The sequence below is a fragment of the Musca autumnalis genome, unplaced genomic scaffold (assembly GCF_047663935.1).
Source record: "Musca autumnalis isolate F117 unplaced genomic scaffold, ASM4766393v1 scaffold_92, whole genome shotgun sequence".
Classification (NCBI taxonomy): Eukaryota; Metazoa; Arthropoda; class Insecta; order Diptera; family Muscidae; genus Musca; species Musca autumnalis.
In genome coordinates, this window is record NW_027412453.1 from 50,094 (window position 1) to 122,182 (window position 72,089).

At 35.4% G+C, this 72,089-nt stretch overlaps 12 non-coding genes and 6 pseudogenes across 12 annotated transcripts; all 18 read right to left on the reverse strand.

Annotated features, from left to right (window-relative positions):
* Positions 1–4,216: 4,216 nt before the first annotated feature.
* Positions 4,217–4,335, reverse strand: LOC141388341 (5S ribosomal RNA). The gene has a single exon (XR_012408843.1). It is a non-coding gene; the product is annotated as a 5S ribosomal RNA (ribosomal RNA).
* A 4,756-nt stretch (positions 4,336–9,091) lies between these two features.
* Positions 9,092–9,210, reverse strand: LOC141388336 (5S ribosomal RNA). The gene has a single exon (XR_012408838.1). It is a non-coding gene; the product is annotated as a 5S ribosomal RNA (ribosomal RNA).
* A 2,967-nt stretch (positions 9,211–12,177) lies between these two features.
* Positions 12,178–12,296, reverse strand: LOC141388333 (5S ribosomal RNA). Its single transcript, XR_012408835.1, has one exon. It is a non-coding gene; the product is annotated as a 5S ribosomal RNA (ribosomal RNA).
* A 13,230-nt stretch (positions 12,297–25,526) lies between these two features.
* LOC141388262 (5S ribosomal RNA) lies at positions 25,527–25,645 on the reverse strand. Its single transcript, XR_012408766.1, has one exon. It is a non-coding gene; the product is annotated as a 5S ribosomal RNA (ribosomal RNA).
* A 680-nt stretch (positions 25,646–26,325) lies between these two features.
* Positions 26,326–26,444, reverse strand: LOC141388362 (5S ribosomal RNA). The gene has a single exon (XR_012408847.1). It is a non-coding gene; the product is annotated as a 5S ribosomal RNA (ribosomal RNA).
* An 8,848-nt stretch (positions 26,445–35,292) lies between these two features.
* On the reverse strand, positions 35,293–35,411 carry LOC141388397 (5S ribosomal RNA). The gene has a single exon (XR_012408880.1). It is a non-coding gene; the product is annotated as a 5S ribosomal RNA (ribosomal RNA).
* A 639-nt stretch (positions 35,412–36,050) lies between these two features.
* On the reverse strand, positions 36,051–36,168 carry LOC141388350 (5S ribosomal RNA; annotated as a pseudogene).
* Positions 36,169–36,852: 684 nt separating this feature from the next.
* On the reverse strand, positions 36,853–36,971 carry LOC141388334 (5S ribosomal RNA). Its single transcript, XR_012408836.1, has one exon. It is a non-coding gene; the product is annotated as a 5S ribosomal RNA (ribosomal RNA).
* A 2,298-nt stretch (positions 36,972–39,269) lies between these two features.
* On the reverse strand, positions 39,270–39,388 carry LOC141388385 (5S ribosomal RNA). The gene has a single exon (XR_012408869.1). It is a non-coding gene; the product is annotated as a 5S ribosomal RNA (ribosomal RNA).
* Positions 39,389–40,071: 683 nt separating this feature from the next.
* Positions 40,072–40,190, reverse strand: LOC141388268 (5S ribosomal RNA). The gene has a single exon (XR_012408772.1). It is a non-coding gene; the product is annotated as a 5S ribosomal RNA (ribosomal RNA).
* A 12,853-nt stretch (positions 40,191–53,043) lies between these two features.
* On the reverse strand, positions 53,044–53,163 carry LOC141388356 (5S ribosomal RNA; annotated as a pseudogene).
* Positions 53,164–53,845: 682 nt separating this feature from the next.
* On the reverse strand, positions 53,846–53,962 carry LOC141388357 (5S ribosomal RNA; annotated as a pseudogene).
* Positions 53,963–54,646: 684 nt separating this feature from the next.
* Positions 54,647–54,765, reverse strand: LOC141388351 (5S ribosomal RNA; annotated as a pseudogene).
* Positions 54,766–60,453: 5,688 nt separating this feature from the next.
* On the reverse strand, positions 60,454–60,572 carry LOC141388279 (5S ribosomal RNA). The gene has a single exon (XR_012408783.1). It is a non-coding gene; the product is annotated as a 5S ribosomal RNA (ribosomal RNA).
* Positions 60,573–61,254: 682 nt separating this feature from the next.
* Positions 61,255–61,373, reverse strand: LOC141388324 (5S ribosomal RNA). Its single transcript, XR_012408827.1, has one exon. It is a non-coding gene; the product is annotated as a 5S ribosomal RNA (ribosomal RNA).
* Positions 61,374–62,053: 680 nt separating this feature from the next.
* On the reverse strand, positions 62,054–62,172 carry LOC141388332 (5S ribosomal RNA). Its single transcript, XR_012408834.1, has one exon. It is a non-coding gene; the product is annotated as a 5S ribosomal RNA (ribosomal RNA).
* Positions 62,173–68,894: 6,722 nt separating this feature from the next.
* On the reverse strand, positions 68,895–69,013 carry LOC141388354 (5S ribosomal RNA; annotated as a pseudogene).
* Positions 69,014–71,541: 2,528 nt separating this feature from the next.
* Positions 71,542–71,660, reverse strand: LOC141388345 (5S ribosomal RNA; annotated as a pseudogene).
* Between the last annotated feature and the right edge of the window lie 429 nt (positions 71,661–72,089).

Genomic DNA, 72,089 nt, shown 5'->3' on the forward strand with positions numbered 1-72,089 from the left:
ATTATAGACCTATTTCATTACTTTCTCCATTTGGAAAAATATTAGAAAGTATAATTTATAAACGACTCAAAAAATTTATAGAAGACAAAAGAATAATCAAAGATTGTCAGTTTGGTTACAAACCCCACCACTCCACTACACATGCCTTGGCCACATTTTCTAATTATGTGGCCAATGGCTTTAAGCGATACCAAGGTACCATAGCGGTCAGCCTTGACTTTTCTAAAGCCTTTGACGCCGTTTGGCACAAAGGTCTTTTATATAAGATCCAATCATTTGGACTGGATATTCAAACCTATAGAATGGTAGCAAGTTTCCTGGATGGTCGGGTATTCAGGGTGAAAGTGGGTGATAAGGAATCTGGACAACGACAGGTCATAGCAGGGGTACCGCAAGGTTCCCTTCTAGGGCCTGTGTTGTTCAACCTTTTCATCAGCGATATCCCTGATCCACCTGAAGGGAGCTTGCTACTATTATATGCGAATGATATTTTGTTAGCCTTGAGAGGGAGATATGCTAACACAGTCGAAAGACGAATTAACGTTTATATGAACATACTATGTGATTATTTTGACAAATGGGGTTTCAAACGAAATACTGACAAATGTGTCTCAGTAGTTTTTAAAGGAAAACCCAGAGCTGCATGTCCAAACATGAGACGGTTTGTACCTGCTATTAAATCAAGAGAGGGTACGATTGTTGCCTCGGACAGGATGAAGTACCTTGGCATCATGTTCGATAACAAATTCCAATTTTGTCGTCATGTGGACTTCATCCTGTCCAAGGCAAAAAAAGTATATTATGCATATATGAGGATATTCGCCATGAGGGATGCTCTCTCAAGTGAAGTAAAACTTTTAATCTACAGACAATTAATTAGACCTATTATTACGTATTCATTTGCTGCATGGGCTGATATATCCTCATCGCAAATGGAAAGATTACGAAAATTCGAGAGATCTATTCTTACATCAGCTTTAGGATTTAGGCGAAATGTAGGTACTGATAACATCCCTAGAAGGATTTCTAACAGAAGGCTATATGCCTCTGTAAATTTTAACAGAATAGATGAGTTTATGGTGAACGGGGCATTGAAGTTCCTCGAAACCTCCGAAAACTTGGATAATAGTTTAGTAGCCGAAATCTTATCAACAGAACCTGACATTTCAGTCCTCCTCTCTAGGAGGCATCTAACCCCTTCAGCTTTATTAAAGTTAAGAGATGAGGGACTTTTATTTGAGGATGACCGACTGATGTACTATCATAGAAGGTACCAGAGGTATGACTGGGACACTGATCCTGTATATATAGCATTTCCAAATTAAATGAAACCTTTTCCAAATTGAATGAAACCTTTTCCAAATTGAATGAAACCTTTTCCAAATTAAATGAAACCTTTTCCAAATTAAATGAAACCTTTTCCAAATTAAATGAAACCTTTTCCAAATCAAATGAAACCTTTTCCAAATGAAATGAAACCTTTTCCAAATCAAATGAAACCTTTTCCAAATTGAATGAAACCTTTATTTTTATTGAAAGAAAAAAGCCAGAATATTTTGAAAAGAGAAAGAAATAAAAAATTGTATAGGTTTTCAACAATTTTTTATTTAAATTCTATTCTAAGTAATGACATAAAAGTGTAACTCGCTGCATATTTTGCTTCCTTGAACTTAAACATTTTATAATTTTTGGGCATCAATTAAAAAAATAATGCTCAAGGCAGAATTAAGGGTTAAAGAATTGCTAATAATAACAGGGGCTAATTGTATTACCTAATGAAGTGGTTGACGATTTGCTGCTTGTGGAATTTTCAATGGACATACTCATTTATTGAGCTGTTGGTTACTATGCTCAATCACGTCAACGATATTGCGATCTATTGTGTGATCGCGTAGTACCACTTTGGTACACAATTCTATTTTTGAAAATACCTTTACTATTGTGTTCAACATTTCTGAATATGGCATTCAAAATTTCAAAATACACCGGCTTAATTCTATCATTATGTGTATTCGTTTACTTATTAAGTTTTTGCATAAAAATTATCCTAAAAAACTTTCAAAAATAAAATTGTGTGTCAAAGTGGTGCTGCGCGATCGGACAATAGATCGTAATACCGTTGACGTGATTGAGCATCGTATCGAACAGCTCAATAAACAGGACTGCTCCAGTTTTGTAAGGACCATGTCCATTGAGAATTCCCCAAGCAGCAAATCGTGAACCACTTCATTAGGTACTACAATTAGCCCCTGTTATTACACTGTGAACCGAAATTTTGGGGCAGAGATAATTCCTTTTTGGGGATGAAAGCCCTTGGTGAGTATATTAAGAATCCCGAAGGACAGATACGCCGTGAGTCAAACTTCCGAGTTATGGTGAAGACGCGACAGAATCTATTAGTTGTCAATGAGGGTCGTACCTAAAATTTTCTGAGCGACATTTTTAAAGAACTTTTCGAAGCTGAAAATCGTCATCATGTGGTAATTTTATAGCGGTTCTTAAAATAAGGGACGAAGAGGACATTGTAGGAAGCAAACGAAAATAATCCTCATTCGATTTGAGTGAAGACAAGTAATCTCATAAATAAGCTAAAACAACAGTTAACAAAGATAAACGTTAATTTCAGATGCCTTACACGGTGTTCCGCAGAAATTTAATCAGGCTATAACTCGGAACTTCGACTCACGGCGGATCTGTCCTTCGGGATTCTTAATATACTCACCAAGGGCTTTCATCCCTAAAAGGAATTATCTCTGCCCCAGATTTTCACCTCCATTTTGTATCACAGTGTTATTAGGAATTTTATAAGCCTAAATTCTCTTTTTAGTATTATTTCGCTATAACCTTAATTGATTCCCAAAAATGATGAAATGTTTAAGTTCAAGGAAGCAAAACATGCAGGGAGTTACACCTTAATGTTATTACTTAAGATTAGAATTTAAGTAAAAAATCGTTAAAACCCCATATAATTTTTTATTTCTTTCTCTTTTCAAAATATTGTGACTTTTTTCTTTCAATAAAAATAAAGGTTTCATTCAATTTGGAAAAGGTTTCATTTGATTTGGAAAAGGTTTCATTTAATTTGGAAAAGGTTTCATTTTATTTGGAAAAGGTTTCATTTGAGTTGGAAAAGGTTTCATTTAATTTGGAAAAGGTTTCATTTAATTTGGAAAAGGTTTCATTCAATTTGGAAAAGGTTTCATTCAATTTGGAAAAGGTTTCATTTAATTTGGAAATGCTATACTACAGATCATTGAACCCTTCCTTTGTATATATTGTATATATTTATTATTAATTTTAGCACGTAAGTTTATCATAATTAGTATGTAAGTTTATTTTATCCTTTTAGTATATAAGATTTATTTTACATTTAAAAACTTGTAACATGGCCAGTTTTTGTAATTTTCCTGGCAACAAATTAAACAGAAAATTTTGAAAAAAAAAAAAATAATAATAATAATAACAAATATAACCCGAAATATTGCTAAAAAGATAGCACAAAAAAAAACAACAAAATTCAAAAAATTATGGGAATATTTATTTAGTATTTTATGATATACTTTTAGCTATTAAGTATCTTTGTAAAAAGAATATTGAATTAAATAAAATAGCTGCGTTTAAAATGAAAATGATTGCTTGTGTGTTTAAGACAATTTCGTTTGCTTATTGCACACAAACGAACAAGAAGTTTTATTTTCGTTTTATAAAGGAAAATGTTGACTGTTTCCTTTTGTTATTAATGAACATAACCAGTATTAATTTGGCATCAAACAATCTAACAAAAATTGTAGTTTTCTTAATAAATGTTAAAATTTATTAAATATAGCTAAAAATTAATGTATTTTGGGAAAATTTGGCTCCTTAAATTAAATTTTTTTGGAAATTAAGACAAATTTTTTAAAATTTTTTAAATATTAATAAGTATAAATGCATTTTGGGAAAATTTGCCTCCTTAAATTACCCTTTTTTGAGAAACGAAACAAATTTATAAAAAATTTTACTTTTTTTACAAAGGAAATCATAGACTATTGTATCTAGCTACATATAACTGAGTATAATCAATAGCGAATGTTTTACATTTACCTTAAAATAATAATCAGTTGAGTTTTTTTTTTGGCTCTATTTCGGTTAAAAATGAAGATATCGACTTCATTCTTTTTTTATTTAATAGAAAAATAAAAAAGAAAATAAAATGAAATAAAAAAAATTTGGACAATGCCAACAACACGCGGTGTTCCCAAGCGGTCCCCCATCTAAGTACTAACCGCGCCTGACGCTGCTTAATTTCGGTGATCGGACGAGAACCGATGTACTCAGCGTGGTATGGTCGTTGGCAAAGAAAAATAGTTTATTATGCTTCATATGGCCATTGATTTCATTGCTTGTGTGTTGATCATCCTTTGTGAACAGTGTTAAAAGTGTTTGTGTGATTCAAAAAACTAAAAGTGAAAAGCTAATAGTGAAACCCACAATAAGCAAAAGAGATAAACTAATTTTGTTTCAATTGTGAGAAATATTTTGTGGTGTAAAAAGTAAAAGACATTGACGGCGTTCATGTAAGTGTCGGCGGCTCTGAACTTTGCCGTCGACATGTCAGCAGCCGAGATGGAAGAAATTGTAGACATAATGTCCGATACTTCTGCAGACATTGCTGCCGAAGCCAGAAAGGGTGAGGATTTGAACGTCCCCACTAATGAAAATATGAATGAAACTTCTCTCAAAACCAAAAAGAGAAGCAAGAACAAAAGAAAACATAAATCTGATGATGACGACACTATATACGAAAATATAAGGATGGAAGCAACAATTTCAACGCTTCAAAATTCCCTTAAAAATATGGAAGAGACTAACAAATCTCTTCTGGAAGAACTGTCGGCGTTGCGGAAACTGCAGGAACAGACGGCTAAACAATTGTCTGATTTCTACAGCAAAGAATTCAGTTATAAAAGAGTTATTGCCAACCTGGAAAATCAGTTAGCTGCATACAATAACAATTTTGCAAAGCCTATTAAACCTTTGCTACCTACAACCAATAATATGCTACAACAAGCACCAAATAAAGATGAGTCGGTCGGGGTAGCCGAAAACCCCGGCACAGCGATGGTTGAAGATACAGTACAAGAGAATACTATAACTGAGACATGGGCAGAACAACCTATACTCAAGGCAACCAAAAAACTCAAATCTAGGGTAAAATCAATAACGGTCTCAACATCAGCCACAACATCGGCGGGAGAACCAATTTCAGCGGCGGCTACAACGACAGCAACAGCACCAGTAGCAGTCACACAGCCAGCAGCAAGCAGTCAACAGAAACCTCAATCTGATGCCAGAAATAAAGGTAAAAACTTACCATCTATAACTATTTATGACACTTCTCTTAAAGAAATTGCAACCATTTTAGATGCAAATATTGGTAGAGACAATTTTTCTGTATATTTAGCTAAGAAAAATTTCATGTCACTTAAAGTAGTAGGCTTAAATAATTTTCAAACTGTAACTAAAATTTTAAAAGAGAGAAATTATAAACTCCACACACATACACCTAAACCTCTGGTGCCTTTCTCTGTGGTGGTTAGTAGTTTGTCACACTTATATACCAAAGACATGATTGAGGAATTTTTGAAAGCTCAAGGCTTCCACATTGAAATTATTGACTTAATAAACATAGCGGAAGATAAATGGCTACTTAAGGTGGGTAGATCAACACATATGCGAAAATTATATAAAGTAAAGAAAATAATACATTGTGACGTCACCTATGAAAAATATAGGGGACGAGAACTTGTTTAATGTAGGAGATGCCAAAGGTATGGACATGTCTCGCGCGAAGGATCATGGTCCAGGCAACTGTACCATTCCTTCCAACATTGTGGCTGAAAATTTACCAGCTAATGCACCAAAAATCACATTAAAGTGACGACAGGGTAAATATTGGAAGATTTAAAAGGAAAATAGAAGAAGGTATTAGTAGCCACTTCTTGCCTACAAACAGAAATGCCAGTATAGCGGAGATTGACTCGTGCATTGAGGGGCTCAGTTCCACCTTTCAAAATGCCATAGAGTCCATAGTTCCTAAGGTGAAATATAGAAGCCCTATGTTAGTAAAATTACCCCCAAGAATTGTGCGTCTAATGAAAGAACACAAAAGACTAAGACAAACATTAAGGAGAACACCAGATCCAGGCAGATATGCTGAATTAAATGCAGATATAAGGAATATTAGTAATATAATAACACAATTAGTGTCTAATTTTGAAAAGGACAGATACAGAGAATATCTTCAAAACATTGACGTAGGACCTAAGACTTACGGTAGGGTTAAGCGAGCAGCTGGATTGTCATTTAGGAATCCAATAAACAAAATTATAGATGATAGCGGGTCACTCATTGCGGACGACCTAGAGAAGGCTGAGCTTTTTGCCGATCACATGAGGAGCTCACATCATATAGAGGAAAATCCTGAGGACGGCTCCTTCTATAGTCTTGTGAACGAGACTGTAGGAGGAGCGGTAGCTCGGGAACCTCTGGTGGAGTTCGGCGGTGATTTAATAACGAGACAAGATGGATTGAAAACGGGTTCGTCGACAGCGAGATGGTTGCCTCTGCTATCGCTGCTAGACCCCCCCGTAAGTCCACTGGAATAGACAAGGTTCCGGATGTGGCTGTGAAAAAGGTTGGAGACTCCATTTCTCAATTTTTAGCAATATTATATAACCATTGCCTAAATTTAGGCTACTTTCCATCAAAATGGAAGGAAGCTCTGGTTATACCTATACCCAAACCACACTCTAACACAAAAATGTGTTCTAATTATAGACCTATTTCATTACTTTCTCCATTTGGAAAAATATTAGAAAGTATAATTTATAAACGACTCAAAAAATTTATAGAAGACAAAAGAATAATCAAAGATTGTCAGTTTGGTTACAAACCCCACCACTCCACTACACATGCCTTGGCCACATTTTCTAATTATGTGGCCAATGGCTTTAAGCGATACCAAGGTACCATAGCGGTCAGCCTTGACTTTTCTAAAGCCTTTGACGCCGTTTGGCACAAAGGTCTTTTATATAAGATCCAATCATTTGGACTGGATATTCAAACCTATAGAATGGTAGCAAGTTTCCTGGATGGTCGGGTATTCAGGGTGAAAGTGGGTGATAAGGAATCTGGACAACGACAGGTCATAGCAGGGGTACCGCAAGGTTCCCTTCTAGGGCCTGTGTTGTTCAACCTTTTCATCAGCGATATCCCTGATCCACCTGAAGGGAGCTTGCTACTATTATATGCGGATGATATTTTGTTAGCCTTGAGAGGGAGATATGCTAACACAGTCGAAAGACGAATTAACGTTTATATGAACATACTATGTGATTATTTTGACAAATGGGGTTTCAAACGGAATACTGACAAATGTGTCTCAGTAGTTTTTAAAGGAAAACCCAGAGCTGCATGTCCAAACATGAGACGGTTTGTACCTGCTATTAAATCAAGAGAGGGTATGATTGTTGCCTCGGACAGGATGAAGTACCTTGGCATCATGTTCGATAACAAATTTCAATTTTGTCGTAATGTGGACTTCATCCTGTCCAAGGCAAAAAAAGTATATTATGCATATATGAGGATATTCGCCATGAGGGATGCTCTCTCAAGTGAAGTAAAACTTTTAATCTACAGACAAATAATTAGACCTATTATTACGTATTCATTTGCTGCATGGGCTGATATATCCTCATCGCAAATGGAAAGATTACGAAAATTCGAGAGATCTATTCTTACATCAGCTTTAGGATTTAGGCGAAATGCAGGTACTGATAACATCCCTAGAAGGATTTCTAACAGAAGGCTATATGCCTCTGTAAATTTTAACAGAATAGATAAGTTTATGGTGAACGGGGCATTGAAGTTCCTCGAAACCTCCGAAAACTTGGATAATAGTTTAGTAGCCGAAATCTTATCAACAGAACCTGACATTTCAGTCCTCCTCTCTAGGAGGCATCTAACCCCTTCAGCTTTATTAAAGTTAAGAGATGAGGGACTTTTATTTGAGGATGACCGACTGATGTACTATCATAGAAGGTACCAGAGGTATGACTGGGACACTGATCCTGTATATACTACAGATCATTGAACCCTTCCTTTGTATATATTGTATATATTTATTATTAATTTTAGCACGTAAGTTTATCATAATTAGTATGTAAGTTTATTTTATCCTTTTAGTATATAAGATTTATTTTACATTTAAAAACTTGTAACTTGTAATTTTCCTGGCAACAAATTAAATAGAAAATTTTGAAAAAAAAAAAATAATAATAATAATAACAAATATAACCCGAAATATTGCTAAAAAGATAGCACAAAAAAAACACAAATTGTCGTAGTCCCAACAAAATTCAAAAAATTATGGGAATATTTATTTAGTATTTTATGATATACTTTTAGCTATTAAGTATCTTTGTAAAAAAGAATATTGAATTAAATAAAATAGCTGCGTTTAAAATGAAAATGATTGCTTGTGTGTTTAAGACAATTTCGTTTGCTTATTGCACACAAACGAACAAGAAGTTTTATTTTCGTTTTATAAAGGAAAATGCTGACTGTTTCCTTTTGTTATTAATGAACATAACCAGTATTAATTTGGCATCAAACAATCTAACAAAAATTGTAGTTTTCTTAATAAATGTTAAAATTTATTAAATATTGCTAAAAATAAATGTATTTTGGGAAAATTTGGCTCCTTAAATTACATTTTTTTGGAAATTAAGACAAATTTTTTAAATATTGATAAGTATAAATGCATTTTGGGAAAATTTGCCTCCTTAAATTACCCTTTTTTAAGAAACGAAACAAATTTATAAAAAATTTTACTTTTTTTACAAAGGAAATCATAGACTATTGTATCTAGCTACATATAACTGAGTATAATCAATAGCGAATGTTTTACATTTACCTTAAAATAATAAGCAGTTAAGTTTTTTATTTTGGCTCTATTTCGGTTAAAAATGAAGATATCGACTTCATTCTTTTTTTATTTAATAGAGAAAAATAACAAAGAAAATAAAATGAAATAAAAAAATTTGGACAATGCCAACAACACGCGGTGTTCCCAAGCGGTCCCCCATCTAAGTATTAACCGCGCCCGACGCTGCTTAATTTCGGTGATCGGACGAGAACCGATGTACTCAGCGTGGTATGGTCGTTGGCGAAGAAACATAGTTTATTTTGCTTAATATGACCATTGATTTCATTGCTTGTGTGTTTAAGACAATTTCGTTTGCTTATTGCACACAAACACACAAACGAACAAGAAGTTTTATTTTCGTTTTATAAAGGAAAATGTTGACTGTTTCCTTTAGTTATTAATGAACATAACCAGTATTAATTTGGCATCAAACAATCTAACAAAAATTGTAGTTTTTTTAATAAATGTTAAAATTTATTAAATATTGCTAAAAATAAATGTATTTTGGGAAAATTTGGCTCCTTAAATTACATTTTTTGGAAATTAAGACAAATTTTTTAAAGAGTTTTACAATAAATTTTCTTGTTTTTTTAATAAATGTTAAAGTTTTCTAAATATTGATAAATATAAATGCATTTTGGGAAAATTTGCCTCCTTAAATTACCCTTTTTTGAGAAACGAAACAAATTTATAAAAAATTGTATCTAGGTACATACAACTGAGCATAATCAATAGCGAATGTTTTACATTTACCTTAAAATAATAAGCAGTTGAAACAGTTCTACCTCTCAACTGGTACATTAAACGAAAACACCGAAGAGTTAAATTTCAAATGAACACCTTTATTATTACTCTGAGCAAACTTATCTGATAGTTACTATGTAACGCGTTAGAATGGAGTTTGCTGAATGAGCGAATTCTTTAAATTTTCTTCCACTTAGCTGCTCGGTATGAGAAGCGCGAAAGTCGTCTAGACAAAGTTGTATTCTATCAATTAACTTGAAATTCAATTCAGGGTTGCATTTTCTTAAACTAGGTTTACATTAATGTTTAAATTACTATATACGTTTACACATTAGTTCAGGAGTTTTAGCTTTACATACTAAATAAAATATTTACAAAATATACACAGTGGACCGTTTCAGTCTCCCCCTCGGATGCTGAAGACGTCCCGACGAAGCATCCGTAATAAACTGGACTATCTGTTAGGAGGGAACGGCTGCTTCGGTTGGATCTCCCCCTGGAGTAAAGGTGGATACTGTAATACTATCTGCTTATGTTGGTTCTCCCCCTGAAGTGAAGGTAGATAACTAACAGCAGTGTCATCTTTATGGGTAACTCCAATGATGTGCGGCGGCACCGACGTATTCTTACGTGCCTCCCCCTGGAGTAAAGTTACCTTCGTTGCATGAGGAATAGTTTTGATGGGTACTTCTGCTCTGACCATCTTTTTCCAATTACCAGATCGGTATGGAGTGATTGTGTGGATACCAGAAACTTCTATTGCGTGTTGTTCATTGGTTAAGGTTTCCTCCTTAACACTTAGCAATTGTAGAGTGTACAGTGGTATCGAAGTAATATCGTGAAGAGATTTGGTAGCTGATGCTGGATGCGGAATATATTCGATATCCTCCACGACCTTAACAAACTTCGATACATATTCAGTTTTTGTTGGCTCTTCCTGGATACGGTCATCAACAGAAAGGATGGGATTGGTGAATGGATACATGACGCTGTGGTCTTCTTTAAATGCCATAGCAATGGTGTTGAAAGAAAGCGATTGGGGACTATTTTTATTACTCTTGCTGCATGTTGTGCAATTTGCTCTAAAAACCCCTGGCGCTCCACAACCATAGCAAGCAATAATGGGCTTTCTCTGTTGCTGCGTATTGCGCTCATTTTGCGTTTGCTCTTGCTTCAGTGGAGTCTTCACATGTTCGTCTTTCTGCTGTTGTTGTACCCCTCGCTTTTCCAGCTTCTTGCACAAATCTTCGCTGTGATTGCTTTCGAGGCAGAAGCGACAGCGCACAAACTCTGTCGCACACTTTGGTTTTCCCTTGCTGTGTGTTTCGAGCAGCGTCAACTCAGCTTCTCTGCAGGTAGACAACAGATCCTCGAACGTTTTCAAACTTTCTCTTCGCACACGCTCTCTGATGTTTGTATTGAGCAATCCAAAAACAATGTTGATTTGAACCTCTTCAGACACAGGAACGGCCAGCTGTGCAAACAACAACCGTTGCTTACACACAAAAGAGTCTGTGGGTTCGTTTTGTTGTTGCTTCGTCTCAACAATGCTTGCGAAAATGCGCCAATCAGGTAGCGGTGGTGCAAACGTTTTTTTGATTAGTTGTATTGCTGCATCAAATGTGGTGATTGTGTGTTTCACACCAATCCACCAGTTGGCAGCATAACCCTCAAATAAAAGTTGTAGCCCTTTGACAGCATCTGCATCTGTAATCGACTCAATTTCCTTGTACACACTTATCGCTGTCACAAATTCTTCAACAACGGCGGCGTCTCGCTCTCCCTTGAAGCGAGCAGTGCAATGCGCAAATGACCCAGCACGGCCAATTCTACGCCTGGATAAGTTGTTGGAATTGTGCATCGGTAAACTGCGCCATAATTTCGTCTCCAGACAGGTACTCGTCACTATCGGCTTTTTGTTCTTTCTCGGCTTTAATGTCGTTGTCCGTGGCCACTGCGTTGGGCGTCTATGAAACAGTTCTACCTCTCAACTGGAACATTAAACGAAAACACCGAAGAGTTAAATTTCAAATGAACACCTTTATTATTACTCTGAGCAAACTTATCTGATAGTTACTATGTAACGCGTTAGAATGGAGTTTGCTGAATGAGCGAATTCTTTAAATTTTCTTCCACTTAGCTGCTCGGTATGAGAAGCGCGAAAGTCGTCTAGACATAGTTGTATTCTATCAATTAACTTGAAATTCAATTCAGGGTTGCATTTTCTTAAACTAGGTTTACATTAATGTTTAAATTACTATATACGTTTACACATTAATTAAGGAGTTTTAGCTTTATATACTAAATAAAATATTTACAAAATATACACAGTGGACCGTTTCACAGTTGAGTTTTTTATTTTGGCTCTATTTCGGTTAAAAATGAAGATATCGACTTCATTCTTTTTTTATTTAATAGAGAAATATAAAAAAGAAAATAAAATGAAATAAAAAATTTTTGGACAATGCCAACAACACGCGGTGTTCCCAAGCGGTCCCCCATCTAAGTACTAACCGCGCCCGACGCTGCTTAATTTCGGTGATCGGACGAGAACCGATGTACTCAGCGTGGTATGGTCGATGGCGAAGAAACATAGTTTATTTTACTTCATATGGCCATTGATTTCATTGCTTGTGTGTTTAAGACAATTTCGTTTGCTTATTGACGCAAACACACAAACGAACAAGAAGTATTTTTGCATTTTCAAATTGCCATTATTTCATTTCATTTCAAAATTGCCTTTTATTTTTCCATTCGTTTTGTTTACAATGTTTTACTTAAAGGCTAAAGTATTATTGATATCTATAAATAAACATTCACTAGGTATTCCAGATATATATAAAAGTGATTACAATGTTTTTTGTTTTGTATTGCACTACTGTGCTAACAATCACTTGGTTATGTTTGTTTTGATAAAAATTCATGTTTTTGAAATGGCCCAAAAAATTTAAAAAAGGGCTAATATTTTAAAAGAAGTTAAAAATTATTAAACTAAAATAATAAATAAATTAAAAATAACTTAAATTCTAAAATCTAATGATACTTAAAACTATATTTACAATATATACATATGCAAATCCTACTGCTCAGTATTATATACTGGGTCAGTGGCTGCGTCATATCTACCGTATCTGCGGTGATAATAAATCAAGGAATCTCCTTGGTAAAGAAGGCCTTCTTCATTTAGTTTGACAAGGGCTATTGGCGGAAGGTGTTTTTTAGTGAGAATTCTCATATCTGTGTTTGTTTGGAGGAAATCCTCCACGATGCTATTGTCTATATCTAGACATCTCTCAAAGAATTTTATTGCATCATTCATCATTGATGCATCTATTCTACTCAACTTTGTTGAGCTATAGATGCTTTTATTGGAGGGTCTTCTAATTTTACCATCATTATTTATAGATAGTCTTAGACCTAATGCCGGGGCTAATATACGCCTTTCAAATACTCTTATCCTTTCCATCTGGGCCGACGATATGTCAGCCCAAGCCGGAAAGGAGTAAGATATGACAGGACGTATGATTTGTTGGTATATTAACTGTTTAATATGTGACGAAAGGCCCCCCTCATCACAAAAAGTTTTTGATATGTGCCATATAGGCGTTTGGCTTTGTTTAGCACAAAGTCTACATGTTTAATGAAGTCAAAGTTTTTGCTAAAGATAATACCTAGATATTTCATCTCATCTGAAGTTCTAATAGTTTCATTTCTGATTTTAATTTGTGGAGCATATCTTCTCAAAGTTGGATAAGTTGCTCTGGGCTTACCACTTAACACGATGGAAACACACTTGTTTACATTTAAGTTAAGCTGCCACATATCGAAATAGTCGCAGAGCTTTTCCATGTATGTATTTAACCTCCTCTCAAGGGTGTGGCCGAATCTTCCACGTAAGGCTATCAAAATATCATCTGCATATGTCAACAGCAGGCCCCCGTCAGGCGGACTAGGGATGTCGCTTATGAATATGTTGTACAAAACCGGTCCAAGGAGTGAACCTTGTGGCACACCCGCCTGGACCAGGCGTTGCACAGACATATCCTCGCCGACTTTTACCCTAAAATGTCTGTCATTCAGGAAGCTCGCTATCAACCTGCAGATATTATTATCAAACCCATAAGATTGGAGTTTGTAAATTATACCGTTTTGCCAAACAGTGTCAAATGCCTTTGCGAAGTCAAGGCTGATGGCCATTGTGCCCATCTGCCTCTCATACCCATTGGCGACGTAATTGGAAAATGCCACTAGGGCATGTGTTGTGGAGTGTTTTGGTCTAAAACCAAATTGACAGTCTCTTAATATTTTACGTTCTTCTAATAATATTTTTATTCTCTCTAGAATAATATATTCAAACAATTTTCCGAATGGGGACAAAAGGGAGATGGGCCTATAACTTCCACACTGTTTGGCATCGGAATTCGGTTTTTTGATTGGTATAATAAGGGCTTGTTTCCATACTAATGGAAAATACCCTATATTTATACATTGATTGAAGAGGATTGTTAAAAATGTTAAAATAACATTTCCTAATTTTTTAATGGCGATGTCGGGGATACCCTTAATATCGCAAGACTTTTTAGGTGGTCTACTTTTGATTGATGCTGCAACCCTTGGTGGATTAACAAATCCTCCCACTTGCCAGAGGGATTCATTATTAATCACAGCACCATCGGCTGTGAAATCACCGCAGAAACTTACCAGGGGTTCTCGAGTCTCAATTCCCACCACAGCCTCGTTGACAAGATTGTGGATGGAACTGACCCCCGAAATGTCCCTGGAATTGTGGTTATGCTGCAGATGATCCGCCAGCAGTTCGGCTTTACTGTCATTTTGTGTGATATTAACTCCATTAGGATCAATTAATGTCCCAATGGGTTCTTTATAGGAGAGACCAGCAGCTCTCTTAACCTTACTGTAGGTTTGTGGGTTCACCCTAATATTTTGTAAAAAGTTTTTATACCTATCCTGCTCAAAGTTGGCCACTTGTTGCCTGATAATAATGCCTAGGTTATTAATATCAGCCCTTATAACATTGTGTCTTTCTGGATCGCCTGATCTTCGCAATATTTGACGAAGTCTTTTTCGTTCTTTTATGAACCTCACTATGTGGGCAGGCAACTCACCCAATAAATGGTTTTTATACCTTTGTTTTGGTACCGAATTTTCTAGTGCATCTCTCACTACATTATTTAAATGTTGCGCACAATGATCAATTTCATTGGCAGAGACATTTCTGTCTGTTGGAAGAGAATGATCCGCTAGCCCACCCTCCACTAGTCTGTTCAATTTTCTGATGTTCATTTTTTTAAAATTATAGAATGTTTTTAAATGTTCGGTTTGAATATTTGTGGTACAAATATTAATTTCCACTGCTCTGTGGTCAGACTCGTAGTCGCGTGTTGCCAGCAGACCATGGTCTTCCAAAATTACTCGAGATGATATCAGGAAGTAATCTATATAGGAGTCGTCTCCAATATTGGGTCTTGTGGTATTAGCTGTCGGGCATAATGCTAAATTAGGACAATCTAATAGATATGTATAGAGGCCTCGACCTCTCCTATTGTAAACATTCCCACCCCAATCTCTATGCTTCGCATTAAGGTCGCAACCAATGATAACTTCATTGGTTGCTCCCAGGTCTGCAACAGCATCAAGATCGGAGGGGTTAAATTCCACTGAAGGGGGGAGATACATCGAAATTATCACTATGTGTGTCCCATCTGCTTTATAGAGCTTTATGCCACAAGACTCAATGTTGCCTGCGTCAACTAAAAACTCTCGGCTTTGAAGTCCTCTTTAACGAGAATTGCCGTGCCCCCACCTGATCTACCTATTCTACATTGTTTGAATAGTGCATATCCCTCAACGTCAAATCTGTGCCTGTCTGACAGTTTATGTTCAGCCAAGAGCAGAACATCAGGCTTGTGTCTTTGAAGGAATATTTTAATGTAGTGCCTTTTAACTAAAGACACTAAAGAGTTGACGTTGAGGAATATGCACCTCAACATTTGTACCCCTGTAGATGCATCAGGAGTTTCAGGAAAGCAGTGTTATCGCCTTCTGCCTCCTGTATTTCCTAATAGCGATGTTTGAATTGTTCTAAGTCATTCATAAGATCACGAAGACTTTTTCCAAATGTGGATCCACACTCATTAACCACTTTCGTGGCTATTGCATCAGGATCCCCATTTGTACTTCTACGGTTTGTGGGAATGTTTGCACTAATTGCAGGAATATTTTTTAGCCCAACATTGCTTAAATTTCTTGGGATATTTGCACTATGTGCAGAATTGTTTGCTGGTACTTTTGCACCAATATTTGTATTATTTCTAGTGTTTGTTGGTATTAATGTACCAATATTTGCACTATGTGCAGCATTTGAATAAGACAAATCCTTCCTTATTGCCGAGAACCGTTCAGAATTGGCTAAGTTAGCGGCTTGTCGTTCTTCTTTTCGCTCATTCTTTTTGAGAAGAATGGCGTTTCTGATTGGGCATTCACGAGAGTTAGCACCGTGGCCTATTTCATTGCAATTGATGCATTTCTTTGGTGGCTTTGGTATGTCACTATCAGAAGTAGCCGTATTGGGGTCTATCCTACGAGGACAATTACCACGTTCGTGGCCTTCCCCACAGCTAGGACAACGGTATGGCATGCCACAATTGCTTTTGACATGGCCAAACCGCTGGCAATTGAAGCATTGTACAACTTCCCTACCAATAGCCCTGCTATAGGTTACATTGCACCTTAATATTTTTTTTAGTTTTGTATAATTTTTGGATATCTGTGGACCTATCTATTTTGAGAAGCCATTTCATATCACTTATGATTATTAAATCTACTACTTTAACATGGAAATTTAAATTTTCTAGAAAGTTAATTATATTTTCCTTTGGGACATCTTTTGGGAGACGACCAATTATTACGGAAAATGGTAATAGTTGTTTGGGAGTGTGAGTGTGATATTTGTATTTTCTCTCTTTTAACACAAGAATTACTTTTTCATAGTTATCAAAACCGTCTATTCTGACTGACATTATATTATTTCTAACTGCCTTAATCGAATAGTTTTCTTTTCCTATTTTTTGGTCTAAAATACCTGTCACCTCGTTGTAGCTGACTTCGTAGATGGTGATAGCTGGTAGGTTCTTACCCTTTCCTTATCTGGTTGGCTGCAATGTTGATGTTACCTTTGATGCTGCAGTTGCTGTTGATGTACTTGTTTTGTTCGGCGTTGTTACACAATGGGTTGACGTTGCTGTTGTTATTCCAGCTGATTTTTGGTTCGAGACCTCTGTCCTAGGCAGCTTTGGCTTCTTGCCTGCCTTTGCTAGCACCCGGCTTGTGTCTAGCTTATTTTCTTGTGACGGCGTTGTATCCACAGTTTGACTTTGTGGTGTTGTATCCAACGTATCCATCTCATTTTCACCTTCTTCAAAAGTGAATGTAGGTTGTTCAATACCTTGTGCAGCTAATTGCTTCTGCATATTTAAAATAGTTCTCTTATAACTATTTTCTTTTTTTGTCGCGTAAGCAAGTTGACGGGCAGATTCGTCTTGCATGGCTTTAAGACGTTTAACTTCCTCCAAGAGGAAGAATAAATTTTGTTCAGAATCTTCAAGTTTTTTCTGAATATTGAAGAATGCTTCTTCTAGATTAATGGGTTCACTATTTTCCTCATCATCAGTTTTTTCTTCACTTTTTGCCTTCCTTTTCTTGGCTTCTTTTGGTTTCTTGGCCGCCGACTGCTTCTTCTTCTTGACGGCGGTAAAATCAGGTTCATTGTTATGTGTTCTTCTTCTTCCATGATGATATGCCGACGGCAATTAACTTTGCCGCCGACACACAATAGTTTTTAGGCTACACCACTAATAGCAATTATTTTATCTCTTAAAAGAAAAAGTTTGATTTTATCTCAGGGCTATTTGTGGTATTTTTATTAAGAGTCACTTTTCACTTAATATTTTTTTGAACACTTCACTTAGCACTGAAAAAAACACAGAATGATTATTTCATTTCAATTCAATACAATTCAAATACTTAATGGCTAAGTATACATTCATTAGTAAAAACTTATTCTAGGTACTCTGTGGTACATGAATATACTGACATAGTTTATTTTTTGTGTTGCACACATGTGCTAACATACATTCTTTTGAGTTTAATTTTTAACATTTAATTTTTTCTTGCCCAAAAAGTTTAAAAAAAGTCCATTTTCATATTTTTATTTATAAGGACTAATCTTATTATATAAAAGAGCTTAGTGATAAGTGAGTGAGTGACAGATCATCGCCCAGACGAAACGGCTGAAGCTAGAAGCTTGAAATTTTGAGTGTGGGTTGCTGTTGGTGTGTAGGGGTAAGATAAGGCTGGGTTTTTGGAAATTCGAACTGGAAGGGTACGAAAAGTACTAAAAGGTACTAAATATGGTACCCTTTGTATTAGGCAAACGGGAAGAGCTAGAATTCTGAAATTTGGAATGAGGGTCACTGATGGAGATTTAGAAAGATGTACCAAAGGGTTTTTGGAATTTCGACCTATAAGTGTACAAAAAGTACTAAAAGTTATAAAATTTAGTACCATTTGTATATTTTAAACGGCTTTAGCTAGAATCTTGAAATTTGGTATGGAAATCAAGGTTGGTAAGCCGTTTTTATGAAAAGTAATGGTTTTAGAAATTGTTAAATGATCCACTCCTAAGATCCTTGTATCTATTCCACGCAGTAAGAATTACCGTGAGTCCGCAAGTTCCCAAATTAAAAATTCCGTGGTGTACAAAACAAATACAAAAACGTTTATTGTAAATTAAAAACAACAATACTCGAAGGCTTTTCAAACAAGAATAACAAGAATAATTTTTCAAAGAGTTTAAAAACGACAAAGAGCAATAAAATATTTTTCATTGATTGCTATGACTTGAAACAAAAAGTTTTAACAAAGTATTTGAATTGAAAAGTATAAATACTACAACAGAAATTCGTACTCATGTTACTAAAGTACTAAATTTGGTACAATTTCGATTTGGGTGAACGGATAGAGCTGAAAACCTGACATTTGGAATTTAGATTGCCGTCAAAGTGTAAGATTGAGATTTGTGGGTAGTTTTGGAAATTCATACTTATGTGTACGAAAAGTACTAAATGGTACTAAATTTGGTACAATTTGGATTTTGATAGCCCTGGAAACCAAAAATTTGGAATTAAGGTTACTGATGGAGTGACGGATTGAGGTAGTTTTGGAAATTCGTACTTATGGGTACGAAAAGTACTAAACGGTACTAAATTTGGTACAATTTGGATTTGGGTGAACGGATAGACCTGGCAAACTGAAATTTGGAATTAAGATTACTTATGGAGTGTAGGATTTAGGTAGTTTTGGAAATTCGTACTTATGGGTACGGAAAGTACCAAATGGTACTAAATTCGGTACAATTTATATTTGGGTGAACGGATAGAGCTGGAATCCTGAAATTTCAAGTAAAGGTTATTACTGGAGTGTAGGATTGAGGAAGTTTTGAAAATTCGTACTTATGGGTACGAAAAGTACTAAATTTGGTACAATGTGGACTTTGTACGAAAATTACTAAGTGGCACAGGATTTATTTCAAATTGCTACAGGGGTAAAGCTGTAATTGTGATTTTCAGTATTAGTATAGCAGTTGATGTTTAGAGTGGAGATAGACAGCAAGTTTTGGAAATTCGTACTTATGTATACAAAAAATGCGATTTAGTATTTGGTTGGGATATAGTTTTGGATAAAAGGAATTAATTTTTGAAACTTATACATGTTATGAGTACTAAATTTGGTACCAGTTTAGTGTTGCATGAAGGGATATGTTGTATGAGTTGTTGTTGTATGAGGTATTATGTTGGTGTTTAGATAAGGATTTTTTGAATACATACAAATTTCTGAAATTTGGTTGAGGGCGGGCTGATTTATTGAAAAATACGAAATTTACTTTTTGTCAGGTTCATTGTTAGAGGTGGTCTTACAATAAGTGTACTAGAAGTATTAAATAATACTAAACATTGAAGCACTGGTATTGAGTGAATCGATAAATGAAATTTGTTATGAGGATCACTGTTGAGATTGGATCAGAATGTTTATTAAAATCCGCCTTTAAATGTATGAAAGGTTTCTAGATGTAATACCATTGGCATTGGGTGAACAAGTAGAGCTAAAAATGTAACATTTGAGCTAAGGTCCTGGATTTTAAAAATTGTACTGAATAATGTACTATTGTTTCTATGTTAACACTAATTCGGTTTCTTAATAATGTTCTGATATCAAAAAGTCAAACTTACCTTTTCAACAAAATTGTTTTTATTTTTGATGTCTATTCTGAACGTTATAGTTAGTTCATTTGAAAAGGTAGATATATGCGGCTAATGTTTTACAAGAGGGTTTTTACACCCTGAGAATAAAAAGGCATAAAATAATATGTCTCAAAAATTAACTGTTATATAGGGCAACATATTTTGAATAAAGGTTTTCTACATTTTGATATCACAAAGTCCAAAATTCGGTTGGAAATGTGGATCAAATGTTCAAAATACCCATACCGTTCTAATAAAACACGGATTGGAATTGTAAATGTAGGCCGCAGTTGAAGTGTAGAGGTCTTTTTTTGAAACTCGAACAAAACGTGTACGAACAGTACTTGAATGAAATTAAATATCAATTCAAATAGGTATTAGTTCATAAAAATTTTCAGTGTTAACCAAATTAAATATTGTTTATTTGTATATTATTCCTTTTTCGCATACGAGGTAGCGGGCATTTTGTTAGTAACTAAATATAATAAAAAACTTAAACTAACTATATACATTATATACATACATTTTTTACTGGTCTGTATTATATACAGGATGAGTAATAGCATTAAATCTATTATACATTCTATGGTAATACATTAATTTGTCTCTCTGATAGAGTATACCTTCCTCATTCATCAAAGATATTGGCGGGAGATGTTTCCTTCTGCTAAGTACATTGAACTCTTCCTCATTATTCAAAAAATCTTGTATAATGCCATTTTCATTACTTTGGCATTTTTCAAAAAATGTAATGGCCCCATTGACCATAAATGCGTCTATTCTCTTAAAATTTATAGATTCGTAAATACTTTTGTTTGATGGCTTCCTAAATTCGCCTTCACTATTAACAGTAACCCTCATACCAAGAGCTGCCGATAAAATCTTCCTTTCAAATACGCGAATTCTTTCCATCTGAGCTGATGAGAGATCAGCCCAGGCTGGAAAAGCGTATGCTATTGTAGGCGTAATTATTTGCCTATATATTAGTAATTTTATTTGAGGTGTAAGACCTCCTCTCATTTTAAATAATCGCTGGTACGCATAGTACATTATTTTTGCCTTACTTAATACATGATCAACATGTCTAAAAAAATCTAATTTTTTGTTAAATACAACACCTAAGTATTTTATTCTATCTGAATGTCTGATAACTTGGTTATCAGCTTTTACCACGGGTACATGTTTTCTAAAATTAGGAAAAGATGCCCTTGGTTTGCCGTTTAATGCTATAGCAACACATTTTGGTACATTTAATTTTAATTTCCATTTTTTAAAATATGTACAAAATTCTTCCATATATTCGTTGATTCTTCTCTCAACTGTATTTGCATATCGACCACTAAGGGCTATTATGACATCATCGGCGTAGTTTAGCAACAGACCTCCTTCAGGTGGATCAGGGATATCACTAATGAAAATGTTGTACAGCACCGGTCCCAGAAGTGACCCTTGTGGGACACCTGCTGTTACCGGATGCTGTCCAGATACACTTTCATTAACTTTAACCCTAAATTGTCTATCCTTTAGGAAGCCTGCTACCATCCTACACGTCTGATCGTCAAAGCCAAATACTTTTAGTTTGTACAATATGCCCTCTTGCCATGCTCTATCAAAAGCTTTAGTGAAATCTAGTCCCACTGCCACAGTACCCATTGCTCTCTTGTACCCATTTGTCACATATGTTGTAAATGCCACTAGGGCATGCGAAGTAGAATGTAGTGGCCTAAAGCCAAATTGGCAATCTTTTAGTATATTGCGATCATCAATTGTTTTTTTTTGATTTTTTCTAATAAGAAATATTCAAATAATTTGTTAAATGGGGACAAGAGAGAAATGGGTCTATAATCCCCACAATTCGTGCCATTAGTTTTTTAATTGGTTTTTTAATTTGGTTTTTTAATTGGTATTACCAACGCCTTTTTCCATTTCCTTGGAAAGTATCCAATATTTAGGGCATGATTAAATAAAATTGTTAGAAATGTGCAAATCACATTTCCCGCTTTCTTTAAAGCCACATCCGGAATACCATCTATTCCACAAGATTTCTTAGAAGATCTTCTTTTAATGGCATCCATAATTTTTTCACGTGTAACAAAACCGCCTTCATTCCAAACGGTCCTATCTTCTATCACTGATCCATGTGCTGCATAGCCTTGTGGTGTTCGACTTTCAACTCCCTCCACAGTCTCTTTTACAAGATTGTGGAAAGAGCTGTCAGTCGAATCATCATCAATCTGATGTATATTTTGCAGATGACCAGCTATGAGCTCAGCTTTTTCCTCATTATTCGATATATGAGTACCTCTATCATTGATAAGCGTTTTAATTGGCTCTCTAATAGCCAATCCTGCCGCAGCCTTTACTTTGAAGTATGTAGATGAGTTTACTCTAGTTCCTTCCAAGTGAGTTTTGTATCGGTCCCTTTCAAAGGTGACAATTAATTCCTTTATAATAATACCAAGATTCCTAATATCAACCCTAATTATTTGATACCTTTCCGGATCTGCGGTTCTACGCAAAATGTGCTTTAGTCTTTTCCTTTCTTTTATTAAATTTGTAATATTTGCTGGCAATTCTCCTAGAATTTTATTTCTATTATCTCTTTTTGGAACACATTGTTCAATTGCATCTTTAAAAACTCTATTTAAGTTTTGTATACAATTGTCAATTTCATCATTCGTGACGTTTCTATCAATTTTATATCTATTTATGTTAATTTTATCATAATTATAAAAAGTTTTCCTTTCATCTATAAATACATTATCAATGTCAAGCATGATTTCTACAGCATTATGATCAGATTCGAAATCATATGTCCTAAGTAATCCATAATCTGTTCTAATGATTCCAGGAGAAATCATGAAAAAATCTATATATGAGTCTTCAACTCTATTGGGTCTTGTGGGACCAGCTGTTGGACATATGTCCAAGTTTGGACAGCTAAGGAGGTATTCTCTAAGCTGAGTACCTCTTAGATTGTTAATGTTTCCTCCCCAGTCCATATGTTTTGCATTTAGGTCGCAACCAATGATAATTTCATTGGTTGCGACCAAATTAGCGACCTCATCAAGACTAGAAGGTCGAAAAACAACATTTGGACTGAGGTACATTGATATTATTATTATAAATGTTCCATCTCTTCTAAAAAGCTTGATCCCACAAGACTCTATTTCTCCTGTATCGATCAGAATTTCTTCATATTTAAAATTATTCTTAATAAGTATGGCAGTACCTCCCCCTAACCTGCCAATTCTGCACTGCTTATGAAGTGAATATCTATCAATTTGTAATTTGTGTCTCTGAGACATTTTATGTTCTGCTAATAGCAGAATGTCTGGCTTATGCCTATTAATAAATATATTTAAATAGTGTCTCCTTTCTATAGAGACAACAGAATTAGCGTTGAGGAATATGCACTTCAACATTAATACCTCTGAATATACATAAGAAGGCCTAACAGCGCCTCTGCGCCTCCCTCTTTCTCCTTTTTTTCTTTATATTGTTGTTGATAATTTACCAAATCCTTCATGAGTTCGGATAGGCTTTTACCGAATGTGTCTCTACATTCACTAGCAATTGACGTTATCAATGCTTCAGGCCCTTCAGTCGCTCCTATATTAGGTATCGGCTTACTATTTTGGCTACTTTGCTGTGATCTTTCTTTAGTAGTATTTGAAGAAGATGATATGTGGCTTCCCTTTCTTCTTTTTTCTCTTGCTTTTTCTGCAAGATGGCTACTCTTATGGGGCACTCAGGTGCACTTGCAACATGTCCCTCAACCTTGCAGTTTACACATTTTATGGGAGGTCTATGTGCAACAATTTCCGTTGCAATATTTTCATTTTCAATGTTTTCCTTATTTAGGGCAACACAATTTTTTGGGCCATGATCTCCTCCGCATTTAACGCAGCGGTATGGCATGCCGCAATTGCGCGAAACATGTCCATACCGCTGACATTTAAAGCATTGTACCACCTCACGACCTAACACTTTCTTGAAATCTACATTACATTCTATAATATCCTTCAATTTATATAAATTGTACATATCTGTACATCTATTAAATTTAATAATCCACTTATCCCCTTTGATATTAGTGGCCTTTTCTACTACAACTTTAAAATCTAAGTTGTGTAAATATTCTTTAATATCCTCTTCAGTATACGTATCAGAGAGACGCTCTACTAATACTGTGTACGGAACTAATTGTTTAGGTGTATGTGTATGTGTCTTTAAATAGCAATCTCATTGTTTCAAAATTATCTACTCCTGATATTCTAACTGAGTGTATTTTGTTATTTCTAATAATTTTTATCTTATAATTTGGTCTTCCAATATGCAAATTAAGAATATCCACAAGCTCTTTAAACTGGCAGTCATAGACTGTTATGGATGGCACATGCTTACCCTGTCCTTGGTTGGTTGTATTGGCAGCTTTGGTTGTAGTTGCTGATGTCTTCTTCTTACTTGTTGTTTTTGATGTTGCTGCAATAGCTGCATTCACTTCCCCTGTTGTTGATGTTTTGCTCTGAGTTTTCGGTGTTGTCCCAGGCAGTTGTGGCGTCTTGCCTGCCTTTGCTGGTGCTTGGCTTGCTACCAGATTATTTCCTTGTGTCGGCGGTACGACTGCTGGTTGTTGGCTTTGTTGTCTGTTAACGATTTCAACTTCCATATTATTTTCGGTGTTATCTGCTACAGCCTTGTTGTTGTTGGCTGTAGAAAACTGTTTCTCCATGTTTGCAATAGTTCTTTTGTAACTATTCTCCTTTCTATAAAAATCATTTAATTGTCGCGCTGCTTCTTCTTGCAGTTTGCAAATTCTGTTCAGCTCTTCCTTAAGTGATAAATTCAACTTCTCGGAATCTTCCAATTTTTTCTTGATTTCTCTTAATTGGGCTTCTAGTTTTAAGTTTTCGTAGGCTGAATCATCATCAGCTCTCCCTTTTCCTTTACTCTTCTTCCTCTTAACCTGCTTAAAATCTTCGGCGGTTTGACATTCTTCTTCTCGATTCGTCAAGATTACACTATCGACAAATAATCTTCCTTCTTCCTCGTCTACCACAGACAATTTATCGTTATCCATAGTTGACATGCCGACGGCAAATAACTTAGCCGCCGACACAAGCACTTATATTTTTAACTCCACAACAGCACAAAATTTGCCTTAAGTTGAAACAAAATTTGTTTTATCTCTTTGCTTGTTGTGGGCTAAAACACTTTCACTTTCACTGTTCACTATTGCTTATTTGTTGATGTTTTTCATCCCTTTTTTACCGAGGAAATATAAACCAAAAAGTCTTAAAATTTTCACATTAAAGGTTGGCTGGCCTGCCCATTATATATAATTATAAAAGTATAAACCTCTAGAAAAACATCATATGTATGTGTTAGAGTAAATATTATTTAATAGCATGTAAGAAATTACAAAACTCTGTAAAAATTTAATATGGGAAATAAAACTGAATCTGAGTCTGAAATAAATAAAATTTGGACAATGCCAACAACACGCGGTGTTCCCAAGCGGTCCCCCATCTAAGTACTAACCGCGCCCAACGCTGCTTAATTTCGGTGATCGGACGAGAACCGATGTACTCAGCGTGGTATGGTCGTTGGCGAAGAAACATAGTTTATTTTGCTTCATATGGCCATTGATTTCATTGCTTGTGTGTTTAAGACAATTTCGTTTACTTATTGCACACAAACGAACAAGAAGTTTTATTTTCGTTTTATAAAGGAAAATGTTGACTGTTTCCTTTAGTTATTAGTGAACATAACCAGTATGTATTAATTTGGCATCAAAAAATCTAACAAAAATTGTAGTTTTTTTAATAAATGTTAAAATTTATTAAATATTGCTAAAAATAAATGTATTTTGGGAAAATTTGGCTCCTAAAATTACCTTTTTTGGAAATTAAGAGAAATGTTTTAAAGAATTTTACAATAAAAATTCTTGTTTTTTAATAAATGTTAAAATTTCTTAAATATTGTTAAAAATAAATGCATTTTGCGAAAATTTGCCTCCTTAAATTGCCTCTTTCGAGAAACGAAACAAATTTATAAAGAATTTTACTTTTGTTTTACAAAGGAAATCATAGACTATTGTATCAAGCTACATACAACTGAGCATAATCAATAGCAAATGTTTTACATTTACCTTAAAATAATAAGCAGTTGAGTTTTTTTTTATTTTGGCTCTATTTCGGTTAAAATATGAAGATATCGACTTCATTCTTTTTTTATTTAATAGAGAAAAATAAAAAAGAAAATAAAATGAAATAAAAAAAATTTGGACAATGCCAACAACACGCGGTGTTCCCAAGCGGTCCCCCATCTAAGTACTAACCGCGCCCAACGCTGCTTAATTTCGGTGATCGGACGAGAACCGATGTACTCAGCGTGGTATGGTCGTTGGCGAAGAAACATAGTTTATTTTGCTTCATATGGCCATTGATTTCATTGCTTGTGTGTTTAAGACAATTTCGTTTACTTATTGCACACAAACGAACAAGAAGTTTTATTTTCGTTTTATAAAGGAAAATGTTGACTGTTTCCTTTAGTTATTAGTGAACATAACCAGTATGTATTAATTTGGCATCAAAAAATCTAACAAAAATTGTAGTTTTTTTAATAAATGTTAAAATTTATTAAATATTGCTAAAAATAAATGTATTTTGGGAAAATTTGGCTCCTTAAATTACATTTTTGGAAATTAAGACAAATTTTTTAAAGAATTTTACTAAAAAATTCTTGTTTTTTTAATAAATGTTAAAATTTCTTAAATATTATTAAAAATAAATGCATTTTGCGAAAATTTGCCTACTTAAATTACCTTTTTTGAGAAACGAAACAAATTTATAAAGAACTTTACTTCTGTTTTACAAAGGAAATCATAGACTATTGTATCTAGGTACATACAACTGAGCATAATCAATAGCGAATGTTTTACATTTACCTTAAAATAATAAGCAGTCGAGTTTTTTATGTTGGCTCTATTTCGGTTAAAAATGAAGATATCGACTTCATTCTTTTTTTATTTAATAGAGAAAAATACATTGCTCCACTAAGGAAGGCTTTTTATACCTGGAGTGTAGATGAGGTAGTAGAGGCCGGTTGATTGCTCCACGTCCCGTGGCACTGTTGCTGCTGCCGGGGTTTGTTATTCCGTCCCTTTTGTCTTCCCAGCAAGATTCGTCACACACTTCACTTTCAATTTATTTAATGGAATTCGCTTATGCGGGTGAGGGCACTGGCGGTGTAGGCTTTGATATTTCTGGAAAGTCGGTCTCAGCCCAGCACTTTCCTCTTTTAAGCACGTTAACTTTTTCGTGTTCTTTTTGTTTGATTTTTAGCTTCACTCAAGGAATGTTTTGACAGGAATGACAAGAAAAAATAGACGACAAGGCCAGCTAATTTCTCACATGCCGCGGTCAACCTTTACCGGGCATAACAAGGAGCCTTTCGCCACAATCGTCAGCGGCTAACCAAAGCGTACGTCGCCATACCGCCACCCCATTGCACCTAAGTGCAATACACTTAACCTAGATACATTATAAAATCTACAATACAAGATATTAATGACAATGGAAATTACAGAGATCTTCAATGATTTACTTATAGCACACTACGATCGAATTCAGTTATCAGAGTAGTAATTCATATTCAATTAAATAAACAAAAATTAAATGTCATTTAAATTCGTTAATTTATCTTGATGCATTACACATGACTCATAACCAGTCCCACAGGCCAATCTGCCACACATAGTCCACTTGAACAGTCAGGGATCCCTTAGAACAGGATTGTAATTTATTGGCATGTTACACTTAGGGGTATCGATAGGACTATGAGACTAGCTTTACAACGCATGTGTACGATCTAAAATGAATTATGTAAAAGAATTAAGTGTTAATGGGTATGGATAACCTGAGCAAAGACTGATAAAGGAAAAAATAATAAAAAAAAAATACATAAAACAACGATAATTCAGGTGATTAGTCCTTCAGGTTGATTTGTACTGTAGGTTGCTTCATACTTCAGGTTGATTACCCTCTGTTTTATCGGCGACGACGGGGTGCATAAACAGGGTTGTGCTCTCCTTTCTTGGCTTCGCCAAAGAAAACGGGTCCAAAGGCAGTATGGTGAATAAGTGTTTGCCCAGAACGCCCGATCACATTTCCGGTGAACACTTGGTGGGCCACATCTTGTCCCAAGATCATCTGGTAAGGGGCGGGAATGTCCCAACCTGGGGTCCCCGAGGGTGGCTCTACCGACGATGGGGTGGTCCCGTGTCCAGGTTGTATCCAACTGAGTTGACGGAGTGTTGCCATATCGCGTATCCTCTATCACACATCTAACACGAACCATGTCGCGTTCGAAGATTCGGTGCTGAAGTCTGACCGAAGCATATCCTCTTCGGATTTCACATCACGCGCAGCTTCCATGGTAATTGCCGAGATCTTATGCGACGGGTCAATGATCACACGCGCCATCTCACACCAGTCTTCACCGGTTGGATACAGACGCACCGTTGCGGTCATCGGGAAGAAAACGTTGCCAGGCTCCACCTGGTGCAACAGAGAATGATGGTGTCCTTGACATCTAAAGCACCGAGCTGGACTACGACAAGCGCTGCGGTCGTGCGACTGTGCTAAACAGTTTAGGCAAAGCTTCAGCTCCTCCACTTTACGTCGGCGAGCGCTTATGTATAACGCCAGAAACCGTGTGCAGTCTCGGATAGAATGGAATCGGGAGCATACCGGGCACGGATAGTTTTCATTAAAATTAGCCATCCTGTGGTGGTGGAGAAGAAGTGCATTAATTAATGTAAGTGACGTGAATATACTACTGAACTACAGTGGTGATTATTATAGGTTGCGTACTTATTCTAACGAGCTACAGGGGATTAGTACAAGTTATATTTGTGTTCTTATGAGTTACTTCGGGGACGGGAAGGAAGGTGGACAGGCATCGCGGGGAAGCAAAATCATCTTATGTATCGGACGAGTGATCAAGCCATTTTGTGTTTTGAGTTCTGCCACTCGTACCCTATCGTCTGAGCCTCGGAACACTCTCATAACGCGACCTAAACGCCATTCGTTGGAACATAACGGTTCGTTCCGAATGACCACTAGGTCATTGACTTCCACATCGGCTTGAGGAGTCTTCCACTTGTTACGTTTGTTCATTTCCTTAAGGTACTCCTCCTTCCACCGCCTACAAAACTCGTGTTGTACCGCCTTCAGCTTGCGCCATCTATTGAGAATCGTGTCGGCGGGGGACAGCTCCTCGGGTTCCGCTGGCATCAAACGTGGGGCTCCTACTAAAAAGTGGCCAGGAGTCAGTGCAGACAGGTCGTCGACATCATCGGAGAGGGCCGCTAGGGGTCTTGAGTTAAGACAAGCCTCAAGATTAAAGATTTTAACCCCAGCCTCCCAAAGACCTCCCATATGTGGGGCCGAGGCTGGGATAAAGTGCCATGATAGTCTCTGATGCCCATACTTGAGGACTGTGTTGTCTCGAACCTCTTTCACTAGAGCCACAAAATTAGCGTCAATCTGACGAGCAGCGCCAACAAAGTTTCGGCCGTTATCGGAGTAGATTTGGTTTGGACAGCCACGTCGAGACACAAATCGAGCTAACGCAGCCATAAACGAGGGGGTGGATAGGTCGCTTACCGCCTCCAAGTGAATGGCTTTCGTCGCAAAGCACACAAAGAGACACGTATAACCCTTGGTGATGCGACAATATCTTCCCGTGAAACTTTTTATGTCAAAGAGACCCGCAAAGTTGGTGAATGGTCTGCTGAAACGGGTTGTCTCCTCGGGCAATGGTGCCATTATTTGACCTTGAAATCTTTTATTATATAAAATGCATTCCTTGCAATTCTGAATGTGAAACTTGACGAGATTCTTCCCACGCAAAATCCAACATTCGAGACGAATGGTATTCAATACCAACCTAGGGCCACCATGCATAACGAGCTTATGTATGAAATCAACATACATCCTAGCTAAACGACTCTCATATGCAAGTATTACAGGGTGTCGTTCACTGTACGACAGACCAGAAGCGGAACCGAGACGACCATTTGCTCTTATGACGTTATGTTTGTCCAAAAATGGTGTCAGAGTTAACAACGGGCTTGTGGACGGAAGCGGGAGATTCTTCCTAAGGCAGTGATACTCTTCGGGAAAATTTCGAACCTGAGATAGATGAAAGAGGCGACTTTTGGCGAAACTCAGTTCCTCGGCGGTCAAGCGCTTCGATCTGACCTCGAACCCGCCCTTTTTTTCAACCGGTGGAAGAATCGGAATATGTAGGCTGTTACATGTGTAGCCGTAGCAAGAGAAGAATACTCATCCAAAATATCAAACGGTAACAGCTTTATAGGTTTTTAGGACGTTATGGATCTAGCAATATGGACTTTAACTGTTTTTGACTCTTCCGACGTCTCAAAGATTTTAGACGACGAGGGCCACATTGTCTTATCTTGAACCAACCAATTAGGGCCATGCCACCATAGCCGGTTCCCTTTCAAATCCGAAGGGACCAGCCCCCGGGTTGCTAGATCAGCCGGGTTATCCTGAGGAGCTACATGTGACCAGTTCCTATAACCTACCTTCTCTAAGATGTGAGCCACTCTATTTGCCACAAACGTCTTCCAACTGCACGGCGGCTTTTTAAGCCATGCTAAGACGATTGTGGAGTCAGACCACAAATATAAATCGTAATCATTTACTTCAAAATTGGGCAACATATTCTCAATTAACTCTGCCAATAGAGTCGCACCAAACGCGGCAAGGACGGTTTTTTCACAGGAGCCACCTTAGTTTTCGCTACTAGCAAGTTTGAGCTTATATCACTTCCTTCTTCTACCCTTATGTAGATTGTAGCGGCGTATGCTAACTCCGACGAGTCACAGAATCCATGATACTCTACTCTACTCTCTGGAGTATAACATATCCATCGTGGTATAGAAATCGTGTCAATCTCGTTATATCTGGCAATAAAACCCTTCCACTTTCTCAGGGCAATTGTTTTTATATTATCATCCCACTCTATCTGATCGAGCCATATATCTTGCATAATAGTCTTTGCCGTTATAATTACTGGCGCCAACCATCCTGCAGGATCAAAGAGCCTGGCAATTATTGATAGCACCTCTCTTTTCGTATAAGCATCCTTTTTGGGAATTTTATCTGTGAGAAAGTAAAATTGTCTTCCGAAGCGTTCCAGCGGATTCCTAAAGTCTTTGCTGTACTTTTCTCATCGAGACACAAGAAACTTTCGCTCAGTAGATGTTTCACTGGTATGCCTTGCAAAATATTTGTACAATTTGAGCTCCATTTTCTTAATTCGAAACCCGCCGTCTTCAAAATCCCTGCTAACTGATTACGAGCTACAACCGCTTCTGAGACACTATGGGCTCCTACCAATGCGTCATCTACGTACATAGAAGAGCGAAGAAGACGGGCGCCAATAGGAAATTCAAATTCCTCGTGTTCTGCGAGCTTTAACAGGGTCCTTAGAGCCAAATATGGCGCAAAATTTATACCAAATGTGACTCTCTTTAACACATAGTCTGAAATTTCTTCATTCTCAGATGCTCTATAGACTATCTTCTGAAAATCCGTATACTCTGGATTTACCAAAATCTGTCTAAACATCCTACTAATGTCCGCGTTGAACACGAACTTGAAGAACCGCCATCTTAAAATAAGAACCAGTAAGTCCGCTTGAAGAACAGGTCCTACATGCAACATATCGTTAAGACTGATCTTATTTGAAGAAGGACTTGACGCATTAAAAACGACTCTCAACTTCGTCGTTGCGCTCTCAGGCTTAAATACTCCATGGTGCGGTAAATAGTATCCTGAGCCACTATTTTCCACTTTCTCCATATGTCCTAACAATATGTATTCCTTAATGACTTCATCGTATAATTTCTTATATTCGGGGTTTTTGAGCAAAGTGCGTTCATTCCTCAAAAATTGTCTGACGGCAATAAATCTGTTCGGACCCACGGGTTCTGATGTACCTTTAAATGGCAGGTCCACCACATACCGACCATCAACATTCCGTTTAGTTGTAGAACAATAAATAGCCTCACACTTTTTGTCATCATCAGATAACACTTTCCTATGGGCCACCTCTTCCAACTCCCAGAACTTTGCTAGTTGATCATCTATTGGCCTGTTTGCCATAAAAGAAACTCTTGTACTAAAGGACTGAATCCTTTTACTAGTCGGGCCAGTCACAATCCAACCAAAGATCGTCTCTTGAGCGTTTCGAAGATATCACGTCGAACTCCTCCTCTCAGTATACTAGGATATAAATCTCCGCCTAACAAGATATCGATTTGACCACTCTTATAAAAACCTGGGTCCTCATAATCCAGTTTAGGCAGATTCGACATGTCATTATCACTAAGAGAGTGTGTAGGAATGTCCCCAGTAACATGAGACACAACTAGAGCCTGAACCTTAAGTGATATATTTGGATTTATATCGGAACTTATCTCGAAAGATGCCATTTTATTAGCCCTGCTAACTACTTCCCCTCCCAGTCCTGTCACTTCAGCTGAGACAGAGACAACGGGCAACTTTAGGAGCTTTTGAATTCGTTCTGATATAAAAGTCTCATCAGAACAGGGATCAATCACTGCTCGCACTCTATGTGTTGCGCCACAATGACAAATATTGACCCATGCGGTCGCTAACATCACTTTTTTTGTAACTGAAGTGTGATGAGTTTGAACGTTTTCAATCGGATTCCGATTTTATGTGGACTGTATTTTATCATTTTTTGCTAAATCATACTGAGGTGGGACATTATTGCCTTTGCTCTGTTGTCCCTGTCCAATCTTACTGACAAAATCTCTATGAAGTAGCGTATGATGTTTCTTCTGACATCTAGAACACCAGTTAGGACTTGTACAATTAACATACAAGTGCCCTCTCTTCATACAATTAAAACAATAATTAAATTTCCTCAGCGTATTTGATCGAGCCTTTTGATCCATTGCCAAGAATTTATGACATGAGCTAATCTGATGACTCTCCTTACACAGCTTACAGAGAAATGATTCTACCTTAGAATGATGGTTTTTATGAACCTTCACTTTTACGCTAGTTTGATGACTTTTATGAGACAAATTTTTCGAAGTACTGGGCCACTGATTACTCGTATCTATAACATCGGACACACTTTCCAATGCATGAAACCTATCTGTCAAGAAATCATTCATCTCCTTCCACGATGGAACTTGTGTTTTATTTTTAACAGACTGCTCCCATAAATTCAATGTCTGCTCTGAAAGTCTAGCAGAGCAGAGAAATACAAAGATAGGATCCCATGATCCGATGTCAATTTCATACAATTTTAAAACTGATATGCAATTATTGACATCTCTTTGTATCCTTTTTACCTCTGCTGACGAGTCACTTTGACAAGGGGCCATATTGAATAAAAGCCTTAACTGGCTGTTTATCAAAACACGTTTATTCTCATATTGCAATTTTAAATTCGACCAAGCTATGTCGAAATTCTCGGCGGTAAGAGCAATATTTCTATTTATTTCACGGGCCTCGCCTTCCGTTTTTTGAAATAAATAGAAAAGCTTTTCAACAGGACTTAATTGTGAGTTCTTAATAAATATAGCGGTAAACAGGTCTCTAAAGGTGGGCCATGTTACATAATCGCCCCGAAATGTACCTGTATCACATGGAGGCACCCGTACTGATGATTCCTGCCTTGGAGCCATTACAACCCTTTCTTCTTGAGCAACTACTTTCTCTTTCGCATTCGCTATAATATTAATACACCTTATATAGGTTTTGTGCGCTTGATTATATTTGGCATACATTTTCTTCTTTTCCTTCGTCTCCGAGGCTTGAGACTCATGTACCGACTTAAATTTCACCCATAGCAATTCCAATTCATTTCTCTCACAATCAATTGCTTCAACTGTGTACTCTGAAAAGTTCTCATCTTTAAGCCTTGTCTCAAATCTCGTCATTTCATCCATCCTCAAAATTTTCTCCTGTCATCATTTTTAATTAGCAAAATAAAAAAAATTATTTTATTTCACTATGTATTGTAAACACAATCCTTCAATTAAAGCCTTGAGTTTAGAAATAAAAGTACAATGTACGCCCTCGCTCACTTTCTGCATCCACAGGTTGTAATTTCCTCGGCAAGAATTTTAGGTTAAAAAAAGTGGCTAAAGACAAAACAATTCTTTTTTTTCTTAATTACGTCAAATTATACGGGCCACCACTTCCGCCGTTCAGTGTTATATAAGCTTGAGATACAGTACACTTGATTATTGGAATATTGAATTCTTCTTTAAACAATGTTCCACAAACCAATAACCTATCGAGGGCTTTCCTAAACAAGCCAAATCAAATGTTCAGTTATGACGTAACACAACGTCCTCTTTCCCTCCGATCTCCACACAACACTTTCTCTGTTCTCTGTGGCCACCAACTTGTATTAAAGTTTGTACTTTACACCTTATGTACGTATATACATGCATGTAATAAGTACTCGCATAACAAATTCCAATTTAAAATGGCTCCACTGTACTTTATTAATGTACACAAACAACGATGAATTATGTATTCCGAGCAGCGCAGTGTTCAACTTTGTACGGTTTCTATGTACTGGCCGCTTTCAAGGTGTATGTATGTAAATAAAAGCACGATCTTCAACCTATCCTAACCTCAAATAACACAGACTCTTTTCACACAACACACTAATATTGCAACACACTGGTATAAAAATTGGACCAATGTTTGCTCCACTAAGGAAGGCTTTTTATACCTGGAGTGTAGATGAGGTAGTAGAGGCCGGTTGATTGCTCCACGTCCCGTGGCACTGTTGCTGCTGCCGGGGTTTGTTATTCCGTCCCTTTTGTCTTCCCAGGGCCCGTAAGAAGTAAACAAAGCAAGATTCGTCACACACTTCACTTTCAATTTATTTAATGGAATTCGCTTATGCGGTTGAGTCGGTCTCAGCCCAGCACTTTCCTCTTTTAAGCACGTTAACTTTTTCGTGTTCTTTTTGTTTGATTTTTAGCTTCACTCAAGGAATGTTTTGACAGGAATGACAAGAAAAAATAGACGACAAGGCCAGCTAATTTCTCACATGCCGCCGTCAACCTTTACCGGGCATAACAAGGAGCCTTTCGCCACAATCGTCAGCGGCTAACCAAAGCGTACGTCGCCAGAAAATAAAATGAAATAAAAAAATTTTGGACAATGCCAACAACACGCGGTGTTCCCAAGCGGTCCCCCATCTAAGTACTAACCGCGCCCGACGCTGCTTAATTTCGGTGATCGGACGAGAACCGATGTACTCAGCGTGGTATGGTCGTTGGCGAAGAAACATAGTTTATTTTGCTTCATATGGCCATTGATTTCATTGCTTGTGTGTTTAAGACAATTTCGTTTACTTATTGCACCCAAACACACAAACAAACAAGAAGTTTTATTTTCGTTTTATAAAGGAAAATGTTGATTGTTTCCTTTAGTTATTAGTGAACATAACCAGTATGTATTAATTTGACATCAAAAAATCTAACAAAAATTGTAGTTTTTTTAATAAATGTTAAAATTTATTAAATATTGCTAAAAATAAATGTATTTTGGGAAAAATTGGCTCCTTAAATTACCTTTTTTGGAAATTAAGACAAATTTTTTAAAGAATTTTACTAAAAAATTCTCGTGTTTTAATAAATGTTAAAATTTCTTTAATATTGTTAAAAATAAATGCATTTTGCGAAAATTTGCCTCCTCAAATTACCTTTTTTGAGAAACGAAACAAATTTATAAAGAATTTTACTTTTGTTTTACAAAGGAAATCATAGACTATTGTATCTAGCTACATACAACTGAGCATAATCAATAGCAAATAAGCAGTCGAGTTTTTTATTTTGGAAGATATCGACTTCATTCTTTTTTTATTTAATAGAGAAAAATAAAAACGAAAATAAAATGAAATAAAAAAATTTTGGACAATGCCAACAACACGCGGTGTCCCAAGTGGTCCCCCATCTAAGTACTAACCGCGCCCGACGCTGCTTAATTTCGGTGATCGGACGAGAACCGATGTACTCAGCGTGGTATGGTCGTTGACGAAGAAACATAGTTTATTTTGCTTCATATGGCCATTGATTTCATTGCTTGTGTGTTTAAGACAATTTCGTTTACTTATTGCCACAAACACACAAACAAACAAGAAGTTTTATTTTCGTTTTATAAAGGAAAATGTTAATTGTTTCCTTTAGTTATTAGTGAACATAACAAGTATGTATTAATTTGACATCAAAAAATCTAACAAAAATTGTAGTTCTTTTAAATAAATGTTAAAATTTATTAAATATTGCTAAAAATAAATGTATTTTGGGAAAATTTGGCTCCTTAAATTACCTTTTTTGGAAATTAAGACAAATTTTTTAAAGAATTTTACTAAAAAATTCTTGTTTTTTTAATAAATGTTAAAATTTCTTAAATATTGTTAAAAATAAATGCATTTTGCGAAAATTTGCCTACTTAAATTACCTTTTTTAAGAAACGAAACAAATTTATAAAGAATTTTACTTTTGTTTTACAAAGGAAATCATAGACTATTGTATCTAGGTACATACAACTGAGCATAATCAATAGCGAATGTTTTACATTTACCTTAAAATAATAAGCAGTCGAGTTTTTTATTTTGGCTCTATTTCGGTTAAAAATGAAGATATCGACTTCATTCTTTTTTTATTTAATAGAGAAAAATAAAAAAGAAAATCAAATGAAATAAAAAAATTTTGGACAATGCCAACAACACGCGGTGTTCCCAAGCGGTCCCCCATCCAAGTAGTAACCGCGCCCGACGCTGCTTAATTTCGGTGATCGGACGAGAACCGATGTACTCAGCGTGGTATGGTCGTTGGCGAAGAAACATAGTTTATTTTGCTTCATATGGCCATTGATTTCATTGTTTGTGTGTTTAAGACAATTTCGTTTACTTATTGCACACAAACACACAAACGAACAAGTAAAAAAGCATTAAGTTCGGCCGGGCCGAACTTTTCATACCCTCCACCATAAAATATTCTGAACTAAAATGGAATAATTAGTTTTCATTCCTGTTCCCAACTTTAAGTGGGTACGTTAAAATGTCAGATAATGTACATAAAATGCTTCATTCGGGAGACCATTTTTTATGGTGCCTATATCTAACTATGTATGTTGACAATTTTTGGGGGGCTAGAAATTGGGAGGTACCGTTATATAGGTGTTATAATAAAACATGGGCCTATGTTGACAGTTTTTGAGCCTTTAATGTCAAATAACTCCTAATTCGGTTAAAAATTTTAGCTAGAATCCTCAAAATACCGAAAATCGGTAATATTATAACTAATTCGGTCCAGAAATGTGACTTAAAACGTCAAAATACCTGAAATCGGGCGGTAACGTTATATGGGGGCTATTCCAAAACATGGACCTATGTCCACTAGTTATATAAGTTTATTGACACTTAAGAACCCTAAATGTCAATTTATAGCTAAATCGGTCTGAAAATGTAGATAAAAACGTCGAAATACCGTAAATCGGGGGGTACCGTTCTATGGGGGCTATACCAAAACGTGGACCTATCTCCACAACTTTTGATATATAAATTTATTGATACTTAAGAACCCAAAATGTCAAATTATAGCTAAATCGGTCTGAAAATGTAACTAAAAACGTAAAAATACCATTAATCAGCGGGCACCGTTATATGGGGGCTATACCAAAACATGGACCTATGTCCACAAGTTTTATTATATAAGTTTACTGACATTTAAGAACCCTAAATGTCAAATTATAGCTACATCGGTCTGAAAATGTAGCTAAAAACGTCAAAATACCGTAAATCGGGGGGTACCGTTATATGGGGGCTATACCAAAACGTGGACCTATGTCCACAAGTTTTGTCATATAAGTTTACTGACATTTAAGAACTTTAAATGTCAAATTATAGCTACATCGGTCTGAAAATGTAGCTAAAAACGTCCAAATACCGTAAATCGGGGGTTTTATGGGGGCTATACCAAAACGTGGACCTATGTCCACAACTTTTGTTATATAAGTTTATTGATACTTAAGAACCCTAAATGTCAAATTATAGCTAAATCGGTCGGAAAATGTAGCTAAAACCTTCAAAATACCGTAAATCGGGGGGTAGCGTTATATGGGGGCTATAACAAAACGTGGACCTATGTCCACAACTTTTGTTATATAAGTTAATTGACATTTAAGAACCCTAACTGTCAAATTATAGCTACATCGGTCTGAAATTGTAGCTAAAAACGTCAAAATACCGCAAATCGGGGGGTACCGTTTTATGGGGGCTATACCAAAACTTGGACCGATATAGCCCATCTTCGAACTTGATCTTCCGACGGCTAAAAAATGGTATTCCCCAATTTTCAGCGAAATCGGTCAACAAATGCGACCTGTATGTTGCGAACGGACGGACGGACGGACATGCATAAATCGACTCAGAAAGTGATTCTATGTATATCCCTAGAAGGAACTATGGGTCTATCTCGCTTCCTTTTGTATGTTACATACAAATGCACTAACACATAATACCCCTTACCACATAGTGGTGTAGGGTATAATAAGAAGTTTTATTTTCGTTGTATAAAGGAAAATGTTGACTGTTTCCTTTAGTTATTAGTGAACATAACCAGTATGTATTAATTTGGCATCAAAAAATCTAACAAAAATTGTAGTTTTTTTAATAAATTTTAAAATTTATTAAATATTGCTAAAAATAAATGTATTTTGGGAAAATTTGGCTCCTTAAATTACCTTTTTTGGAAATAAAGAGAAATTTTTTAAAGAATTTTACAATAAAAATTCTTGTTTTTTAGTAAATGTTAAAATTTCTTAAATATTGTTAAAAATAAATGCATTTTGCGAAAATTTGCCTCCTCAAATTACTTTTTTGAGAAACGAAACAAATTTATAAAGAATTTTACTTTTGTTTTACAAAGGAAATCATAGACTATTGTATCTAGCTACATACAACTGAGCATAATCAATAGCAAATGTTTTACATTTACCTTAAAATAATAAGCAGTTGAGTTTTTTATTTTGGCTCTATTTCGGTTAAAAATGAAGATATCGACTTCATTCTTTTTTTATTTAATAGAGAAAAATAAAAAAGAAAATAAAATGAAATAAAAAAATTTTGGACAATGCCAACAACACGGGGTGTTCCCAAGCGGTCCCCCATCTAAGTACTAACCGCGCCCGACGCTGCTTAATTTCGGTGATCGGACGAGAACCGATGTACTCAGCGTGGTATGGTCGTTGGCGAAGAAACATAGTTTATTATGCTTCATATGACCATTGATTTCATTGCTTGTGTGTTTAAGACAATTTCGTTTACTTATTGCACACAAACACACAAACGAACAAGAAGTTTTATTTTCGTTTTATAAAGGAAAATGTTGACTGTTTCCTTTAGTTATTAGTGAACATAACCAGTATGTATTAATTTGGCATCAAAAAATCTAACAAAAATTTTAGTTTTTTTTAATAAATTTTAAAATTTATTAAAGTTTGCTAAAAAAAATGTATTTTGGGAAAATTTGGCTCCTTAAATTACCTTTTTTGGAAATTAAGACAAATTTTTTAAAGAATTTTACAATAAAAATTCTTGTTTTTTAATAAATGTTAAAATTTCTTAAATATTGTTAAAAATAAATGCATTTTGCGAAAATTTGCCTCATTAAATTACGTTTTTTGAGAAACGAAACAAATTTATAAAGAATTTTACTTTAGTTTTACAAAGGAAATCATAGACTATTGTATCTAGCTACATACAACTGAGCATAATCAATAGCGAATGTTTTACATTTACCTTAAAATAACAAGCAGTTGAGTTTTTTATTTTGGCTCTATTTCGGTTAAAAATGAAGATATCGACTTCTTTCTTTTTTATTTAATAGAGAAAAATAGAAAATAAAATAAAATGAAATAAAAAAATTTTGGACAATGCCAACAACACGCGGTGTTCCCAAGCGGTCCCCCATCTAAGTACTAACCGCGCCCGACGCTGCTTAATTTCGGTGATCGGACGAGAACCGATGTACTCAGCGTGGTATGGTCGTTGGCGAAGAAACATAGTTTATTTTGCTTCATATGGTAGTGTTGGGCACTCTCGTTCATTGAGCGGATCGATCTTTTTCAATCCGTTCACCGAAAAGATCCGGATCTTTCACTTCGTTCTTTGGCTCTTTTTCGTTCAATAAAACATTTCAGTCATTTTTGTGTGAATATCGTTAGTTATCTGCATTAATATTCAATAGTCGTTTTGTCAGTCTTAAAAATAAGCCAAAATATCTCTTTCCACTCAATATAGAAAAAATAATTTTTATTTGAATATAATTTCTATATATTTTTAATTTATACCTACATATAAATTAAAAAAAAATCACTGCATTCGACACACAATGATGTTAACAAGAAAAAAAAACGAAATGTTTTCATCGTAAGGGGATAGAGCGAAAATTAACACACGTTGAACTAAAAACTAGAAAATACAAGCGCTTTAAGAACGAGAACAGTAAAAAGGACGAGATAGGCAAAAAAAAAACGAGCGGAGCCAACTGAACGAGATGATTCAGCTCAAAATTTAAACGTACAATGTAAAAGAACGACACAGCTCTGCAACCATATGCATGTGTTTTTCTTGCTTACTTGTGTGTGTGCCAGTGTTCGAAAAGAAACAGTACACTAAAATAACGTACCGCTCCAGGTACGGTATCACTAAAAAATATTTTAGTGTACCGTACCGGAGCACAACCACTAAAAAATATTTTAGCGTACCGTACCGGAGCACAACGAAAATCGTAGTGAACCGCAGTCGGTACACTAAAAAATCGTAGCGTACCGCAGTCGGTACACTAAAATATCGTAGTGTACCACTGGTCGGTTCACTAAAAAAATAACGTACCGGTAATGTACCACACATGTGTTTTTTTATTTATGAGGAAATATGAATTGTTATATGCTTTCTTGGCAAAGAAGGCAAGTATAATAAATAAAATTCAATTTTTATAAATTAATTACATTTTAATCGTTTATAAATATTGAGAAAATGACTAGAAAATATAATGTTGTTTACCATGTTAGTCACTTAGACATTTATGATATCCAAAAAGGGTGAAAAATCGTGAATTATAAAATCATTTACATGAATGAGTAAAGAATAATTTTACTATTTTGGTGTCAATAGCATTTTTTGGAAAAAGATTATTCAGAAAAATGTAATATTTGCTATACAATCCACATTAATATTACCTGTACCAACAAAAAATACCCATCTATTTTGTTTGTAGTGAACAGTATTCGATAAAGGTGATTGCTCATCGCTAAGGTTTTTTCCAAGCTATTTTTATTTACACATTTTAAAGTATTTGTAGCCAAATTAAAAATTTTAATATGATTTTTTCAATATGGAATGTATTCATCATAACACCAGTATGAGGTTTCTAATTGACGTCATAAAGATGTTTATTTTCGACAAAAGTCCCCTCGTGCGAAATCAATTATTATTGGTGGCACCAATAACGGAAAATCTATTCAGTAATGTGGACGATCATCGTGAACTTTGCCTGTTACTTTGTGGTACCACTGAAAAAGTCGAAGCAGTAAAAATTCGTAGTTCGTATTGTTGGAACAATGAAAATAATATACATATCTGTAATGTACCAAACATGCGTTTTTATGAATTATGAGAAAATGTAAAATGTTTAATGGTTTTTAGTTTTATTATGGAAGACTATATAAATTGACCCCATAATTGTGTTATATACATATGTATATCCAAAATATTTGTATAAAGTAATAAGGCACGTGTTGGTGTCACATTGATGTTTTTTGGGCCAAACGAACAGTGGAAAAAAATACCGATATAGCGCGCCAGAACTGAAGAAATCACATACGCCGATTTAAAAATTACTAGTGCAGTACTGATCTAAGGAGTCCACTGAAACTAACGACAGTTAAAATAATTTGTTTTACATCAGCCGGTTAACGGTTAATTTTTTGTTCGCAATTTATGGACTGGTTTTTATAATATATTTTAGTAGTAAATTTGCGATCGTCCTATGCAGTCTTCCTACAAAGTAATTTTAAAGCTTTATTGTATTTAACATTTCGTGAAAGACAGGTGAGTAAAAAAATATTTTATATAATATGTTATTTATTTTACACATATGTAAATCACGTGACATCCGCTTTTCTTTCAAATTGTGTATTTTGTTAAACCTATTTAGTAGGGAGTGTCGCAGGATGGCGCGTAGATTTTTTATTTTATTTTTAGTACATATAGTTCTTACCAAATTAGTAAAGTTTAGCTACAACAAAATATTTTATAATTGTTTTTATTCTAATTTGCTATCTAAAATTAGCGAAATTCGGGCGGTACCTTTCTATGGGGGCCATATCGAAACGTGAACCTGTGCAGACAATTCCCCGTCGGAATATTTTATACTCCTAACGTAGACTAAATGCCAAGTTTCAACTAATTCGGTTGGATAACGTGGCTATAACCTTCAAAATAACCGATATCGGCGGAACCGTTCTATGGGGGATATATAAAAACGTGGACCTGTACTGAAAATTCTTATAGGAATGTATTTATAACACCAACGGACACTAAATACCAAATCTAAGCCATTTCGGTGGGATAATGTGGTAGAAATCTTTAAAATAGCGAAAATCGGCAGGTACCGTTATATGGGTAAAAATACAAATTTACTAAATATAATAATAAATGAAGTGCACTTGTCAATCTAGAGCTGTTCTTATCCAAATTATGGACAAACATACAATAAAACATCGACTTTTATCTTTGGGGCACTAAACTAAATCGGTGTCTTTTTCCACTGTGAAACGTAAACGTATTCTACCAGTAGGAATTACCACTACGAAGAAGCCCTCTAAAGTTTGAGTTTTTGTGGCATTATTCTCATATTCTTACTATTTTGTTTTGTTACATATTACAAACGGATTTTATGTTTTATGCAATTTTATTTTAATTAATTCGAACATATCAACATTAAAACTTCAACAGTATAAACATATTAAAAATTTAAAATATATTAGCTGGAGACTCAATCTTTAGTGATCCGACTGTGGCTGTTTTGTTTGTCCATGTGGATTGGACAACAAGCATAACCTTTTTATGAATTGACTTTTGCCGCAAATAAACATCCTTATGACACCAACATATTAACGTTATTCTTTTCCATTCATAGAAATGATTTTATGACACATGCATTATCACCACTTTTTACTTGTAAAAACTGTCTAATTATTTAACTAGGGAACAAATAATATTTAAAAAACAGTGTTTTAATATGTACATTGACTACAAGGACTCTAATGAATCCATAATAAAATTTTCTCAAAGCGAGTAAATAGAAATACATACATACATTAATAATATGGATTTTAAACCTAATGCTATAATAGAGGGTGGTTCACTTAAAACTTCTTATAGAATTAATTAAAATTGTAACAGGCCGTTTGCGAAGGTTGTATGAGGACATACAATAAAACACCAAATGTTTAGGTTTTGAAAGAATACTTATTCACTCCCTATGTTGCGGTTGATGCTCTGCTATCAGTTTCAACTACTTAAGGAAGCACTGAGGTTGATGTACAGAGTTCAAGTTGCTCAAGAGGAATGAACGAATTTATTGAATTTTATTCTACTTAGCTTCACTTTTGAGAAGCCAAAAAGTCGTTTAGTCATGTATGATAAAATTTAGTAGTACATAGCTGCTTAAAATAGTAGTATTAAATATATTTACAGAGGTGTATTTTTAGCAGTTAAATTTAAATTCAAGAGTGAGTTGTATTCTTAATCTAATAATGAATGAAGTTACTGGAAACGTAAACGTAAAGTAATAACAAAAGGAAATATGTACACATGAGAAATTCATTTATGGTAAACAAAAGAAAACATAAAATAAAATAATTCAAAATAATGTTGATCCGTTTCAGTCTCCCCCTCTGATGCTTGGAATCGTCCCGATCAAGCATCAGCACATTTCTTCTTTTGTTTTCTCCTTCGTCTTGGGGTTCTTCTGCTACGGAACTTAGTTGACTTCTTTTCGGGTATCTCCCCCTGGATCAGAGGTACATTGTGATGGTCAATGTATGATGTAGTGGCACCCGTTGAATACTGTTGGCGGGAAACTCCATCACTTTTTTTATGCACCTGCATTTGGATATGGAAGAGCGGCATGAATATGCTGTCTAAATAGTCATCTGCTTCCTTTCGTTGTGCTTTCACTGGTGGACCAAATAGCCTTGAAGTATTGCCTGGTGTCTCTTCATTTGCTGGAATGGCTCCAAGGAAGATGCTTTGAATGCTGTGAGGCGAATATTCATTTCTCGTCTGCATCGTGGATGTTGATGGCATTACCGGAGTAGGAGGAATGCTTGCGAGAGGAGAGGGATGGCGATTTGTACTTCTCGCAAGATACCTGGAGTTGATGGTAACGGCGAGATATTATTTTTGCCTTCCACAAACTTTATGAATTTGGACATTCCGTCGACTGCTTTGGTTGTGTGTGAATCTTCATGACCTTTGACGTCCACTGCGTATACACGCATGTCCATTGTATTGGTGAACGAATGCTTGCGTTTTGGGTCGTCTTCAAAGTACCAGTATCTCTGCGCCATGTTCAAAATTATTCCGGTCTGTTCCATAAAGTCAGTACCAATAAGAGTTCTGTTTTTTGTTGCATATGGGAGACAGACAAATCGAATTCTTTTCGTTCGGTTGCCAATACGGATATCACATATCGTTGATTCGACTACTTCGGTTGATGATGAGCCATCTGCTAAACTAATATCAGCTCGAACTTGTTGAAAACTGCACCGTTTGCTTTTAAAATATTCGTTAGGCTCACGCTGGCAACGCTAACTTTGGCACCGGTATCGATAACTGCTTCTCCCAACAGTCCAAATATCTCCACATGTGTTGTAGGGAGCGTACGACCAATTACAGCAGTTGAAATAGTGTTGAAAGAGAGCGGCTGAGGGCTGTCTTTGTTGTTGTTGCTGCAGGTAGCGCAATTTGATCTGTACACGCCAGGCGCACCGCATCCATAACAAGCAACTTCTGCTTTTATTTGTGGCAATTTACTAACGTTTTTTACTGGCTGTGTGTTAATACCATGCTTTTGTTGTTGTTCGGCTTTTTGTTTTTTTAATTTCCTGCACTCATCCACAGTGTGATTTGTGAAATTACAAAAACTGCATCGCACTGTTTTTCTCTCGTTCTTCTGCTTGTCTTGTTTTGTGTGTGTCTCTAGCAGCAAGAGCTCTGCTTCTCTACAAGCTGACAAGAGATCTTCAAATGTTTTGACATCGTCTCGGCGCACACGCTCTCGTATGTTTGTATTGAGCAGGCCAAACACGATGTTTATTTGCACTTCCTCGGCGACAGGCACTTTTAGTTGAGAGAACAGAAACCTCTTTTTACATATGAAATTGTCTGTGTGCTCTTTGTTCTGCTGTCTCGTCTCGGAAATTGTTGCAAATATGCGCCAGTCAGGTAGTGGCGGAGAAAATTTATTTTTTATTAATTTGGTGGCGTCGCTGAATGTGGTGACAGTGCTTTTTACACCTATCCACCAATTAGCAGCGTAGTCTTCAAACAGCAGCTGTAAACCTTTTACGGCGTCGTCGTCTGAGATGGATTCTATCTCTTTGTAGACTGTTATGGCAGTAACAAATTCATCAACTACGGTCTCTCTGCCTCCGAAAGCGCGCAGTGCAATGAGAAAACGAACCCGTCCGGTTGTTTTTCTGCATTACCTGGAGAAGCTGCTGAAATTGGCTGTCTGTGAATTGCGCCATATCTTCTTCGCTTGACACGTACTCGTCGCTGTCTGCTTGTGTGTTGTTGTCCTCGGCTTCAACTTTTAGGTCGTCGTTCGTGGCCACTGCGTTGGGCGTCAGTGTAACGGGCCGTTTTCGTAGGTTGTATGAGGACATACAATAAAACACCAAATGTTTAGGTTTTGAAAGAATACTTATTCACTCTCTATGTTGCGGTTGATGCTCTGCTATCAGTTTCAACTACTTAAGGAAGCACTGAGGTTGATGTACAGAGTTCAAGTTGCTCAAGAGGAATGAACGAATTTATTGAAGTTTGTTCTACTTAGCTTCACTTTTGAGAAGCCAAAAAGTCGTTTAGTCATGTATGATAAAATTTAGTAGTACATAGCTGCTTAAAGTAGTAGTATTAAATATATTTACAGAGGTGTATTTTTAGCAGTTAAATTTAAATTTAAGTTGAATTCTTAATCTAATAATGAATGAAGTTACTGGAAACGTAAACGTAAAGTAATAACAAAAGGAAATATGTACACATGAGAAATTCATTTATGGTAAACAAAAGAAAACATAAAATAAAATAATTCAAAATAATGTTGATCCGTTTCAAAATATGTATTGGTTGGAAATTTTAGCTATTTTCATATTTTACACTAATTTTCTCAAAATTCGTATACCGACCGAATTTACCACATTCGTGCTTTTAATTTATATAATCTTGAATTTTAGTTACTATTCTTGCCCTTATTCTCAAAAACATCAAACATATAATTTTTCATCACAATTTACAAAACACACATGTACGGTACATTACCGGTACGTTATGTTTTAGTGAACCGACCAGTGGTACACTACGATAATCGTACTGTACCGCAGTCGGTTCACTAAAAATCGTAGCGTACCGCAGTCGGTACACTAAAAGTCGTTGTGTACCGCATTCGGTACAGTAAGATTTTCGTTGTGCTCCGGTACAGTATCACTAAAATATTTGTTAGTGTTTGTGTACCGGTACGGTACATTATCGTAGCGTACCTATCCACCTTGGTACGGTACAGAACGGTACGGTACGATACCATAGTGTTTATTTTCGAACACTGGTGTGTGCAAAGCTAATGGTGGTGGTTTTGTTTTGTAAGCAGCAATGTCGTGGCCATTAGCGATTAAATGAACGATATAAACGACCGAACTGGATACGGATCCGTTCGTTCTTTTCACGGAGTCGTTCCTTTGAGCCGGTTCGTTCAGGAACGACACAACTCTATCATATGGCCATTGATTTCATTGCTTGTGTGTTTAAGACAATTTCGTTTACTTATTGCACACAAACACACAAACGAACAAGAAGTTTTATTTTCGTTTTATAAAGGAAAATGTTGACTGTTTCCTTTAGTTATTAGTGAACATAACCAGTATGTATTAATTTGGCAACAAAAAATCTAACAAAAATTGTAGTTTTTTTAATAAATGCTAAAATTTATTAAATATTGCTAAAAATAAATGTATTTTGGGAAAATTTGGCTCCTTAAATTACCTTTTTTTGGAAATTAAGACAAATTTTTTAAAGAATTTTACAATAAAAATTCTTGTTTTTAATAAATGTTAAAATTTCTTAAATATTGTTAAAAATAAATGAATTTTGCGAAAATTTGCCTCCTTAAATTACCTTTTTTGAGAAACGAAACAAATTTATAAAGAATTTTACTTTTGTTTTACAAAGGAAATCATAGACTATTGTATCTAGCTACATACAACTGAGCATAATCAATAGCGAATGTTTTACATTTACCTTAAAATAACAAGCAGTTGAGTTTTTTATTTTGGCTCTATTTCGGTTAAATATGAAGATCGACTTCATTCTTTTTTTATTTATTAGAGAAAAATAAAAAATAAAATAAAATGAAATAAAAAAATTTTGGACAATGCCAACAACACGCGGTGTTCCCAAGATTCATTTATTTTCAAAATTTCATTTTACATTTTGAATTATAAGTCTATTAATTATATAGCTTACTTCTAACGTGTTTTAACACTTATCTAGAATTACATCTTTTAGAATATATTTTTGAATTTCGTGTAAGGCCAGCCCATTCTTTCTTTTATTTGTTTTATGATATAAAGTTATTAATTCAATTCTTGTGAAAATTTTATAAAAAACACAAGTTATACTTTTACTTAAAACTAATAAAACAATAAACTACAACTCAAATAAACTACTAACTAAATTAATACAACAATATTTACAATATATACATTTTATTTCACCACAGTCATTGGTCAGTTCTGTATACTAGATTTTCAAAATTGTATGTTTTGTATCTTCTATGATACAAAACTAATTTCCCTGTGGAGTCAAATATTTCGCCGTTATTGTTCAAATTCAAAAGACTCATAGCCGGCATAAATCCGTTTACATCTCTTATTCTATTCAATTCGTCATTAGGTATGATTAAGTTTTTAATTATGTCATTAGTATGGAAGTTAATTCTGTTAAGGCAACCGATGGCAGTTCTTACTGCAAAATTGTCGAATCTATCTATTTTACTTTCCTTGTAAATTTTTTTAATTGAGGGGCTTATATAGTGACCCTGTGGTGTCATTTGGTGTGATGATATTTGAGACCAAACTGGAAACGCATAGCTCATTGTAGGTCTTATGATTTGTTTGTACAAAATCAACTTAACTTTTTTACCTAGTTTCCTTTTCTTACTAAGTACCCATTGGTATGAGTGATATGCAGCCCTGCCTTTTTTTATTAGGTGATCCACATGTCTAATAAAACTCATATCCTCTTCAAATATTACCCCAAGGTATTTAAGTGTTGGCGTATTTCTAATTATGTCGCCGCAAATTGTGATATTTGGTATATATTTTTGGCATTACCATATAAGTTTATACCCTTCCCTTTGAAAATTATTGTTTGACATTTGTCTAAGTTTAACATCAAACGCCATCTGTTAAAATAACCTTTTAATGTTGAAAGGTATTGGCATATTCTTTCATTGGCTATTCTAGCACTTACATGAGTGGAAGTGACGAGTATGTCGTCTGCGTATATTAGGAGCTGAATACCATCTGGAGGTTGTGGTATATCAGCCAAATATATATTATATAATACTGGCCCCAACACCGACCCTTGGGGAACACCAGCATTCACTTGTTTTTTGTCCGAATTAGTATCTTCAAATTCGACCTAAAATTGCCTATTTTGTAAATAATTATTGACCAATTTTGTTAAAAGGGGACTGAACCTATAATCATTTGCCATTTTTTTAATGATACCTTCCCTGGATACCGTATCAAAAGCCTTTTGAAAATCTAATGCAACTGCAATGGTTGCACTTCTATTGTGAAAACCATTAGCAATTATATTATTTAGTGCTAATAAGGCATGCGTTGTTGAATGCTGTTTCCTGAACCCAAATTGACTATTATTTAAAATATTATTATCCTCAATGTGTTCATTTATTCTATTTAGTATTACTACTTCAAATAGTTTTCCTATGCAGGAAAGTAGTGATATTGGTCTATAACCATTTGGGTCAGTAGGGTCTTTTCCGGGCTTAAGTATAGGTATTACCTTTGCTATTTTCCATTTTTGGGGAAAATAACCTATGTTAAGACAGTGATTAAAAATCACTGCTAAAAATCACCATGTTCTGTGATCAGTTTTTCGTAGAATAAAATTTGGGATTTTATCATCACCAGATGTTTTTTTGTTGTTCATAGCCTTTAAAATTTCTCCTATTTCATTAGGCGTTGTAAGTCGTATAGGCAGCCTTGTTGACGGCGTAATGGCCCTACCATCGGCTAAGAAGTCCCTGCCAAAATGAACAAGATACGCATCTGTGTCTCTATAATCAGTGACAATCCTTCTTGCCGTAGTGAGTTGGTTATTTGCAAATGTGTTGCCATTAGGTTTGTTTTTTCAGTTTCTGTAACTGCTCTGTTACCTCTGTCATTAAGGTGGCTAATTTTCCTTCGTGTTAATTTTCCACTGATTCCCTTAATTTTACGAAACATATCACTTCCGGGAGATATGGCTTCAAATTTCCTTATTAGGTCACTTTCTTCAAAAAGTGATATTTTTTGTTTGATTAGAAGATCCATATTTTTTATTATTGCCCTAAGAGTATTTGCCTCTTGAGGGTCAATGATTCTGTGGAGTCTTCTTCTAGCCGTCTTTTTTTGAGCAATCAGATGCAAGATATCTGGGGGAAGTTTTGCTAGTGTGTGACCTGTTGTCACGAAGGTTTTCATGGCAGAGTTCATTGCCGCATTAATGGAAGTTGTCATTCCATTTACGGCATTGTCAATTTCAGGAATATCAACATTTCTGTTTATTGGTAGGATATACCTTTGTAGCTCATCGGCTAAGGTGTCATTAAGGGTGTTTATTCGCAGACTTTTGAAGTCAAACATTTTTTTAGGCTGTTGCCTTTCTAATTCGGTGGAGACTTCCATTGAAATTGCCCTGTGGTCAGACTCATAATCTAAGGTTTTTGGTCTTTCCAAGCTCCGCATGCCAGGTGTTGACATAAAAATGTCAATAAAACTTTGTGACGTGGGAGTACAGCGTGTAGGTCCATTTGTTGGCCTAATAGCAATGGAAGGTTGATTACCTAGCCACCGTTTTAATGAAATGCCCTTGGAATTAATATTATTATCTCCCCAATCCGAATGTCTTGCATTTAAATCTGCCCCGATTATGGCTTCATTTGAAGCAATTAAATTGCTGATATTGTTTAAGTCAGCCGAGTTTAAGGTGGAACTTGGTCTTAGGTACAGGGCCATCACATAGATGTTCCCACCCCTAAGATTCCTAATTTTTACTGCGATGCCCTCCATATCAACGAAGTTTATCGCTAGTCTTTCACTTTTAATAGTGTTTTTAATACAGATGGCTGTTCCGCCTTTAGGACTATTAAGTCTATCCTGCCTAAAAACGTTATATGAATCTAATTGAAGATTATGTTTTGAAGAAAGCCCGTGTTCTGCCAATAACAGTATGTCCGGGTTATGTTTTTTGACAAATAAGTTAAGATAGTGTCTTCTGTGCCTTGATACTATCGAATTTGTATCAATGAATATTATCTTTAGGTTATCCATTATAATTTAAGACTGGTAAAAAGCTGAAAAAGTGCACTTGTTTTTTCAGCGTCAGTTTTAAGAGACCTATATGATTCAACGTGTGAACCAATTTTAGTTAGGCAGGTAAATAAGTCTTAGGCAGGTAAATAAGTCCGAAGAGCCTTTTGCAGTCTACATCAAAGATTTGGAAGTCATCATTTGTGCTATTATTGGAAGGGGGTGTTTTAAGTGGGTTCCCTGTACCCAAACCAGTTATGTTTGAAAATGAGTAATTTTTTGTGACTCTGGGAGTCACTACCGAATTAATGGTAGGCTGAGAAGAAGGTGCTTTTTTCCCTTTCATTGTTTTATTTTCATTTAATTTTTGCAATAGCCTTAGCCTTATTGGGCACTGCTTGAAACTAGCTACATGGCCTGTTACATTGCAATTGGCGCAGTAAACAGGTTTACCAATAGTCTTCGTAACCACCCCCGTTGTAGAGTCAACAGAAATATTTTCTTCTGTATTGAGGTCTTTAGGTGGTAGTGGACATTCTCCTGGCTCGTGTCTTACAGGGCATTTGACACATCTATACGGCATTTTGCAGTTCGTAGAGATGTGTCCAAACCGCTGACATCTACGACACTGTATAAGCCCTCCTTTCTTATGTTTTTTATGGTTACCTTCGCATTCAGAAATTCTGGGAAGTTTTTAAATACAGACAAGTCTGAAGCACTAGCAGATTGAAGTAGCCATCGGTTACGTTTTAATTTAATGACGTCAATAATTCCGAGGTTTGGATATTTTTCGGCTATGAACTCTTTTATGTCTTCTCTAGACCAACTTTCATGTATGCCTGTGAGAACTAGTGTTCTCGGTTTTAGATTTTTCGGAGTGTACGTAAAGTGCGGTATAAGCGAATTCTCTAAAAATTCTTTCGCTGTATTAAAATCATCATATTTTTTTAATTTTAATTCAGTCACGTCTTTTTTACGTATGTCTATTGTAAAATCATTATGATTTAAGGCTTTTATAAGATTTAATGTTAGATCTTTAACACTAATATTAGTCCTATCCAATTTAATAGTGGGTGGGCTGGCCTTACCTGTGTTTTCCACGGTTTTATCATTTTCCAGTATTGGTGTTGTTACTGTTGTGGCCTTTTTGTTTTGTTTTTTGCGGCTGACTTGAGTCCAGTCTCCGGTATCCATTTCGGCTTCATTTGAATTTTCAGCTTGCTGCATGCTTGTGGTAGATGTTGTTTGTTGTGTTTGAAGTATGTTTGCCGCCGTTGGTGATGGTGTAACACTCGGCTTGGTTACATTCTTCTTCTTCCCAGGCAGTATGGGCTTCTTGCCTGCATGCCCCGGATTCTGGCTTGTATCCGGCTTTTGTACTGGCGGTGTACAAGAAGTTCCCATCCAATTTGCCATCATATTGTTTGACGGCGTTGATAAATTATTTTTGTAGGCGGCCAATTGTGCCTCCAGGTTAGCAATTACCCTTTTGTAACTGTTTTCCATGGTGTAGAAGTCGGATAACTGCCTTGCGGTATCGGTTAGCTGCTTGGCAGTATATTCTTGTGACTTCATTACAGAATTTAGCTTATCCATTAAGGAACGATTAGTTTCCTCCAAGGTTTTAATTGTATGTTGTAGCATTGAGATTGTAGCTTCCATTTTCATATAATCATAAATTGAGTCATCATCACTATGATGCCTCCTCTTGCTTCTACTGCGTTTTTCTTTTTTATCACCTGTGGGGTTGCTTTTTTCCACACTTTGATAAGCCTCTGCTGCAATGTCTGCTGAGTTCTCAGACATTCGGTCTTCTTCTTCTTCGGTATTCATGTCGACGGCAGTATCCAGAGCCGCCGACAGCAAAATTTACTGCGTCAATGCGGACCTTCAATTTCCAGTGACACAGCAAAGTTTGAAAACAAAATTTTTATTTTATCTCTTTTAATTAAATTAAACTTTTATTTTTCTTTTCTATTTCACTTCACTTTGTTCCACTTAGATGTTTACACGTTCACTTCACAAAATAGAATCACGCGGTGTTCCCAAGCGGTCCCCCATCAAAGTACTAACCGCGCCCGACGCTGCTTAATTTCGGTGATCGGACGAGAACCGATGTACTCAGCGTGGTATGGTCGTTGGCGAAGAAACATAGTTTATTTTGCTTCATATGGCCATTGATTTCATTGCTTGTGTGTTTAAGACAATTTCGTTTACTTATTGCACACAAACACACAAACGAACAAGAAGTTTTATTTTCGTTTTATAAAGGAAAATGTTGACTGTTTCCTTTAGTTATTAGTGAACATAACCAGTATGTATTAATTTGGCAACAAAAAATCTAACAAAAATTGTAGTTTTTTTAATAAATGTTAAAATTTATTAAATATTGCTAAAAATAAATGTATTTTGGGAAAATTTGGCTCCTTAAATTACCTTTTTTTGGAAATTAAGACAATTTTTTTAAAGAATTTTACAATAAAAATTCTTGTTTTTAATAAATGTTAAAATTTCTTAAATATTGTTAAAAATAAATGAATTTTGCGAAAATTTGCCTCCTTAAATTACCTTTTTTGAGAAACGAAACAAATTTATAAAGAATTTTACTTTTGTTTTACAAAGGAAATCATAGACTATTGTATCTAGCTACATACAACTGAGCATAATCAATAGCGAATGTTTTACATTTACCTTAAAATAACAAGCAGTTGAGTTTTTTATTTTGGCTCTATTTCGGTTAAAAATGAAGATATCGACTTCATTTTTTTTATTTAATAGAGAAAAATAAAAAATAAAATAAAATGAAATAAAAAAATTTTGGACAATGCCAACAACACGCGGTGTTCCCAAGCGGTCCCCATCTAAGAACTAACCGCGACCGACGCTGCTTAATTTCGGTGATCGGACGAGAACCGTGTACTCAGCGTGGTATGGTCGTTGGCGAAGAAACATAGTTTATTTTGCTTCATATGGCCATTGATTTCATTGCTTGTGTGTTTAAGACAATTTCGTTTACTTATTGCACACAAACACACAAACGAACAAGAAGTTTTATTTTCGTTTTATAAAGGAAAATGTTGACTGTTTCCTTTAGTTATTAGTGAACATAACCAGTATGTATTAATTTGGCAACAAAAAATCTAACAAAAATTGTAGTTTTTTTAATAAATGTTAAAATTTATTAAATATTGCTAAAAATAAATGTATTTTGGGAAAATTTGGCTCCTTAAATTACCTTTTTTTGGAAATTAAGACAAATTTTTTAAAGAATTTTACAATAAAAATTCTTGTTTTTAATAAATGTTAAAATTTCTTAAATATTGTTAAAAATAAATGAATTTTGCGAAAATTTGCGTCCTTAAATTACCTTTTTTGAGAAACGAAACAAATTTATAAAGAATTTTACTTTTGTTTTACAAAGGAAATCATAGACTATTGTATCTAGTTACATACAACTGAGCATAATCAATAGCGAATGTTTTACATTTACCTTAAAATAACAAGCAGTTGAGTTTTTTATTTTGGCTCTATTTCGGTTAAAAATGAAGATATCGACTTCATTCTTTTTTTATTTAATAGAGAAAAATAAAAAATAAAATAAAATGAAATAAAAAAATTTTGGACAATGCCAACAACACGCGGTGTTCCCAAGCGGTCCTCCATCTAAGCACTAACCGCGCCCGACGCTGCTTAATTTCGGTGATCGGACGAGAACCGATGTACTCAGCGTGGTATGGTCGTTGGCGAAGAAACATAGTTTATTTTGCTTCATATGGCCATTGATTTCATTGCTTGTGTGTTTAAGACAATTTCGTTTACTTATTGCACACAAACACACAAACGAACAAGAAGTTTTATTTTCGTTTTATAAAGGAAAATGTTGACTGTTTCCTTTAGTTATTAGTGAACATAACCAGTATGTATTAATCTGGCAACAAAAAATCTAACAAAAATTGTAGTTTTTTTAATAAATGTTAAAATTTATTAAATATTGCTAAAAATAAATGTATTTTGGGAAAATTTGGCTCCTTAAATTACCTTTTTTTGGAAATTAAGACAAATTTTTTAAAGAATTTTACAATAAAAATTCTTGTTTTTAATAAATGTTAAAATTTCTTAAATATTGTTAAAAATAAATGCTTTTTGCGAAAATTTGCTTCCTTAAATTACCTTTTTTGAGAAACGAAACAAATTTATAAAGAATTTTACTTTTGTTTTACAAAGGAAATCATAGACTATTGTATCTAGCTACATACAACTGAGCATAATCAATAGCGAATGTTTTACATTTACCTTAAAATAACAAGCAGTTGAGTTTTTTATTTTGGCTCTATTTCGGTTAAAAATGAAGATATCGACTTCATTCTTTTTTTATTTAATAGAGAAAACTAAAAAAGAAAATAAAATGAAATAAAAAAATTTGGACAATGCCAACAACACGCGGTGTTCCCGGTTTTCGGTTTCGGTTTTGGCTATGGCCATTTTTTATTGATTTACATCTTAAGACTATACAGCACGACTTACTGTTAATTAAATATAAGTATACATGTGACAATCGCCACCTTCCCCAGTACAAAATTAAGCTGCAGCTTAACTGCGAGCTGAAATCCATCAATTTTAAAAGTAATATTTTTATAATTATTATGTATGTAAGCCCCAAAATGTCAATTCAAAAAATGGGCAAATTAACACGAGTAAATGCTTAAAAAACTATGTACTAAAACTAAGAACTAAAACTAAAAACTTAAGGCTACTATTTACAAATATTTACAAGGATCTACTGGGACGTTATGTATACGGTGTCAGTAGTGTTCATCGTATTGAACCATCTGTGGTAAAACATTAGGTTATTTTCGTTGTTATACAACAAACCTTCTTCGTTAATTTTTAAAAATGATACAGGTGGGAGGTGTTTTCGTAGCATTATAGAGTCCCTATCCACAGGATGTTCCAGGAATCCTCGCACGAGCGCATTGTCGACGTTCCGTGAAGTCTCAAGAAAGTTTAGGGCCCCCTCACCAGGAACCTGTCCAACCTCTCCATGTTTGCCCTGTCATAAACTGCCCGACATGAAGGCCTTTTAAATAGACCATCAGGTGTTATGTATGGGCCCATACCAAGGCAGTAGGTAAGTATTGACCTTTCCCATCTCCTAAGCCTCTCCATCTGGCTTGAAGAGATTACAAACCAGGTGGGAAAGGCGTAGGAGATAATAGGTCTTATAACCTGCTTATAAATTAGTAGTTTGATGTTATTGCCAAGGCCACCATTGTGACGCAAAACTCCCTGTGAGCAAAATAAATTTTTTTGGCTCTACTGAGGATGAAATCTACATGTCTGACAAACTCTAGCCGTTCATCAAATATGACGCCAAGGTATCTGATTTTGTCTAACACTTGCACGTCCTGACCACCGATTTTAAGAGCTGGTCGGTAGGATTTATAATTAGGGAAAACCACCTTAGATTCCCCCTTAAACACTATTGCTGAACATTTGCCCACGTTCAGCCTGAGACCCCACTTGGAAAAGAATCCTTGAAGGATATCGAGGTGGGCGTTAAGGCGAGAACTAACAGCACTAGCTTTCGCTCCAGACAAGGCCAGGATGACGTCATCGGCATACAGTAGCTGCAAGCCTCCATCAGGGGGTTCGGGCATGTCGCTGACGAAGATATTATAGAGCATGGGACCCAGAAGAGATCCCTGGGGAACCCCTGCTCTAACAGGTCGTTCATTCGAGAGCGAGTCTCCGACTTTGAACTTAAAGCTTCTTCCCCGGAGAAAGCTTGCTACTAGCCTGCATGTTTGAGCGTCAACTCCAAAACTTTTCAATTTAAAAAGTATGCCGTCGTGCCATACCGAGTCGAATGCTCTGGCAAAGTCCAGAGCCACTGCGATCGTTCCACGCCTCCTATCAAATCCACTCACCACATAGGATGAGAAGACCGAAAGGGCGTGAGACGTCGAGTGACCCGTCCTGAAACCAAATTGACAGTCTTTGAGGATTCTCTTGTCTTCGGCAAGAGCCCTCAGACGTTTCAAAATGAAGGACTCATAGAGTTTGCCAAAAGCAGAGAGCATAGAAATTGGCCGATAACTTCCGCACTTATCGGGCGGAGAGCCTCTTTTGAGAATGGGCACTACCATAGCCTGTTTCCAGGCTGATGGAAAGTAACCCAGATTTAGACACTGGTTGAATAGGATAGCTAAGAATCCAAATATGACATTTCCAGCCTTTTTAAGTGCAGTGTCGGGAATTTTGTCCAGACCACTGGATTTTTTAGCAGGCCTGCGGGCGAGAGCCACGCCAATATCGCTAGGTCGGACGAATCCGGCTTCCCCCCACCTGTCAAAGCTCTCAATAGACGAACCGTCCGCAGTAAATGTGCCACTAAAGTTTTCCAAAGGAGACCGATCGTCCATTCCCTCGATAGCTCGGTTAACCGAGGTAAGGAAGAAACGGTCGGTCGGCCCCCCCATGGACTGCAGCGCACCCTGCATATGGTCGGCTAAAGCTTCAGCTTTTAACCTATCGTCATAAATAGGCTCATTATTTGAGTCTTTTAGCTCCCCTAAAGGATCCCTTGATTTTAGGCCAGCGGCTGCTTTGACCTGTCCAAAGGTTCTGTTGTCCACAGTGATTCCTTCGAGGAAGGTCTGGTACCTCTCTCGCTCAAATATTTGAATAGAGTCCTTTATTATACGGTCAAGATTCCGCAAGTCAGCTCTTAAGGTGGGAACTCTAGAGGAATCTTGTGTTCTTCTCAATGTCCTACAAATTCGTCTGCGCTGCCGAATGAAACCCAAAATTCTAGGAGGCAGGTTCCCCAGGGGTGCCCGTTTGGATTTCTGTTTTGGAACAGACGCGTCGATCGCAGATCTGAAGACTGTTTCCAGACCAGTTACAGCCATGTCTATCTCCTCGACAGAAACATTCCTGTCAACAGGTAGGCAAATGTTTGACAGTCCCTCCCTTATTTTTCCCTTATAACGGTTAATGTTAATTTTTTCAAAGTTAAGAAACGTCCCAACTTCCCTCGTTTCTAAACCGTCCATGTCAAGCACCACTTCTAAGGATCTGTGGTCAGACTCATAGTCATAAGCAGTGGCTAAGTTACCACCACCAACCAGGGGACCTGGTGTTCGCAGAAAAACATCTATGAATGAACCAGATGGGCCGTTAGGCCTAGTAGGAACATTCGAAGAAAATATTTGAATGTTAGGACAATCGATAAGATAAGCAGCCAGGGCTGCACCTCTTGGATTTGTCTCTAATCCACCCCATGAGGGGTGTTTCGCATTGAGGTCTCCCCCAATAAACACCTCACTTTCTGAATGTAGGTTAAATAGGTGCTGAAGATCAGCCACCCGAAATTCGGCAGCAGGACTGGAATATAGAGCCGCAAAAGCAACAGAAGAGCCATCAGACCTCCAAACTCTTACTATACATGACTCGATACCCCCAGTGGAGATGGAGATGCGACCGCAGCGATAATTATCTCTAATTAACACCGCGGTCCCACCCCCACGACCACTCTCCCTAAATTGAAAAAAGCCAGTATAACCCTCCAGGTTAAAATTATTATTTGGTTTTAATTTATGTTCCGCGATTAGTATGATATCAGGACGCCTATCTTTGGCAAAATTTTTTAAGAAGTGTCGCCTCGCCAATGAGGACAACGAATTAACATTGATGAATGCCACCTTAAAGCTGCGCATTTCCGGCGACAAACAAAAGCCATGCGGACATGGCAGCATCTAGGCCGGCTTTAGCTTTGATCTCGTTGAAGATCGGGCCAAAAGTTTTAGCTTTTTCACATTTCGCGTTGAAGTCAGTGCCGAAGTATTGCACAATATTAGATCCTGCGTTCGGATGAATAGGGACAGACGCGGGAGGATAACTCGCCGGTCTCGAAGTTCTAGGGGTAGGAGCTGCATTATTACCCATGGTAGCAGCAAATGAAATATCTGTTCGGACAGACGAAAGACGTTGTGACCGAGTTACAGCTCTATTCCTTATATCAGCCTTAACTTTAGCTTTCTTATTCTGAATCGCCTGACGGCGTGGACAGTCACGAGCACAAGCAGGGTGACCTTCGGTTTCGCAGTTGGCACATCTGCAAGGAGGTGCAGGAGTTTTAACAGTATCCACTGAGGAAGAGTCCACTGATTCAATAACCATCTCTTGGCCTTTAGATGGTATTTGACAATTTTTAGGGCTATGGTTACCACTGCATTTAACGCAGCGGATCGGCATGGTGCAATTACTTGCAACATGGCCGAACTGCTGGCAGCTAAAGCATTGCGTGATATCGCGCCCTTTGTCTTTGGTGATGGTGATATTAATGTCATCAAAAATAGTTCTCAGTTTATACAGACTAAGGATGTCAGACTGTTTAGAAACTCTAAGCAGCCATTTTCTGTCAGAGACGCTGACTGCACCAAGAAACTCGACCTTGAAAGGAAGTTTTGTTTCTAAGTATTCTTTAATTTCACCCTCAGTATAGTCCCTGGTGAGATTATTTATAACCAACATATGGGGCAGAAGAGACCTGGGCGTGTGGTTATGAAATTTGTGCCCACGGTCGGACAATAATTTTTTAACACTTTCATAAATTGGGAGACCCCTCACCTTAAGAGACAACACATTCGAACGGATATAAGTTAAAGAAAACTCACCTATGCGATAATGTTGCTTGAGGATTCCTGAAACCTCCTTTAAATTTACATCATACTCAGCGTGGTATGGTCGTTGGCGAAGAAACATAGTTTATTTTGCTTCATATGGCCATTGATTTCATTGCTTGTGTGTTTAAGACAATTTCGTTTACTTATTGCACACAAACACACAAACGAACAAGAAGTTTTATTTTCGTTTTATAAAGGAAAATGTTGACTGTTTCCTTTAGTTATTAATGAACATAACCAGTATTAATTTGGCATCAAACAATCTAACAAAAATTGTAGTTTTTTTAATAAATGTTAAAATTTATTAAATATTGCTAAAAATAAATGTATTTTGGGAAAATTTGGCTCCTTAAATTACATTTTTTGGAAATTAAGACAAATTTTTTAAAGAGTTTTACAATAAAAATTGTTGTTTTTTTAATAAATGTTAAATTTTTTTAAATATTGATAAATATAAATGCATTTTGGGAAAATTTGCCTCCTTAAATTACCCTTTTTTGAGAAACGAAACAAATTTATAAAAAAATTTACTTTTTTACAAAGGAAATCATAGACTATTGTATCTAGCTACATATAACTGAGTATAATCAATAGCGAATGTTTTACATTTACCTTAAAATAATAAGCAGTTGAGTTTTTTTATTTTGGCTCTATTTCGGTTAAAAATGAAGATATCGACTTCATTCTTTTTTTATTTAATAGAGAAAAAAAAAGAAAATAAAATGAAATAAAAAAAATTTGGACAATGCCAACAACACGCGGTGTTCCCAAGCGGTCCCCCATCTAAGTACTAACCGCGCCCGACGCTGCTTAATTTCGGTGATCGGACGAGAACCGATGTACTCAGCGTGGTATGGTCGTTGGCGAAGAAACATAGTTTATTTTGCTTCATATGGCCATTGATTGCCATTGATTTCATTGCTTGTGTGTTTAAGACAATTTCGTTTGCTTATTGCACACAAACGAACAAGAAGTTTTATTTTCGTTTTATAAAGGAAAATGTTGACTGTTTCCTTTAGTTATTAATGAACATAACCAGTATTAATTTGGCATCAAACAATCTAACAAAAATTTTAGTTTTTTTAATAAATGTTAAAATTTATTAAATATTGCTAAAAATAAATGTATTTTGGGAAAATTTGGCTCCTTAAATTACATTTTTTGGAAATTAAGACAAATTTTTTAAAGAGTTTTACAATAAAAATTGTTGTTTTTTTAATAAATGTTAAATTTTTTTAAATATTGATAAATATAAATGCATTTTGGGAAAATTTGCCTCCTTAAATTACCCTTTTTTGAGAAACGAAACAAATTTATAAAAAATTTTACTTTTTTTACAAAGGAAATCATAGACTATTGTATCTAGCTACATATAACTGAGTATAATCAATAGCGAATGTTTTACATTTACCTTAAAATAATAAGCAGTTGAGTTTTTTATTTTGGCTCTATTTCGGTTAAAAATGAAGATATCGACTTCATTCTTTTTTTATTTAATAGAGAAAAATAAAAAAGAAAATAAAATGAAATAAAAAAAATTTGGACAGTGCCAACAACACGCGGTGTTCCCAAGCGGTCCCCCATCTAAGTACTAACCGCGCCCGACGCTGCTTAATTTCGGTGATCGGACGAGAACCGATGTACTCAGCGTGGTATGGTCATTGGCGAAGAAACATAGTTTATTTTGCTTCATATGGCCATTGATTTCATTGCTTGTGTGTTTAAGACAATTTCGTTTGCTTATTGCACACAAACACACAAACGAACAAGAAGTTTTATTTTCGTTTTATAAAGGAAAATGTTGACTGTTTCCTTTAGTTATTAATGAACATAACCAGTATTAATTTGGCATCAAACAATCTAACAAAAATTGTAGTTTTTTTAATAAATGTTAAAATTTATTAAATATTGCTAAAAATAAATGTATTTTGGGAAAATTTGGCTCCTTAAATTACATTTTTTGGAAATTAAGAAAAATTTTTTAAAGAGTTTTACAATAAAAATTGTTGTTTTTTTAATAAATGTTAAATTTTTTTAAATATTGATAAATATAAATGCATTTTGGGAAAATTTGCCTCCTTAAATTACCCTTTTTTGAGAAACGAAACAAATTTATAAAAATTTTACTTTTTTTACAAAGGAAATCATAGACTATTGTATCTAGCTACATATAACTGAGTATAATCAATAGCGAATGTTTTACATTTACCTTAAAATAATAAGCAGTTGAGTTTTTTATTTTGGCTCTATTTCGGTTAAAAATGAAGATATCGACTTCATTCTTTTTTTATTTAATAGAGAAAAAATATAAAAGAAAATAAAATGAAATAAAAAAAATTTGGACAATGCCAACAACACGCGGTGTTCCCAAGCGGTCCCCCATCTAAGTACTAACCGCGCCCGACGCTGCTTAATTTCGGTGATCGGACGAGAACCGATGTACTCAGCGTGGTATGGTCGTTGTCGAAGAAACATAGTTTACTAGCAAAGTGCCCGCTACTTCGTATGCGGAAAGGATATAAAAACAAATAAACAATATATAATATGGAAAGCACGAATTTTAATCAATATTTATTTTTATTTTAGTACTATTCGTCCCCCATTACATCCAATTTTCAAAAAGATCAGCCGTATCCCACCCTTAAACATTAACAGCGAGACCAACGTTGCATACCAATACTCACCCTAACTCCAAAACAGATTCCAGCACTTTCCCTACACCCAACAACAAACTAAATGTCATTAAGTACTTTTCGTATACTTATGGCACGTTTTTCGACGACATATCTTAACCCTACACTGACTTTAATACAAAATAAAAACACTAATCGTAATTCCAAATCTCAAGATTCCAGGTGTATTCATTCATCCAATTCCAAACTTTATCAAACTTAGTACCATTTCGTATTCTTCGTACCCATAAGTAAGATTTTCGAAAACTACCTCAATTCTTCATTTTAACAGTAATCTTAATTCCACATTTCAGGATTCCTGCTCTATCCGTTCATCCAAAACCAAATTTAGTACCATTTAACTTTAATTCAAATTTTCAGAATTCCAGCTCTATCCGTTCACTCAAATCTAAATTTTCCCAAATTTATTACTTTCCGTACCCAAACGTACGAGTTTCCAAAACTACCTCAATTCAACAATCCGACAGTAATCCGAATTGTACCAAATTTAGTACTTTTAGTACCCATAAGCACGAATCTCCAAAACTACCTAATCTTAATTCATATCATCAGGAATCCGGCTTTATTCGCTCACCCAAATCCATGTTGTACCAAATTTAGAACCATTTAGTGCTTTCTATACCTATAAGTACGAATTACCAACACTACCACAACCCTACACTCCTAATTCCGAATTTCAGCTCTATCCGTTCACCCAAATCCCTATTGTATCAAATTTAGTACCATTTGGTACATTTCGTCCACATAAGTACGAATTTCCAAAACTATCTTCGTATCTCAGTCCTACGTTCCTTCATTTATCCTACTTCCAAATTTCAGGATTCCAATTCTATCCGTTAGCCCAAATCATCATTGTACCAAATTTAGTACCATTTAGTACTCTGAGTACGAACTTCCAAAACTACCTTAGTCCTACACTCCAACAGTAATATCAATTCCAAATTTCAGTATTCCAGCTCTATCCGTTCACCCAAATCAAAATTGTACTAAATATATACCAAAAACCCTTTGGTACATCTTTTTTATTCTTCATAAGTAACCCTCAATCAAAATTTGAGGAATCACACTCTATCTGTTCATCCGAATCCAAATTGTACTAAATTTAGTACTGTTCGTTCTCATAAGTACGAATTTACAAAACTACCTCAATCCTACACTTCAATAGTCATCTCAATTACGAATTCAGGATCCCGGCTCTATCAGTTCACCAAAATCCTCATCGTACCAAATTTAGTACTTTTTATATACATAAGTACGAATTTCAAAAACTTCACCAATCCTTCACTCCAACAGTAATCTCAATTCCAAATTTCTGGATTCCAGCCCTATCCGTTCACCCAAATACCTATTGTATCAAATTTAGTACCATTTAGTACTTATAAGTATGAATACACATAAATACGAATTTCCAAAAATACATCAATATCTCAATCCTACACTTCAACAGTAATCTTAATTTCAAATTTCAGGTTTCCAGCTCTATCGGTTCACCCAAATCCGCATTGTACCAAATTTAGTACAATTTAGTACTATTCGTACCCATGAGTACGAATTTTCACAACTACCTCAATCCTTCAGGCCAACAGTAATCTTAATTCTAAATTTCCGTAATCCAAATTGTACCAAATTTAGTACAATTTAGTATTTTTCGTACCCATAACCAAAAATTTCCAAAACTACCTCAATCCAACTCTCCAACAGTAATCTTAATTCAAAATTTCAAAATTCCTGCTATATCCGTTCACACAAATCCAAATTGTAAAAATTTAGTACCACTCAGTGCTTTTTGTACCCACAAGTACGAATTTAGTACTTTTCGTTGCCATAAGTACGAGTTTCCAAAAGTATCCCAATCCCACACACCAATAGTAATCGTAATTCCAAATTTCACTATTCCAGCTCTATCCGATCACATAAATTCATATTGTACCAAATTTGGTACCATTTAGTACTTTTCGTGCCCAAAAGTACGACTTTCCAAAATACCTCTATCCTACACTCCGACAGTAACCCTAATTCTCAATTTCAGGATTCCAGCTCCATCCGTTCCCCCAAATCCAAATTGTACCTTATTTGGTACTATTTAGTACCTTTCGTACCCATATGTACACATTTCGAAAACTACCTCCATACTACCTACTCAAACCTACACACCAACAGTAATAGTAATTCCAAATTTCAGAATTCCAACTTTATCGGTTCGCCCAAATTCAATTTGTACCAAATTTAGTACCATTTAGTACTATTCGTACACATGAGTACACACTTTAAAAACCACCTCCTTATATCAACTCATCTTCTAAACCTTGATTTTCATTCCAAATTTCAAGATTTTAGCTCTATCCGTTCACGTAATAGCAAATGGTACTAAATTTAGTAACTTTTAGTACTTTTCGTACACTTATAGTTCGAATTTCCAAGAACCCTTTGGTACACCTTTCTGACTCTCCATCAGTGAACCTCATTCCAAATTTCAGAATTCTAGCTCTTCGCGTTTGCCTAATACTAAGGGTACCACCGACGTAGCCAGGGGGGGGCCCGGGGGGCCCGGCCCCCCCCGAAATGATTTTCGTTCCCATAGGATATTAGCTTATGCTACACATTTTTTTTAATTTTTGAATAAAATTTTAAACTGTTTTAAATTTTTCAAGAAATATGTAAAGTATGTGGAGAAAGTATTACAGAGAATTATTTAACTACATTGGTATACTTATTGTCCAATATATTTGAAAGTATAAAAATAATGAACACGTTAGGCTTGTTGAGGAAGGAATTTTCTTAAAGCGTATATTCGTAATTTTAGGCTGACTGTAAGTGTTACTGAGTTCAGAACAAGATGTTTATTTGTATTTATTGAACGTTTGTAGCATATTACGTCCAATACTTTGGCTTATAAACAATATCTTAAATTTTTGATAAGAGCAATTCAACAACAAAAGATGAAATCGTTGCTTATTGTTTGTGGTTTTAAATTTTTGTATATAGCCTCTAACACGTTTTTGTAATGAACTATTTTGAACATCATAACAATTACAAACTCTTCATCATGGTTGACATTTGCAAAAAAAAACTATATCAACCATTTTTTATGATATAATTCTGTTCCAACGCAATGTCGCCCGTTGATATTATTTGAAACTGGTCTCTTGCTACAAAATAGTAAATGCCTATTGCACAAAAAAGGATTTTTCTATGGTATTTTTAAGTTTTGTTCGAATGATAATAAAATCAAGATTATTGAGATTGAGGTTAAAGCTTATATTTTATTTATTGCATCTTATTTCCAATATTTCGAAATTACATTGAATTTAATCTTCAGGGATTTTTCTGTCGATTACTCATTGAATTGTATTTTGGGAAGTACTTCAAATGGTTGCACATTTCTAGAAATGTTCCTTTTTCCTTCTTCGGCAAAGGACTTTGTGACGACAAACGAAATAAAAAAATCTGGTCGGAAACAGATTTTTCTTCGTCAAAATCTCAACAAGTATCAGTCGGCTTTGCGGACAGGAATATACCCTGAGCCTGTGTGAACTGAGACTTTCATCTATCGACAGATCGAACAACGGCTATTTTGGAAGTAGATATTATTATGGGAGTCATTCGTCTTAAAAGTTATTGCGCCTACCAGTCATTTCAGTTCTTCACAGTATTATTTAAGCTTTTTTTTCAGGAAATATGGACTTGCACACGAAAAACGAAATACCGCTCAAAACACAAGAAATACCTTCAGTAAAAATTTCTAAGGTTCCTCGAACATACATTAAACTGCATTAAACAACTATTTTGAAGATTTGTGAGGGATGAACCCAATGTGGTCCATTTTAGAGCTAAAACTAAGTTTGGACAAAATATTACTTTTCAAGAATAATCGCAAATACCGCCTTAGCTAAAATTCTTGACATTTGGGCGAAAAATACCAGAAGGAGTAGACCGAAAATCACCATCTTCGAACCTTATATAACGCTCGCAGAAATATTGCGATAAACAAAGTTTGGACCAACGCAGTATCCGGTTTCGATGAGGTACATTCTGACAAAAGGCTGAGAGTATAAAAAATGTGCATTGGGACAAATTGTGTTTATGGATTTTGCTAAAAAATGTATACATGTATAGACCTAGGATTGGGCGCCAGAATTTCATTTTAACAGTTCCTGATCAATTTATGAGAAAATTCACGCTAGGAAACCAGAATTTCTATAAGAGAAGTCCGACGATTGTACGTCTGTTGACAGATGCACGATTGGGCGACAGAATTTGTCATTTACATACCCGCGATTGGTTGCTAGAATTTCAACATGGATAGACTCACTATTGCTCAGCATTAGTTCTCTACCAAAAAACCACTATCAGCCTTCAGAAATTCTTTGTGATAAGATCTACGATTGGACACCATAATATATTTAGGGAAATAACTACAATTGGTTTCTTTATGACAATAAAAAAGATTGAATATCCGAAATTGACCATATTCTGACACGGCAGCGTGATAAAAGACAAAAAAAGAAGACACGTGTCTCGGCGTTTTTTCCTTTACTTAAATAACTCCTAATTTTTAAAATAAAATAAAAAATAAATATAAAAAGTGGATATTTCTAAGCTTTCCTGATCGTATAATTTTTCTTTTTGTCTTACCGAAGTGACATCACTGAATTACATAACATTCACTGTAGTTGTGAGTTATTTGATAAATGATACACCCAAAAAGATATGTGATTACACTGTGCAACATTTTAAAGGTGATCGTGTGCAAACAATTGGAACCGAGGATTTTTTGAAAGTACAGACCCAAACGACAAGAAACCCTAGTTGGGTTTTGTTGTGTCAGATCTAGCACGGATTTTATGGCCCCATCTAAACATGGTTAAATATTAAGTATTTAAAGAAATTCGGGGCTATATCATTGAAACCAATGCGAATTTTCTTCTGACCTCTTAAGCAAATTTGTAGATACGGACAAGAATAAAATATTTGGACAAATAATAAACTCGAAAAACTACATTTATTGCCTGAAATTTCAAAATATATGCAAAAATTCCACAAGTTTTATACATTTCGCACCGTATCTCCAAAACCGTTAATTTTTTCAGAAAATTTTCTTTTGGAAAAATATTCCCTGGAATGTAATACAGTACATTTTTCAACTACGATTTAATAAAAATGTCAATAAAGTAGTGAAATCCGAATTGAGAGAATAAACTGTTGGTGTGAACTGTGTTAGAAATACGTGTTGTAAAAGATGTGATGCAAAATACCGCTGAAACAACATGAAGTAAGCATTTTAGAGTTTCAGAATGTTCTAAAGAATTGTTGAGAACTTTATTTGGAAGATTTGTGCAAAAAGTTACTCGGTTCAACTCCCAATAGTTTAGACGATACTGGCCAGAATTTCAGCAATTATGTACAATTTTCTATATCTTATAGATGTTGATGCCCTAGATGAAGTTTTTCTTGTGTGGTTTTTTCAAAAGATTAGTTTTACTAGTTAAGGGCTACAATGTTGCTAAAGACAGCAAAGCCAAATTCCTATTCATTTCTGAGATAAAGGCCTGATAAATGCAAAAAAGTGTAGATTTAGCCCGGTGTAGATGAGGCCACAAAATCCGAACTGGATCTGACAGGACAAAACCCTACTAGGATTTTTGTAATCTAAATATGTAATTTCTAAAAATGCATACTAGATGTTGTTTGCATTTTCAGTGTTGCATAGTGTTATTAATATATCCACTATTTTGAGCATATATTAACCCTGATATATTGTCAAAAAGTTCTGAAAACAAGGGGAAATCGAACAAGAAGTCTAACCTCATTTTAATTAAAACATAGTAATGAAAATTATTTCGTCAGTAATATAAGAATGAAATAAGGTTTACATCTTTGCTAAATTAGAAATTTTCGCTAACATGAACTTTCAACATTTTGGTCAGATGGGCCCCCCCCGAAATGAAATCCTGGCTACGTCCCTGAAGGGTACCATATTTAGTACCTTTTAGTACTTTTCGTACCGTTCCAGTTCGAATTTCCATAAATCCAGCCTTATCTGACACTTTGGGACCAAGAGTGGCACTCCCTCAAAATTTCAAGATTCTAGCTCCAGCCGTTTAGCCTGGGCGTTGATTATGAATCAGTCAGTCAGTCAGTGAGTCATCATTACAGAACTCTTTTATAAGTATAGATTTAGATATTTATTGATAAATATAAATGCATTTTGGGAAAATTTGCCTCCTTAAATTGCCCTTTTTTGAGAAACGAAACAAATTTATAAAAAATTTTACTTTTTTTACAAAGGAAATCATAGACTATTGTATCTAGCTACATATAACTGAGTATAATCAATAGCGAATGTTTTACATTTACCTTAAAATAATAAGCAGTTGAGTTTTTTATTTTGGCTCTATTTCGGTTAAAAATGAAGATATCGACTTCATTCTTTTTTTATTTAATAGAGAAAAATAAAAAAGAAAATAAAATGAAATAATAAAAAATTTGGACAATGCCAACAACTCGCGGTGTCCCCAAGCGGTCCCCCATCTAAGTACTAACCGCGCCCGACTCTGCTTAATTTCGGTGATCGGACGAGAACCGATGTACTCAGCGTGGTATGATCGTTGGCGAAGAAACATAGTTTATTTTGCTTCATATGGCCATTGATTTCATTGCTTGTGTGTTTAAGACAATTTCGTTTGCTTATTGCACACAAACACACAAACGAACAAGAAGTTTTATTTTCGTTTTATAAAGGAAAATGTTGACTGTTTCCTTTAGTTATTAATGAACATAACCAGTATTAATTTGGCATCAAACAATCTAACAAAAATTGTAGTTTTTTTAATAAATGTTAAAATTTATTAAATATTGCTAAAAATAAATGTATTTTGGGAAAATTTGGCTTCTTAAATTAATTTTTTTGGAAATTAAGACAAATTTTTTAAAGTGTTTTACAATAAAAATTTTTGTTTTTTTAATAAATGTTAAATTTTTTTTAAATATTGATAAATATAAATGCATTTTGGGAAAATTTGCCTCCTTAAATTACCCTTTTTTGAGAAACGAAACAAATTTATAAAAAATTTTACTTTTTTTACAAAGGAAATCATAGACTATTGTATCTAGCTACATATAACTGAGTATAATCAATAGTGAATGTTTTACATTTACCTTAAAATAATAAGCAGTTGAGTTTTTTATTTTGGCTCTATTTCGGTTAAAAATGAAGATATCGACTTCATTCTTTTTATACCCTCAGCCTTTAGGCTAAAGAGGGTATTTACACTTTGATACGACCAAAAATGTGCCTCATCGAAATTATAGTTTTAGACCCCAAGTATGTTTGTACGATATCCGTTTCAGACAATTTTGAGTAGATCTAGCAATGTCCGTCCGTCTGTCCGTCTGTCTGTCTGTCTGGCTGGCTGGTGCGCACGATAACTCTCGAACGGATCAATCGATTCGGTTCAAATTTTGGGTATCGAAATTCTTTGTCCAGATTCGATTTAAGTTCGAAGATGGCCCATATAGGTCCACTCCTTCAGGTACCTCCCCCACAAATGTTCAAAAATTGTCGCAAAACTTGTGCGCACGATAACTCTTGTAGGGAATAACCGATTTGGTCCATACTTTGCACATCGTGTAATTTCTACCGAACTTAGATGAGGTTCCAATATGGACTCAATCGGTCCACTCCTTCGGGTACCTCCCACACAAAATTTCGGAAAAGTTCAGTTTAGGACCTGGTCTCGAATCGCTTTGATTTTTGTTTACGCAAGTTGAATTTGCTGTCCTCTATACGACGCTGTAGGTTCCATTAGGGGCAAGTCCATATTTCCTGAGAAAATGGACCTGAAAGTTACAAAAAACCCTATGACACCGTGTTAGTGGTTGGAGTGCAAGATAACTCTCGAACGGATCTGCCGATTCGGTCCAAAATTTGGCTTTCGTAATATTTTGTCCAAACTTAGTTTAAGTTCGAAGATGGGCTATATCGATCCACTCCTTCCTGTACCTCCCCCACAAAAGTTGGAAAATGTTCGGAAAATTTGATCGCACGATAACTCTTGAACGAAGTAACCGATTTGATCCATACTTTGCACATCGTGAAATTTCTACTAAACTTAGATGAAATTCCAAAATGGACTCAATCGGTCCACTCCTTCGGGTACTTCCCACACAAAATTTCAGATAAGTTCAGATTAAGACCTGCTCTCGAATCGCTTTGATTTTTGTTGCAACAACTTGTATTCGTTGCCCACCATACGGCGGTACAAGTTTCATCAGGGGCAAGTCCATTCTTCTTGAGAAAATAGCCTGAAAGATGCAGGATGTGCCGATTCGGTCCAAATTTTGGCCTCCGTAATATTGTGTCCAAACATAGTTTAAGTTCGAAAAAGTTCAAAAATGTTCGGAAAAATTGTGCGCACGATAACTCTTAAGGGGAGTGACCGATGTAATCCATACTTTGCACATCCTAATATATCTTCCAGATATAGATCAGGTTCGAATATGGACTATATTTGTCTACTCCTTCTGGTACCTCTCACACACAATTTCGGATAAGTTCACTTTCATTTTTATTGAAGCAATTTGCATTCGCTTCCTCCATTACGACGGTAAAAGTTTTTTCAGGGGCATGTCCATATTTCTTAGGAAAACAGCACGAAAGGTTACAAAAATCCCTATAACTCTCGAACTGTTCAACCGATTTGGTCCAACATTTGGTCTTCGTCATATTATATCCAAACTTAGTTTCATGGGGCAATACCGGTCCACAACTTCTAGGACGATATCACTTGAATGGGGCAACCAATTTGGTCTACAATTTGGATCTCCTAATATTTTGTCAAAATTTAATTTAACTTCTAAAATGGCCCATATCGGTCTTCCCTAAAGGTACCTCCCCACAAAGGTTCAACATTTGTGTCTTAGTGCAGTTAACTACTAATCCACATTTTTGTCGGAAAGTTCAAATGTCGCAAAAGGGCCACAAAATTCTGAAGAGACCTTAAATACATACATGAAAGTTTCACTTCACATTGGCTGAGGGTATATATCTGTCGGCAAAGCCGACTGACTCTTTTTTACTTGTTTTATTTAATAGAGAAAAATAAAAAAGAAAATAAAATAAAATAAAAAAATTTTGGACAATGCCAACAACACGCGGTGTTCCCAAGCGGTCCCCCATCTAAGTAATAACCGCGCCCGACGCTGCTTAATTTCGGTGATCGGACGAGAACCGATGTACTCAGCGTGGTATGATCGTTGGCGAAGAAACATAGTTTATTTTGCTTCATATGGCCATTGATTTCATTGCTTGTGTGTTTAAGACAATTTCGTTTACTTATGGCACACAAACACACAAACGAACAAGAAGTTTTATTTTCGTTTTATAAAGGAAAATGTTGACTGTTTCCTTTAGTTATTAGTGAACATAACCAGTATGTATTAATTTGGCATCAAAAAATCTAACAAAAATTGTAGTTTTTTTAATAAATGTTAAAATTTATTAAATATTGCTAAAAATAAATGTATTTTGGGAAAATTTGGCTCCTTAAATTACCTTTTTTTGGAAATTAAGACAAATTTTTTAAAGAATTTTACAATAAAAATTCTTGTTTTTTAATAAATGTTAAAATTTCTTAAATATTGTTAAGAATAAATGCATTTTGCGAAAATTTGCCTCCTTAAATTACCTT